Source organism: Sphaeramia orbicularis, chromosome 12, assembly GCF_902148855.1.
Source record: "Sphaeramia orbicularis chromosome 12, fSphaOr1.1, whole genome shotgun sequence".
Taxonomy (NCBI): Eukaryota; Metazoa; Chordata; class Actinopteri; order Kurtiformes; family Apogonidae; genus Sphaeramia; species Sphaeramia orbicularis.
Genome location: NC_043968.1, coordinates 74892351 through 74964439, shown reverse-complemented (window position 1 = coordinate 74964439; position 72089 = coordinate 74892351). Strand labels below are relative to the sequence as shown.

Sequence of the window (72089 nt, the reverse complement as noted above, 5' to 3'; positions counted from 1 at the left end):
CTCCTAATACTTTCCCAGTCTTGTGTGTGGCATTCAGGTGGTTGTAGCTGTGTGTCTTTGCGTGCACTGGAGTCCATGCATGTGCACAATATAGCTTAAGCACTACTTCTACTGAGTGCTGAGGGTTTTTTTGTCTTCCCATTGAAGCCCCCACCTGAATCTGAGATTCCCAAAGAAGAGAAGGACAAGTACCAGGAGGAAATTTCAGAATTTTCAGCAAGAGCTGGACAAAAAGAAAGAGGAGTTTCAGAAAGAACACCCAGACGTCCAAGGAGAGCCAAGTTAGTTTCTACATCTGAAAGTCACTGTTTATTGTGGAAAATTAACTAAGAACAAATATTTGACTCACAGCATCTGAAATGGTTTAATCTGTATGCCTGTATTTTTAACTCAAGTGTGTTTTCTGTTCAGTTGAAGACTTGTATGAGAGTGTGAATGCTCGGGAGATCCGTCAGGTGTTTGAAGGCCAGAATCGCATCCACCTGGAGATTAAGCAGCTTCACCGGCAGCTCGCTATGATCCTGGGATGAGCAGCGTCGCTATGTGTCTGTCATCACAGACGAGGTTTCCAAGAAGGCTACGATGTTGGCTCAGGACAGGTACACATGTCAACACAACCGATGCTGACTCACAAGGGATCACATTAGATACTCACAGTGACCACTGCAGAAAGGGTTTGAATTCATTGAAAACACACTTCACATGGCCATGGAAAATGGAAATGTCTGTTTAAAAGCTCATTTTCCAGGCCTGACAAACTGTCATGCAATTATATAAAGTCAAAGTTTTGGAGAGGTCAATAGAATAAAGTTTTAGAGACACAAACTCCTTACCTTTTGATGAATTATCCATTTTGAGAACAAAGTAACTCACCAGTGAGATTCATGCATATCTAAGAAGAGACTAGTTTTTGATTGTTTTGTTTTATAAAGGCAAGAATACAATATATAAAAAAGTAAGGTGCAAAATATATATGGGTATTCTGCCAAGGATCCAAAAGACTGTGAAGCTTGGGACCAAATACATTCACAAAAGGTGGATTTTAAATGAAACATTTCAGTGAAGTAGATTACATTGCATTTCTTCTCTAGCTGTAAAATTATTTCATTCTAATGCTGGATTTTCCCCTGTCCCGATGTAAAAATAAAGCAGCATTTTAGAGCTGATATTTCTGCCCCCAGACTTGTTCAGAGGGTTTGCATCTTTAGCTCTTTTCTCTCTCTCTCTCTCTCTCTCTTTTTTTTTTTTAACCTCTGACTAGGTTATGTGCCTTTTGTTGTAATAACTTCACAAAAGCAGAGAGCTAAACAGTTCGATTTAGAAATGGAAGGAAAAAATAAAACAGCTGAAGTAGACCAAGGTTTGGGTGGGATATGTGGAAAAAAAGCTTAGGCTTCCTTAGTTTTGTTGTTGCAAGGTTGAAAAGAGCATTCATATTTATTTCTCTTCAGATGCACAAAAAAAATGTAGGAAATATGTGCACAGCCTTAAAAGACACAAAAGACTGCACTAAAAGCTAAAAGGGTTAAAGACATGTTAAGTGCAAAGGGAGGTCACACTAATACAGTTTTAATGCTTCTTGAACATAAGTGTAAAATGGGTTAAAACAATACAACCTGAGTAATGACACTATAAAGTAAGGAATGGTGGGAACTTATTACTCACCGTTTTAATTCTTAAAATAAAATCAAAGTCTAATCTGTAAATGTTTGAAGGCTTTTCACCATCTAATGATGTAAATGGTTTTTATTTTTTTGTTAGACCTTTATTTAACCAGATAAAATCGCATTGAGATCGAAAACTCTTTTACAAGGGTGACCTGGCCAAGAGGTCAGCAGCACACGCCAAGAAAGAAAACAGGTTTTACAGAGAGGTAGTAACAATAAATTAAAATAAACAGTAATAATATTGTCATAACAGAAAAGTGAGACAGTTTTTTGAAGTGCAGTTAATAAAGTGCAAAAATTTAGTTGAGGTCCCAGCAATTGAAAAACACAGGCACTGTCCGATTGACCCTCGCTGTCTTGTTTGTAAGATGGAGCAAAAAGCTTGAAATGACATGAGTTCTGGTATTTTCAGCTCTACTTGAAGGGTGTTCTGGCAAAAGGGGGCGGCAAAGCTAAAAGCTTGCTTCCCCAATTCAGTTCTAACTTTGGGTGCATTCAAATAATACCGATCACAAGACGGTAAAGAATATTAACTGTTTGATTTTTTGGAGAAAAGAGGATAGGTAGGAGGATAGGTTTAATGATGGTTTATCAAAACTAATTGAAGTTTTTTTGATGATGGCGTTATTAAATATTAACCTTTAATCGTTTAATACTCAGTCTGTTCCGTTCCGTTTGTGTTTCAGTTGGATGCTTCCTCCAGTCAGCAGCTGAGCTCTGTCGTAGCCACGCAGCAGGAAGTCCTCAGAAACCTGAATGAGCTGAAGTAAGTAACACTCCTCTGTTTACACTCAATCACTGTCAAAACCTAGCTGTTGTTTTTGCAACAAGCATAAAGAGAGATCTGTGATACTCCAGGGAAAAACAAGGAAAATCCTCCCCGTTAAGTCCCTCAAATCATATTTAATCTCAGGATGCGTGGCTGCAACATCACAGGTGTTGCCAGCCTGATAATCCAGCAGCAGCGTCGTCCACTCTGCATCACATGCACGTGCACTACTGCTAAGGCTTCCGATCCACAGGGATCATCATCACACTGCCTCCATCTTAGCTCTAAACCATTTTACTTGTTTCTGTGACTGTTTGTGGCGCTGACGTGATAAAGAGATTAATTACATTTAGCAGGTTATCTGTTCCTGTTGGTAAGCTGTAGACTCGCATACCCACACCTACAAGTTGGCAGTTTTGGAGACTGGTCTGGTTCAGTTACCATCATTTCTGAATTAAAACAAAAATAATGGTAATGCTACAGCAATGCTGACTTGCAGTGTAGTACTGAGTAGAACATTTGCATGTGTGTGAGTGAGTCATGACATGAAGCCATACATACTTTTGTGGCAGTTCCCAAATTAATTTTTCTCTCTGTTTAACATTTCTCAAGTGATTAATCATCATTTATCCTAATATTATACTCTGTGTTTTGCATTTTTCAGTGAAAATCTGGTATTTTCCCATGTTTATTTTACTAATCATGTATTTAATCATCATGGTGAGATAAATTTGAGGGTTATTACATCGAAACATTGAAAACTTAAGAAAATTAATTGAATGCAAAAACAAGTGTCCATCCACTTTGATCCACCTCCATGGATTTTACTGGTGAATCAATGTTGTAGAAGATGACGGTGTTTTCCCGGTAACTATGGAGCCTCTGAATGTCCAGCGGGGTCATATCTGATGACCATGAAAAGATGACAAAGTGTATTTTACACCAATTATTTACATGGATTGATAGGATTAATGATTTGAAAGTTATTAACGTTTTATATCAGTAGATGGTTTTGGTCATTGGTGGATATTTAGTCTTTTAGGGTTAAAATGCCTAATTTCCTGCAAAGGAAAATGCCACATAAAACATGCACATTTTTCTAAAAATTTGACATTTTCAGTAGTTCTTATGGTACAAAATCTTTAGCCTAACTTTGTCTTTCAAAGTTCACCTGGCAAATAAATAATGATATTCCTCCATAAAATCCACCTTTACACAGACCACATGTCAGCCACTTAAATTTACATTCAGAGTAACAATAAAAAAAACACATGGTTTCTCTGTAACTCAAAAATAAAAAGTATATGTGTGCAGTTATTATTCACTGCCAATCACAGCTCTTTCATTAAATGTATTTTATGTATCTAATAGAGCCAGGTATTAATGATTTAATAAATTAGAAAATCTCTGGTGTGATTAGTGTTATTTATTTGCAAATAGACTAGAAACATGAATGGATTTCTCTGTTTGTTCTCCATAGAAAAAGATCACCATATCGCCAAAAAACACTGCTTTTTATATTTTGGCCACGTCACTCACTAACATATTTTCCACGTGTAATCTTTGTCTCCTTAATTAGAAATAGCTTATATATATTCTCACGACATGCTAGTGATTTTTGAGATGATACAGATTAAGAGATTTTATGATGTGTGGCCCTCCATGGCACACCATCCAAGACTTGAATGACCAACTTCAGTAAGTCTGATGAGGTGTACACATTTATAACGCTTACAGTGTGTGTGTGTGTGTGTGATGTCATCCAGCGTCATTACATATTTGGGCTTTTGCATCGCCTGAGATGCTTGAGGGCTTAGTCACTGGGATCACGCAACAGCAGTGTAGGTTTTAATAAAGCAATAAGCCCAGGAGGTCATGGGTGACAGTGGTTTTACAACGGGTAAGGGCCAATGCAGTAACAGACCCCCTAAGCCAGTGGTCCCAACCATTTTTGGCCCATGACCTCATTTTAACATCACACATTTCTGGTGACCCCAGACATTTTTTTTGCTGAAATTAATTTGTTTTGATCATGTAACAGTTTGCTATAACATGTTGCAAATAAATGTTATTTCAGACAACATTTAGTCTATATAATGTATATTATTGTGGACAGAGGCAGAAAAGCCAGGTGTAGATTACTGCACAAAGGGAGAATTTGATTTTCCTTGGTCAGGATATGTACAGTCAGTCCAGCTTGGATTTACAAGGCTGACAATTAATACTGAACAAACAAGAACTCAAACTATGAATTATGGAAAGAGCTGCAGCATCTGAAACTGACCACAATGAACATTTGACAGATAAACAGAACCACAGTGCTTCAGTTTCAGACTCAGAGCTTGTCTTTTATGGATTTTGATTGTCTCTGTTAACTCACCATATATTTTTTATTAAGTTTTATTTTTAAATTTTTATCAATCATTAGAAATTTTAAGCAACCCCATTTGAATTCCAGGCGACCCCACATGGGGCCCTGACCCCAAGGTTGAAAACACTTCCCTAAGCTGTTAGAACATCACTGTAAACCATGGACTAGAGTGGCTCACTGCTTTATTAAAACACTCACAACATAGACCTGCGAGGTCTTGTAAAATAGACACAGCAATATCAAAGCACTAACTTATTTTTTAAAGAACTTCTTTATGCCAACTAGTGTAGTCAGTGTTCCCACACATCCTGGAAAACCTGGAAAATCATTGACCAATTTTCCAGTCAGGGAAAACATATGGAAAATGGGAAAAAAATGTCAAATGTCCGGGAAACGGTTAAGTTATCCTGGAAAATTATGTCTCCTCCCCCTGCCTTGTGACCGTGTTTGCCTAAACTGAGATGAAACAAAGAAAATAGTGTTTCAGTGATTTATTGAAACTATACAGATATTTTAGGGGAAGCACAGGAGAGAAAGTAAGAGAGAAGAGAAAGTTGAGTTGGGAATTGTCCGTTTGAACATTCTAACTCCAGTTTGTCAGGCTCATGAAGTGCTCCGCTGTAATCTGTGGGTGTGTTTGCAATTATTCTGTCATGCATTTGCCATAATTATTTTTCATAGATAAATTATAGCCGTAGCCTGCACATCACATGTCTGAGTAATAAACATAGAAACAGTCTGAGTAAATGCAAGTTACAACTGTAGAAAAGAACACTTCCAAAGAATGACGGGGACAGGGGAATGGATTAGTGCATGACCTGATAACTTGTCTCTGTAGCAACTGAAAATGTCCTGGAAAATAATTTCAGGGAAAGAGTGGGAGCCCTGGTAGTTCTTCAGCACCATTTAGCACAGTGGTTGTCAAACATTCGCAGTGGAGAGCATATGAAAAGACTGGGCTGATTTTCCCATTTATCTGGATATCACCATTACTTGTGCTAATGGTTGAAGTTGTGGTTGAGTAGGTCAAAGTCTCCTGTGTCTGGTATCAGACTGTTAGACTTTGGAAAAGTGTACTTTAGTTGTTCAAAGCAACCTCCTTATCTTCTTTACTTTAGGTGACAGTAACATTACAGGAATATTTACATCTGTATGCACTTACAAAGTTTCAGTTCTCTACACCATGTCTGAAAACAGTGAATAGATGATATTATTATTATTTTTATTATTGTTGTTATTGGTAGTAATAGTAGTAGTAGTAAGAGTCAGAGTAGTAGGAGTAATAGTAGTGTTATTAGTATGACTTTCTTTACAGTACTTCAATGTATCGTTGGCCTCGTAGAATAATTGCTTAAGTCATATTTTTGGCCAAATTGTGTCATCTGCATAACTTTGCTCGCCTAACATCGTTGATTCATTTTCCATCATTGGCTATGGCATTAAAAAAATATGACTACTACTATGAGGCTAACGATATGTGTTTTATTTTACTACAGCTTCAAATGCAGCGCAGTCAATCAGAATCCACAATGGAATTATGCTTTTTATACATGAACATTCAAAAATACGTGTGGGGTGCCTGTTAATGCACAAATGAGTGAACAATATTTTGTAGAAATGTCCTGTTACAGGTAGTTACGGAGTGCATCCCCCCCCCCCCCCACTGGTCTCCTTCACTGTCACGAAAACATACCGAACTGAAATATTTCTGCACCGTTACACCCCTACATGTGGCACATCAGAAGGAGCAGGACTTCACCTCTATAGCAGGCCAACATCTGATTTGTGATTTGATTTTAACAGCGCGATTATATTTAAGAGTCTTTGAGCTTTTGAGCCGAGGAACCTCCGTCTCTTACAAAACCAAATAAAATATCTGTACTCCTGCTATATGTCAAATCAAATTTGCCCTGACACTGGAGCATCTTTAATTTAGTCACACCATCTGCATTATGACTTAATCAGAATCTCAAGATATTACAGCCTTTATTTTATATAACATTAATCTCTTCTATCATAAAAGAACCAAGCTGTTTCTATGGCCTAAATCCAACAGGACATTGTTTCAAATTATATTTTGCATACAAGATTTTCTCTTGATTCCATTGTTGACCCAGACTCTCACTTCCCAAAGTCTTCTTTGCTAATAAAGGCTGCTGTACATTAACTGTATCCTACAGAGGGCAGGGAAAGACAGAGTGTCAGTGAAGATTAATTAATTTTAATCAGGCATGTTGGCAGGCTGCCAACATTAGAAGATCAGGTGGTACTCGGCAGTGACGGGTGTAAATGTGCTAATGTGAGAGACTGATCTGTATTATTTTATAGATTAAGCACTGGGTTTATCCTGACTGGCCTTTTAACTCAGACTTTATGATATGACCTCATCTTTGACTCTGTGAATATCCAAGGAAGGCTTTCTGCTCATAAATAGGTCACTTGTAGCAGATGAAGATTAGATTTAGGCTTTAATAAATGCTCACTTACTTTCTCAAGGGAGATTTTTTCCCCTCTCTCTGAAATAAATTAGATTTTGTTTATATGTCATCCTTGTCCATCGTTTCAGACCGTAGCCATGTGGCAAGGCAAGAAAAGGCCACATCTTAGCACCATTTTGTCCTTATCAGATTAGGAGTCTTTAAATACATCTGTCATACACAGGCAAAACATGGTTTCCCTCCAATTGGTTCTTGTCTCAATCCCCCCTCGAGGCCTTCCTGCTTATGCTGCTGGAATTCCTTCATTTGTTCAGTCCTTTTTTTTATTTCTTTTCTAATCGTCTTAGACCAGTTTAAGATGATAAGAGAAACTTATTGCTCCTTTTCTGTAAGTAATCAACTTTAGGAAATGACATTTTGTGGAGAAATATGATCCTGTGCATTAGATTAGTGCATTAGAAATCCTTAGTGTCCTTTGAAGCTTGTTTCCATGTTTTTTTAATTTCATTTACTAAATAAATTGAAAGTGTTTACATCAGATAATGGCATTAGTTAAAGAAGCCACATTTCAATGGGATGTTTAATGGAAGACCTAGTAACATCACATTACAATAATTATAAAAATAGGGAGAGTGATCTAATGAAATCGCGTTGTATGTCACGCCGGTTCTTATGGCATTTAGCGTGCTATACGTATGTATTGTCCACCTTTCGTGTGTTATTCAATACCATTTGATCGCGTGTTAATTTACAGCAAGATCTGCAGTTCACATAACCCTAACCTACAGTGCATGGTATTTGATGAGGTGTGAACGTAAAGTTGTGGAAAAAATTTATTTGACAGCCCCTTGTTTTCTTCAATTTCTTGTTCATTTTAATGCCTGGTAAAACTAATGATACATTTGTTTGGACAAATATAATGATAACAACAAAAATAGCTCATAGTAGTTTACCTTCAGAGCTGATATCTATCCATTTTCCATGTTTTCTTGATAATAAGCAAAATTGCTTCAGTTCTTACATCAGTAGCTATGGCATTGTACTGACAAAAACAGTGCTTTTAGACATTCTATGTTTTCTTTTCTGTGTGTTTTAGTCACATGATACACACAGGAGTTGGTACTGGATTGCATAACCATTGTTTTTGATGACTTTTGATGGTCTAATAATTTTTTCCGTGACTGTACAAGTGAAAAGCTTATAATGTATGCAGATAACACGCCAATTAAAAGTTGCATGTATATTTACAAGAGTCATGTTGTCACGTTGAAATAGGACCAGTGTCCCTGCATCTCACAGGCATGTTTAATTAAGAATAAATGTTAAATGTTAATGTTAATAAATGTTAAGAGATTAATCTCCCAATAGAAGTGGGTGGTACATCCACTGGAGGAGAACTCAGCTAATTAAATGAAAGTCCATATATGACTTCCTATCAGTGCTCAATAGTAACTGTATTGATATCTGTAACCATTTACATGTTATAAACCATAAAAATATGGACCGTTATAAGTAAAGGCAAATTTTTAATATTTCAGAAATTCAGAAATCAAAATGTCTCAAAACTGTGGACAAACTTTGTAGACATAGTCCTAAGGAAGATACATATAAAATTTGAAGTGAATCTGACCAGTAGTTTTCAGTCTGTGAGCTAAAAACAAATTATAGTAAAGCTGCAGTGATGATCAGGTGCATTTGGGGTAGAATGCTCCTATTCAGTAGCATCCAAAGGTATTGTGTTTGTGAACCGTGCAAAGACTGGAAATGAAAAAACATGAGCTAATATATGAACATCAAAATGACAGACTTCCTGTTGGGTGTAGGGTCTGGGTCCTAGAGCTGTTACACATGCCTACCAAAGTGTGTGTGTGTGTGTGTGTGTGTGTGTGTGTGTGTGTGTGTGTGGGGGTTTGGTCACACATCATGCAGGGGCTGAGGTTTGGAATTTCTAGGGGGTGCTATTGAATCGCCCCACTGTAGGCCTATATCTATATCTGACAGCAAAATATGTTTTGAGGTTTGGGTCATGTTTTGTAAGTTATTTCCAACAGTTTGGGGTTTCATAATGAGGACTGTGTTGGGTTGAGGTCATGTGACCCTTAAACCTAATAGACTTAGGCTAATTGTACACTGAACAAAAATATAAACGCACCACTTTTGTTTTTGCTCCCATTTTTCATGAGCTGAACTCAAAGATCTAAAACTTTTTCTATGGACACAAAAGGCCTATTTCTGTCAAATATTGTTCATAAATTTGTCTAAATCTGTGTTAGTGAGCACTTCTCCTTTGTCCTTTGCTGAGATAATCCATCCACCTCACAGGTGTGGCATATCAAGATGCTGATTAGACAGCAGGATTATTGCACAGGTGTGATTTAGGCTGGCCACAATAAAAGGCCACTCTAAAATGTGCACTTTTACTGTATTGGGTGGTCCAGGGGGGTCAGAAAACCAGTCAGTATTTGGTGTGACCACCATTTTCCTCACACAGTCTTCTTCATGAATTCTCTGAAACAGCTTTGGAGATGGCTTATGGTAGAGAAATGAACATTCAATTCACAGGCAAAAGCTCTGGTGGAGATTCCTGAAGTCCGCATGCCAATTGCATATTCCCTCAAAACTTGTGACATCTGTGGTATTGTGCTGTGTGATAAAACTGCACATTTTGGAGTGGCCTTTTATTGTGGCCAGCCTAAGGCACACCTGTGCAAAAATCCTGCTGTCTAATCAGCATCTTGATATGCCACACCTGTGAGGTGGATGGATTATCTCAGCAAAGAAGAAGTGTTCACTAACACAAATTTAGACAGATTTGTGAACAATATTTGAGAGAAATAAACCTTGTGTGTACACAGAAAAAGTTTTAGATCTTTGAGTTCAGCGCATGAAAAATGGGAGCAAAAACAAAAGTGGGGCATTTATATTTTTGTTCAGTGTATGTATAATACACATGCATACTAAATTTCATCCATGCAGATCAAACTTGTTGTAAGTGGTGATGCATGAGTGTCTGGCCCCTAGACTCTTGAAAAAGGTGTTGGAATTTAGGGTGTCCATGTCAAGTACAGGGGCCCATGCTGCTGTGGACCAGCTGTGTGTATGATGCTAGCTGGTGTAGGTGTAAACCGTCTGGTCCACCTCCTTTGGTCCTGCTGGAGAATGTAGAATAAATAAATGAATGTAAAATGAATCAATGGTTGAGATGAAATTTCATTGAAAATGAATGTGGGTCATTTTTGACCCACTTATGGAGGCTTGGGCTAGTAATACAAAAACTATAATTTCATAAAATCTATAAAAGGCAAGTTCAAAATTTAAATGGAATGATGTCCAAAACATGTTTTTTGAGGAACACCTGGAATATGAAATAATAGCAACTTTTTATTACAAATAAAAAGTTGAAAACAACCTCAGCGAGTCATTTTAGACCCATTTATGCATCTAAGGATTAAAGGGTGCTAGAGCTGTTTTTTGACACCCGGTCACAAATGATGTTTTGTGCTTTGTCTGATGTGTGTGCTAGTTTTCTTGAGTTTTCAAGCTTCTTTTGGCTGCCAAAGATATGTGTGTTTTGGGAGTACGAGAATAATCCTTCATTTCCATATATGCACGGTATAGGTTTCCACAGTGACTGAAACAGGCTTAGATACACAAAGCCAACGGATACATTGCAATATGTTCAATACTTTATTACTGAAGTGTCAGACCATCTTTTTATCCTCTGAAAAAGTCCATCATTCATGGCTAAAAGCTTTGGAAAAAAGTCCCAGACAGGTTTGAGTTTACGAAAAAAAAATACTGGATGGATGAGGTTCCTGATGGACCAGTAGTAGCCTCTGTGTGCACTAACGTAACTCCGTATACATGTTTTTTTAATCTATGCCCCTTTTAGCACACATGTCAGCAGGGACCACCTTAATCCATTAATTTCCAGTTTTTATTTGTGTTCATATTTTTTAATCCAGTGTCGTACACGTTGCAGATAGCATTGCTCTTCAGTCGGTTCCTTAACCCACTGTACTTGTAATCTGTATCAGAACATGTTTTTATAAGGGATTAATTTGCAACCATGACCTCTTTTATCAGATGGTAATTTTCTGTTTTTAAAGTTTGAGAACATGTAGTCTCTGGTGAATAGGGATTAAGGGATTAATTTTGGACAATTTGCGTTACTGTAAATCAGTGATATCAAACAGTGAGTTTAATGCACAAACAGTGAAAACGACATGTGAGTGAAAGATACTGACTTGGAGTCTCAAAGCTGTCATACTGCTAATGTTTTTCAGTTAAAATATCACTGATTCAGTATATATGGTAGGGGAAAAAATGATTAGACCGCCTTTTGTTTTCTTCCATTCGTTGTTCATTTTAATGCCTGGTACAACTAAAGGTACATTTGTTTGGACAAATATAATGATAACAACAAAAATAGCTCATAGTAGTTTAATTTCAGAGCTGATATCTATCCATTTTCCGTGTTTTCTTGATAATAAGCAAAATCACCTCAGTTCTTACATCAATATTTATGGCATTGTACTGATAAAAATAGTGCTTTTAGACATTCCGTGTTTTCTTTTCGGTGTGTTTTAGTCACATGATACACACAGGCGTTAGTACTTGGTTTCATAACCATTGTTTTTGATGACTTTGGATGGTCTAATAATTTTTTCCCTGACTATGTATTCATCTTCAAAAGGTCTTTTCGATACGGGAAAGCAGGTATGATTTCAGAGGTGTTTGTGTGTTTACTGTACAAAACGACGCTAAATGTATAAGAAGATGTCTTTCTGTTATTGGGGTTAAATTATGGAATAACATGGATATAAATTTAAAGATGTGCAATTCAGTAATGGTTTTTCAAAACATTGGATTGGAAAGAAGGATACAAGATGGAATGATTTTTGCTGTTTTGATTTTTAGAATAAAACTGATTTTGATTTGAATGTAAATGAGGCATTTATTAGCATTTAGCTTCTGCCTAAGACTGTTCAGTCCAAACATAATTCAGTCGATTGACTTTTTTTTTTTTTTTAACTTGTCTTGTCCACCATCATAACAGCAGAATGGTGCTCTGGCTGCCTTTTTGTGCTGAACAAATTTGCTTTGCCAAGGGAAACTTCATAAAGTATATGAAGCTCCCCTTGATATTCCACTGTCTTTATCATGAGTGTGACCTGACAAAGAGGAACAGGGGGGAAAAGAAGGAAGGGGGAAAAAGAGAAAGAGAGAGTGAAGAGGGGAAGACCCTCACAAGAAAATATCAACAATAGTAGCAAAAACAACCATGATGATAATTATAATGATAATACGTTTACATTTATGCATTTGGCAGACACTTCTTTCCAAAGCGACTTACAGGGAAAAAAAATAAAAATAATAAATTAATAAATAAATAATAAAAATAAAATAAAAAAAACATGAATAGATTAAAGACATAAAGCAGCTGTACAATTAAAAACAGTGTCGTACAGAAGAATAAAAAGCTAAATTATAGACAAAAAAAAATCATAATTATAATAACTAGAACAAGAATTGAGTAAAACTGAGCAAAAAAAAAAAAACGGAAAGAAAAAACAAGAATAAGAATAAATAAAACATATTAAATGAAGAATTTTAAAAAGAAAAAAAATAACATTAACAAAATATAAACAACTAGAAGCACTCGTACAGTGCAAACCTCCGCCAAGGCAGATCAGTGCCCCCCCCCCACCCCTGATCACCACCAAAATTTAATCATTTGTTCCTTGTGCCAATATCAACATTTCCTGAAATTTTCATCCAAAACCGTCCATAACTTTTTGACTTATCTTGCACACAAACAAACAGACAACCAATGACGACAAAAACATAACCTCCTTGACGGAGGTAACAACAGCATGAAAAACACCAGCAAGAAATCTACACAACAGCACGTATTCACATTAATCTCCCATGAGAAAGTGAGTGCATCAGTGTAAAGCAAATCGGTTGACTTAAAATCAGCCTCATTGTTTGTATTTTCTGTGTTATGGATCATGGCTGAATAAACATAAACCTGCCTTTACAGAAACTCCTTCTACGACTCACTGAAACAGATCAGCTCAATCCAGCACCAGGGTAACACAGCCGGTATGGGAACGTACGAGACCATTCAGCACTTTAACGACATCAAGGAACATCTGCACTTAGTCAAAAGGGACATGGAACACCTGGTCCAGAAGAGCGCCCAGGTATCAGTCACATGCCATATCTATGTTCACATTCACTAGAGAATGGAGTGAGACCAGGATATTGTGGTGAAGTGACTGTAATCTGTGTGAATTTGTGCAGAATCCTGCTGAGAAGGCGGTGAAGTGCCCTGAACTGCCCCCCATGCCTTCCTGCTTATCCACTGTACACTTCGCAGTATTCATAGTCGTCCAGTCAGTCCTGTTTTTCTGCTACGTCATGTACAAGTAAGATCAGTTTCTATTATTTTAACAAGGTTCTGCAAGTGTGAGGATTAGGGCCACTGGAAAAAAAAATAAGGTCCTTTATATGTATATTTTTATTGTTATTATTCTGAGAAAAAAACGTCAGAACTCTGAGGAAAAAAAGTCAGAATTCTGAGATTAAAGTGAGAAGTCTGAGGTAATTAAAGTCAATTCTGAAAGAAAAAAGTGAAAATTCTGAGAAAAAAAGTCAGAATTCTGAGAGTAAAGTGAGAATTCTGAGGAAAAAAGTCAGAATTCTGAAGAATAAAGTCAAAATTCTGAGGAAAAAAGTCAAAATTCTGGAAAAAAAAGTCAGAATTCTGAGGAAAAAGTGAGAATTCTGAGGGAAAAAAGTGAGAATTCTGAGGGAAAAAAGTGAGAATTCTGAGGAAAAAAGTGAGAATTCTGAGGAAAAAAGTGAGAATTCTGAGGAAAAAAGTCAAAATTCTGGAAAAAATTGAGAATTCTGTGGAAAAAGTGAGAATTCTGAGGGAAAAGTGAATTCTGAGGGGAAAAAAGTGAGAATTCTGAGGAAAAAAGTCAAAATTCTAGAAAAAGTGAGAATTCTGAGAAAAAAGTGAGAATTGTGAGGGAAAAAAGTCAGAATTTTGAGAAAAAAGTCAGTTCTAAGATTAAAGTCAAAATTCTGAGAAAAATGTGAGAATTCTGAATTTTTTCTCAGAATAATAATAAAAAATAAATGTATATTGGATCTTTTTTTTTTTTTCTTCCAGTAGCCCGAATCATCTTTCGTAGTTCTGCAACTGAAATGATTGTAATACTTTGTGTTTTTTTTCTCTTGTAGAAGTCAACAAGAGGCAGCAGCAAAGAAGTTCTTTTGATGAAACGGATCTGTTAAAAATATGTAAATGAGGGAATTATATTGATTGTAAGTTATTGTACTTGAAAACTTTGATTTGTTGAAGAAGTTTGTTTTAATGAACTGCAGATTTAATTTGATCAGTAATGAGTTGTGTATGAATGCCAGTGAGAAACAGATCCTGGATTTTCCAACATTTTCTGACATTTCTTACAGTATTTTTTTGGTTCCTGAGATTATTCAGTTTTTATTTTTTTGAATCAAAAGCTAAACTCTGCCACAGTCCCATTTATTGAAACTGAAGACAGAAGAACCTGTGTTTTTGACATGTGCAATTTCTTCTTTTTTTTTTTTTTTTTTTTTTATAAATGCTGAACTGTGGTGACACCCCAAAGAACAACTGGTCTGGTTTCATGGATCTGTTTTTGAATGAGTCGTGTCGTTCTGAATGATTTCCATAAACAGAAAACCCGATGTACTCTGTGGTGTCTTTGGATTTTTTTTTACAGTGTGACAAATGTTCAGCACAAAGTACACTGCAGACCCTCATCCATTTGGAGGAAACCATCACTCTGAATAACTCCTCTGTTATGAACACGTTTAGCCGATTTTCACGTGAGTTTTTTGCTATTTAATATCAGAAGCCAGTGGAGTTAGAAGTGATTCAGATCATTCCTTTTAATAAATACTAATAAAGTACTAATACACAATATGAACACACTTCACTACAAATAAAAGCTGTGCAGTACTTCATTACTTTTCCGTTAAGATAAAATGATTATTATCCATATTCATAGTGCAGTAAACAGGTCTCTGCATGTGTCCTATTATTACTTATAATATTTGGAACTATTTTATTGCTACATTCATATACACTGAACAAAAATATAAACGCACCACTTTTGTTTTTGCTCCCATTTTTCATGAGCTGAACTCAAAGATCTAAAACTTTTTCTGTGTACACACAAGGTTTATTTCTCTCAAATATTGTTCACAAATCTGTCTAAATTTGTGTTAGTGAACACTTCTTCTTTGCTGAGATAATCCATCCACCTCACAGGTGTGGCATATCAAGATGCTGATTAGACAGCAGGATTTTTGCACAGGTGTGCCTTAGGCTGGCCACAATAAAAAGCCACTCTAAAATGTGCAGTTTTATCACACAGCACAATACCACAGATGTCACAAGTTTTGAGGGAATATGCAATTGGCATGCGGACTTCAGGAATCTCCACCAGAGCTTTTGCCTGTGAATTGAATGTTCATTTCTCTACCATAAGCCATCTCCAAAGCTGTTTCAGAGAATTCATGAAGAAGACTGTGCGAGGAAAATGGTGGTCACACCAAATACTGACTGGTTTTCTGACCCCCCTGGACCACCCAATACAGTAAAAGTGCACATTTTAGAGTGGCCTTTTATTGTGGCCAGCCTAAGTCACACCTGTGTAATAATCCTGCTGTCTAATCAGCATCTTGATATGCCACACCTGTGAAGTGGATGGATTATCTCAGCAAAGGACAAAGGAGAAGTGTTCACTAACACAGATTTAGACAAATTTATGAACAATATTTGAGAGAAATAGGCCTTTTGTGTCCATAGAAAAAGTTTTAGATCTTTGAGTTCAGCTCATGAAAAATGGGAGCAAAAACAAAAGTGGTGCGTTTATATTTTTGTTCAGTGTATGTGACATTTACACTGATCTACAGCATGTGAGTGTTTTCCTCCAGTGTAGTGAAGTATATTTAAAGGAGCATGAATTCTGATCTGAATATAGAGGGTATGCACATATGTCACTTCCCCCCCGGGCCACGCCCCTCTAAGTCAGACTGAGTGGCAAAAACCAACCTGTTCAACATGACGGAGTATAGCAGTAAACGCAGCCAGACCAGGAAAATGTGAAATATGAAATTAAATTCATGTCAATTGGACTGGACATGGATCCGTACGAGCTACCAAAGAACAAGTGGTCCATGAACACTGACGTGGACAGAAATCGCGTATCCTGACATTCAGGGTGTAGGGGATCATCACTATTTTGACCTGAAACAAATATACATGGTTTCATCATCACTGACAACCAGGGTCCAAAACTAGGGCCCAGAACCAGCTGATCCACAGTGCATTTCCAGTAGACCGTGGACTGACCCCAGTGAATATATGCATGATCTACTGGGACTGAGGAGATTTACTGAGTCTAGTTCAGATCAAGTACTTAATACAACACAGATACTACTGCTGTGGATCAGCAGGGGACCACTGGATTCTGGGAAATTATGATATTTTTCCCACCTGTTTTTAAATTAGAACATTATTCTTGTAATATTATGGCTTTATTGTCGGAATATGATGACTTTAATCTCATAAACGAATGACATTTTTATGAATTTTTTTTATAACTAAGACTTTGTTCTCATAACATTGTGATTCTTTTTGTATTCAACTTTATTATCATAAAATTACAGGTTTTATATCAATATTTTATGACTTTATACTCATAGTGACAAGTGTTTTTATTTTCTCATGTGGCCCTAATACTCCGTCATAGCTTTATTCTCCACTTCCCCTGTATTTGAAAAACTGGGTTAGCTTCAGTTTCAGTTAGTTTACTAATCATGTAGGAGCACAAGGTTCAGAATCACAAAATGAAGACAAAAACCATGAAAGATCTGATCATGAAACCAAGAGCTTTAGTAAGAAGTAACGTTAGCCAAAACAATACATCATTTAAGGTCTGATTTTACCAAAACTACAGCATAAATTAATGTTAGCTGACACCAAACAGGATCCACAGATCTAGGTTTGGTTTCCTGGATTTGTGGATCCATCTACAGTCTACTCTCGTTAAACCGCCCGCCGTTATACCGCCATTTTCGCTCACCGCCGACCAAAACCATTGCACAAAAATCCCCAATGCATTATTCCATTAGCTACCGCCATTTCCGCCTATCGCCATCCGCCAGCCCAGTTCCATGCACAAACAACACTTATACCATTGATTTCCCGACTGTTATACCACAAGCGTGATTGCCATCGAGTACACATAAATTTTAACAATGCACTGAAACAAACGCGCCAGACGCTGATCGCGACAAGCTACGAGTAGGTCTACGGAACGGCCCCCGTTCATTTATCGCAGAACACTCAGTAGGTCAGGATGTTGGGAAGAGGACGTGGGATTAAGCCAAAGCCTCAAGATGATGGGGTGTCATTTCCCGACACGGTATAATAATGCTTAAAATGTTTCCCCACTTTAAATGATCCCTTACAACATAACAGAATCAAGATTTATTTAGAAACGCAATTAGAACGGGTTAACGGAGGCAGCATAGACATCATATAGTAAAGACATGCACATTATGGACGCAACCCGTTGTAACGCCATTTTCGCTATACCGCCAATTTGGCCGTGAACGGAAGTTGGCGGTATAACGAGAGTAGACTGTACTTCTCTTTTCTTTGTCTTTCAATGTCTGTAAAATGATAGCTCCGACTGCTTTTTAAACCTGTTCATACAATCAATCGCACAACAGCTCCTCCCCATTTTCATTAAATATAGTTCTTCAGTTTAGACAGTATTGAATCCAATGCTGTCACTCATCTCCCTCTTTCTGCCACTCAGTGGGCAGAACTGCAGTGACTTTCGCTAGCGGCGATGTCACGTGCATACCCTCTATTCAGAATGACATTGAAAAACATCTGTATCAGATTCAGCATCACAAATCATTAGCCTCATAGCATTGATTGATTAATTGAAGTATTTATTTCGAATATGAATGTAAAAAAAAAAAAAAAGAAAAAGAAAACATTTAAACATGAGACATAAAATGCATATTTGAAAAGGAGTAAAAAGTATAACTTATGAACTCCCACCCCTTCTCCTTTAATAATAATAATAATAATAATAATAATAATAATAATAATAATGATAATGATAATAATTTTCCTAGTCTAAAAATATATATACTCTAATGCCTGATACTTACTGTTAAATAATTTTGTTTCTGACTTTATATTATTACAAAAAATATATATATAATTTACATAACACATATATGTACACATATATATGTACACACACACACACACACACACACACACATACATATATATGTATATATATATATATATATATATATATATATGTATATGTATATATGTATATGTATATATATGTATATATGTATATATGTATATATGTATATATGTATATGTATATATGTATATATGTGTATATATGTGTGTATATATATATATCTATATCTATATCTATATATCTATATCTATATCTATATATATATAAATATAAATAAATAAATAAATAAATAAACTTGTACATCCTTATGACACCCAGTGACACCCAACACCTCCCTCATCCCTGTAACATAATTTGTCATAAACTATATGGACATAAGTATTGGGACACATTGAATTCAGGTGTTTCTTTTCTAACAGGTCTGGGATACAAAATAATAATAACTAATGTCATAATATAGTTTTATATTGGGGTAATATATTGATTATTGATATTGATGCTTATATCTAAAATCCTCATGAACAGGACATGTTACAGCTGTAGACATATGTCCCAATATTTATGTCCATATCGTTTATAAACATCAGTATTTCCTTAAAGTTTAATGAGAGATTTTTCTTCCTCAGTGAGCTGTGAAGAAAGTAGATGGTTAGATGTGGTAGAAAATTGTTATTTACAGTCAGAGCAGGAAAAATATTTAAGAAATTTAGCAGTAGAGCATTTAAACTCACAACCATGGATAAAAAAAAATCAATGTTGAGAGAAATTAAGTCAAAACCATATCTGAGGCATTTTGGAAGCAAAGATTACAATTTAAACCAAACCAATGCAATGATATTTATCCCATAATATAAAACTTTGTTATGACATTTGTCATTATTGTTTTATATCCCAGACCCCGGTTAGAAAAGAAACACCTGAATTCAAAATGTCCACATACTTTTGTCCATATAGTGGATGACTTAGGCAAATATACTACGAGGCTAACGATATAGAGATGAACCAGATAAGAGTTGAAATTGGGATTTGTGCTTTTCACGCTGTCATTAAAAAAAACCAAACAAACATCTGAATCATGGAAGTATTAATGTAGCCTTAAAAAAAACTTTTTTTTTAGATCAGTTCTTTGACCTGTAAAACTCACTACCAGGATTTGGATCATGGTGTCTATCATCAGTTGTTGGGAAGTTACTTATTATTACCCCGGGGGGAGGCAAGGGGGTTTTTGGTTTGGTTTGTTTGTTTGTTTCTTAATTCTATAGGTCTTCTTTGGTCTATAGATTTCCAGTGACCCAGAATAGATGTCATTGCATTTTGGGAAAAATAGGTCAAAGTTCAAATTTTTTTATGATTTTTTTAAACCCCCCCCCCCCATTTACTTATAATGGGGGAAATTTCACATGTCTGTAGCAAACCTGTTGGTTGAATTCATACCAAATTGGGTTTATAGATTGCCTGTGTTGCAGAATAGATGTGGTTACATTTTGGGAAAAGTAGGTCAAAATTCAAATTTGTAATGAATTTTTTTTTACAACTTTTTTTCCCCCATTTACTTATAATGGGTGAAATTTAAAATGTCTATAAAAACAAAAAAATTGTTTCAATTTACCTCAAGCTTGGCACATATATAGCGGCAGTTGATATGACATCAGCACATGCATAGACATGATGACATCAGCTGGATCCATGTCAAAATAAGCTACAGTATGTGCGAGGGGCGGGGTTTGTTGTTCCTGGAACCACTTGTTCTAGATGCAGTATCAGTGTCAAAACTGTCAGTTCTGTCATCAGAGTATGAGTATAAATATACATCAAATGTTACAGATGACTTTCAGTGTTTACTAACAACAGTGATGCGCGCGCACCTCGGAGGCAAAAACACCAGTACCAGCTACCAGCTGGCTCACATACACCTCCAGGCTCTCCCCCGGAACTTGTGAATGAGCGAATATGTTAGCTCTAAAACTGTCCATTAACTGTCTCTGTCCAAAAGCCCATCCCCTCTTCTCTTTCATGGCCGCATAATTTGACTTAACCGCATCGGGATAGGCTGTCCCATAGTAGAAAAGCAGACTGTCACAGATGGGTGGGGAGCAGAGGTTGTGCTAGACATTTTTATTGTCCGTCAAAAGGGTCATAAAAATTCCGTCATAACATATTATTATCCGTCATTTCAAATTTTTGTTTTTTAATGATAATGAGATATATTTAGTAGTATTTAATGTTCAAAAACATCTCAGTGATGCAGCAGCTGTAGTTGCTGCCGGCTGATAAACCAACGTAATATCACGACTCGCATAATTCTATACACCACTTTTAATTGGTGTGTTATCTGTAGACATTCTAAGCTTTCCTTGTGTTTGTTCACGCAGTGTCAATCCCATGCACTGAGGGTTAGGGTTCAGGTTATGTGAACCACAGATCTGGGCACAAACTGACGTGCCATAATACATGAAAGGTAGAAAATGCATACATATAACACACCAAATGCCATCAGAACTGGAGTATAACTTGCTTGTCAGTCAGCATCTAATTTAGGCTAAAGTTAGCTAAACAACAATTACCCGCAGTATTTTAATCTGTCAAAATGACGGACGGCCTTCAGAATTTTCCATCACTAAAAAAAAAATCTGTCAATGGTGGAATATTTTCGGTTAACTGGTCCTCTGTATGGTAGATCTCCAGTACTTCCAGATCTGAAGTGTGCACTGCACAGACCAGCATTCTGAAGTTCCTCCTCAGACCAGTTCTCGCGTCTTAATGCCTGGAACCATAACTTTCGCCGATTTTTCTGGAAGGGATGTTTGCCAGCAGGAATTCTGTAGAAGTTTTAATCATTCTGTGTTCTTTCTGTTCTGACAACCCATGGCACAGCAAGACGACAGCATTATTTACACTTGCAGTCAGTGTTTTGCTACGAACTCGGTGTGCTTTCTGCCTCCAAGGTGCGCGAGCAGCATACGTCCTACGTCATCATGAAACTGATCTATTACCTCCGCCAAGGAGGTTATGTTTTTGTTGGTTTGTCTGTCTGTCTGTGTGCAAGATAACTCAAAAAGTTATGGACGGATTTGGATGAAAATTTCAGGAAATGTTGATACTGGCACAAGGAACAAATGATTAAATTTTGGTGGTGATTGGGGGTGGTGGGGGAGTGGGGGGGGCACAGGGGCCCACTGATCTGCCTTGGCGGAGGTCTGCGCTCTCCCTGTGGTCCCCCCACCCCCCCGATCACCACCAAAATTTGATCATTTGTTCCTTGTGCCAGTATCAACATTTCCTGAAATTTTCATCCAAATCTGGGGCACTGATCTGCCTTGGTGGAGGTCTGCGCTCTCCGAGTGCTTCTAGTTATAACTTTTATTTAATCTTGGAATATAACACTGGTCAACAACAAATTTATTAAGTTTTTGAGCTGATTTAGGATAATTTTGGTGTGCTGAATCCAAAAATCACATTAATTTTGCTCAATCAGGTCAGCTTTCTGAACTATGCTACATATTGGCTTTTTAACATTTTTGCTTACATTTATGGGCATTTTCACATCATATGATACAAAATTCTTTCATTTTTCTTGCAATAAACAAGTTCTGAAAATCTTACTTTTGCCAATTTATGATTAATGTTTTTTTTTTAATATTACAGGTGAATGAAATGGCTTGGACTAGAAGATCTTGCAAAAATAAGCCTGACGTATTCTGCTACATCTGCGGTGAATACACCATTGTACCTAACAGGAATCAAGTCACAAGTTTCATAAAGTGTGCTTGTGAAAATGATTTTTTTTCTCTTAAAACCTATTTTGCGTGAGAACTATATAAAAAAATCAATTGATAAAGTCACAAAAATGTAATCAATTTTGTGAGAAGATCAAATTTTTCAAAATCAAATTAGCAAAAAAACCTGACCTGATTGAGAAAAACAGATGTCATTTTTGGATTTAGCGGTGCAAAATGGTCCTAATTCAGTTGAAAAAACCTAGACAACTTGCAAAAAACATTTTTTTGTGACCCAGTGTAATGAGGTGGAGATCTTACTTCCAATACAAGCGAGGAAACACTGAAATGAGGGATGATAAAAGCAATTAAATCTTGGAATAGTAAAAACCCCACAAAAAAGGATTAAAAAAGGAACTACACTCACATGTGTTATAAATGATGATTAAAGCAAAAATCAAACACAATTTAATAAAACACAAATGAAAACATAACTCCCTTTAATCAGCAAATACCAGAGCATTTTTAAGTTAAATATTGTGAATTTAACATTTGAATTACTCTAGATGTATAGTCTGTACAGTCTTGAGCCTTTTCTTTTTGCAGATCCATGTTGGAGCTTCACAGCGATAAAACTGGATTTTTAAGAATCACTTAGAAACAGCTGATATTTGGAAAACAGTGGAATCCTCTGAGTGGGTCTCACATGTTAAAAGACAGTAATGAACTGTTGTAGTGAGATAAAAGACTAGTATATGCAGTCCAGTCCAGTGTTGATCATACCCTCATCCAACTTTGTCATATATTTCACAATGATTAGTTTAGTCACTACTTCTGTCACATGACATACAGTGTAAAGGAGTGTTTTTCAACCTTGGGGTCAGGACCAGGGTTATAATAGTTTTGGATTTTTCATTATAGTTTAGTTTTATTTAGTCCTGACTTTTTTTTTTCCCTCTAATTCTGTTAGTTTCAATTGGTTTTTAGAGCAGGTTTGCTGGTTTTTGTTAGTTTTTTTTTTTTTTTCTAAATGCTTTGTTTTAGTTTAGTTTTAGTATTAGTTTTAGTTTTTTCATATCTTTTCTTTTCTTCGCTGTCGTATTCACATAAATCTCATACAGGACTCTGCTGCTTTAGTCTCCATGTTTCAAGGTGCAGTGGGGACCAGACCACCCCCACCAGACCACCTGACAGACCATGTAGTGCTGTACGGGGCCAACAGCTAAAATTGCTGGAGTGAAATAAATCAATTTCATATCAATCTGACAGTGACAAAAACGAAAGTGAAGGGAATTTTATCCATCATTTTTATACGTTTTAGTTTTGTAAGTACACAATACAGTTTCAGTTAGTTATCATTTTTTTTCTTTTAATTACAGATTTTATTTATTTAAGTTAACGAAAATGTTTTTTCCAATTGTAGTTTTCATCATTTCGTTAGTTTTCGTTAACGATAATAACCTTGGTCAGGACCCCATATGCCAGGGGTGTCAAACTCATTTTAGTTCAGGGGCCACATACAGCCTAATATGATCTGAAGTGGGCCAGGCCAGTAAAATAATAGGTTAAAAACTTATAAATAATATCAACTCAAAAGTTTTCTCTATGTTTTTGAGCGAAAAAAGTCACATTTCGTAATGAAAATGTTTACATCTACGAACTGTACTTGAACATAACATAAAAATATATGAACAACCTGAAAATTCTTAAGAAAAATAAGTCCAGTTTTAACAATATTGCACCATAGTCTATCATTTATATATGTGCATCACAACTTACAGATCACAGTGGATCTACAAATACACAAAACATTTAGGAACAGGCAGAATATTGGTACAATTCCACATACTTCTCTTAAGACATTTCAGGCTGTTCTTATTTGTTCAGGTTATTCACATTTTTTGTAAAAGGCTAGTCTGTAAATGTAAACATTTTTGTACAATTTTACTTTGTTTACACTGAAACAAAGACAAAAAATAGCTTTTTTCATTAATTATAGATTATTATGATAGTATTTTACTGGTCTTACCCACTTCAGATTGAATTGACCTAAAATGATTTTAACATCCTTGACTCTTCATATTTTCAGTGTAATTTTTGCATTTCACAAATTTATCCCACGGGCCAAATTGGATCCTTTGCGTGGCTGGTTTTGGCTCCCGGGCCGCATGTTTGACACCTATGCCATATGCGGTCACCTGAAATTTCTAGTAATTGATAAAAAATAAAAAAATAAAAAACCTTACAAATAAAAAATATATGTTGAGTTGACAAAGACAATCCCAATCCATAAAAGACAAACTGTGAGTCTGAAACTGCAGCACTGTGGTTCTGTTTATCTGTCAAATGTTCATTGTGGTCAGTTTCAGATGCTGCAGCTCTTTCATTATTCATAGTTTGAGTTCTGGTTTGTTCAGTATTAATTGTCAGCCTTGTGAATCCAAGCTGGACTGACTGTACATATTCTGACCAAGAAAAATCATATTCTCCCTTTGTGCAGTAATCTACACCTGCTTTTCTGCCTCCGTCCAGAATAATATACATTATATAGACTAAATGTTGTCTAAAATTAACCTTTATTTGCAACATAGTATAGCAAACTATTACATGATCAAAAACAAATTAATTTTAGCAAAAAAAAAAAAAAAAAGTTTCAGTTTTGAATGTCTGGGGTCGCCAGAAATTTGTGATGTTAAAATGGGTTCACGGCCAAAAAAGGTTGGAACCACTGGTGTAAATGTTATTTTGTCTCATCAGTCCACAATCCTAGACACTTTTACTCTTCTAGCTGTAGAGAAGAGCATTGATTTGGTTTTATTTGCATATAAATGTAGCTTGCGGTTATTCAGAGAAACTTCCAAATCGATAAAACACTACTATCAAGATGATAATGCCCCAATCCATACAGCTAGAATTGTTAAAGAATGGCATGAGGAACATTCTAATGAAGTTGAGCATCTCGTATGGCCGGCACAGTCCCCAGACCTCAACATTATTGAGCATTTATGGTCAGTTTTAGAGATTCAAGTAAGACGTCGATTTCCACCGCCATCGTCTCTAAAAGAGTTGGAGGGTATTCTAACTGAAGAATGGCTTAAAATTCCTTTGGAAACAATTCACAAGTTGTATGAATCAATACCTCGGAGAATTGAGGCTGTAACTGCCGCAAAAGCGGACCTACACCATATTAAATTATATTTTGTTGATTTTTTAAGGTGTTTCCATTATTTTGTCCAACCCCTGTAAATCGCTGCTGTAGTAGGATCTGCTGGACAGTGGAGTGTCATGTCACCTGCATAAAGATGAGTTTTATACCCAGTTGTGGCTGAAACCAGGTTATTTTTTAAAGTGGGAGTAACAAATGTCCCAATACTGAGCCTTGTGGGACATGTTTATTGATCTCAACCAACTCAGATTTTCCCTCCTTAAAGTCCACTCACTGCTGTCTGCCCATAGGACAGCTCTGACTTCAGACTCAGACCTCAGACTTGCTTTATTGTCATTCAATAAATGCACCATCAGTACTTTATTAAACGAAATATCGGTGCTTTGCTCACCACAGTTTCAGTTTATAAATAAAATAAATAAATAATAAATAAATAAATAAATAAAAACACACCTCGTGAAATATAAAGTAGCCTAAAATACTGTAATCATTTTAAATATCTATCTATCTATCTATCTATCTATCTATCTATCTATCTATCTATCTATCTATCTATCTATCTATCTATCTATCTATCTATCTATCTATCTATCTATCTATCTATCTATCTATCTATCTATCTATCTATCTATCTGACAAAATCATTATACAGACAATCCAACTTTTAAGCCCTTGGGGAGAAATAAAGGAAAAAAAACAAGAAAGAAAAGAAAAGAAAAGAAATGACATATTAGACGGAAAAGAGAATAGGAAAAAAATAGTGTAGTTTTTATTTGGAGCATATAGAATCAGATAACACAGAACCATACAACATAGTCAAACAAACATTTTCAGTGCTTGAAAAAAAGTGGGAGGAAGTATAACTTATAGACTCCACCCCCTTTTTACAAACTGATAATTCAATTAATTCCACTTCCTTTGCTTTAACACACTTTTTTTTTTTATATATAAACATCCATACGAACCATTCACAGACATCTTTTTGTCCCTTCATACACAATCAGATTTACATAATTAACCTTTTTTAATATAAACTATAATATTTATATGCACTTTACAAATAAATATGATATCTCCTCATCAAAAGGAAAAATACTAACTACATTCAAATAAAATACTGAATGAATGAATAGGAATACCAAAAATAAAAAGTACATTTGTTTATTAAGCATGTGTCAGAGGAATGATGCCAGACTGACAACCAGAAAAAACTGCACACATTTAATTATCAGACATATTCCATATATTGTGTGAGTGACTATAATGTGTTCAGCATTAATTAATTAATAATGTTGGTTGTGTCTTTTACACGATCTATATGTATATACTGTATATACTGTATATATGTATGTATAAGACTAAAAACTAAAGTGCATAATGCAATAAAGTGCTTCAAATTATTGCACTAATGAGGCAGCAGCAGATTTGGAACAAGTCCTATTTTCCTTGGCTGTTCAACAGTCTTATGGTCAGGAGGAAGAAACTATCTCTGAATCTGAAGGTTCTGCAGCGGATGGAACCATCTATAACAAATATGGTGGATTTACAAATGAAAATATGTTCTCAGTTCTGGATCGTCTTGTGGATCAGCAAACTAATCATACTGATTAATCCTGTCATGCAGAATGTCTTTTTTACCCTTTTTGCCATTTTCTCATAGCTACTGAGTTTTTTCATGGCTAAAAAATGACAAAATGATGATTAAGTGCTTCCAAATGGAGAATTATTTGAAATGTCCTTGAATTGCTGAATTACAGGACCTGTGTACTTGTCAAAATAAATAAATAAATAAATAAATTATTACTGTTTAACTCAGTGGTTCCCTGCATTTTTTGTCTCATGACCCCATTTTTACATCGCAAATTTTTGGTGACCCCAGACATTCGAAACAGAGACTTTTTTTTTGCTAAAATTATTTTGTTTTTGATCATGTAATTGTTCGCTATGTTGCAAATAAAGGTTAATTTTAGAGGACATTTAGTCTATATAATGTATATTATTCTGGACGGAGGCAGTAAATACAGGTGTAGATTACTGCACAACGGGAGAATTTGATTTTCCTTGGTCAGGATATGTACAGTCAGTCCAGCTTGGATTTACAAGGCTGACAATTAATACTGAACAAACAAGAACTCAGTATCTCAATATAATTCTGTACATTTATGCAGAAAGAACAAAAGGAGAGGTGGAGTGTCAGTCTTTCTTCATAGAAATTTTTTAATAGACTCATCTGCTCATCTTTTCAAAAAATTCAAACTTCTCTCAGCTTTTGATGTGAACGTTTACCAGACCTGTGTCTTCATGTACAAATATGTTCGCTGAACTTGTGTTCTTCCCAAAGTTTTTACAGAATTTCTTTATGTTGCCGTCTGTTATTCACAATTATCCTACACAATATTCAAGCAAATTTTATCTTCCGTACTGCCTAACTCTTGTCAGTCAGTATTCTTTGAAATATCGTGGACCAAATCTGTGGAATAATCTACGACCTGAACTTCAATCAACATCTTCATCTTCTTTATCATTATTTAAAAAGCATCTGAAAAGGACTCTAATTCATGAAAAAAGTAAGGCTGTATATCATTTGATTTGATGATTTGTGATGTGATTTGCATTTTTATTGCTTTTACTTTAGTTTATTAATTCAGTTGTATTGAATTTTTAATTCTTTTTTTCTTTCTTCTTTCTTTTTTCTTTTTTTCTCTGTGTATTGTTCATTTCCGAGGAGGTATTTGCATAAGCCTTTTTTGGCTTCTAACCTCTCCTGTACAGTGATGTTATTTGTTTGAATGTTGTTTCTTTTAATTTTCTCTTGCTGTTTTATGATATGCAAAATAAATAAATAAATAAATAACTCAAACTATGAATTATGAAAGAGCTGCAACATCTGAAACTGACCACAATGAACATTTGACAGATAAACAGAACCACAGTGCTTCACTTTCAGACTCAGTTTGTTGTGTGTTTTATGTATTGGGATTGTCTCCGTCAACTCACCATATATTTTTTATTAGTTCGTTTTCTTTTTTTTAACCAATTACTGGAAATTTCAGGTGACCCCATTGAATTCCACGCGACCCTACATGGGGTCCCAACCCCAAGGTTTAAAAACACTGGTATAGCTGCAATAGGCTTAGTCAGGATTATTACAAACACTGGCACCCCACAGGGATGTGTCCTCAGCCCTATCCTCTTCATCTGTAAAGTTTGCAGATGACACCGCAGTGATCGGACACATCACTGCTGGCTACGAAGCCGCCTACAGGAGGGAGGGTCCCAGTCTGGTGTCAACACGGACAAGACGAAGGAGATGATAGTGGACTTGAGGAAGGACAAGGAGACCTCATCTGTGACTGAACATCTGAGAGCAGCTTCAAGTACCTGGGCATCCTCATCAGTGTGGACTTCACCTGGACCCTTAACCCATAAAGACCCAAACAGCCACTGTCGACCAAAACCATTTACTGATATAACAAGTTTAATACCTGTTGATCCACTAATCCTATCAATCCATGTAAATAATTGGCGTAAAATACAGTTTATCATCTTTTCATGCTCATCAGATATGACCCATGTGGATGTTCAGAGGCTCCGTAGTTACCGTGGAAACACCGTCATCTTCTACAACATTGATTCACCAGTAAAACCCATGGAGTTGGATCAATGACAGTGGATGGACACACTGGGTTTATGTTCAGTTAATGAGAGATTTTGCAGAAAAAGTCACTTTCTCTTCGGTTTTCTCTATTTTGATATAATAATCCTCAACTTTTCTCTGAGTTTTAAGGAATATCTACATGATCAGTGAATTAAATGTAGGAAAATACCTGATTACCACTGAAAAAACACAAAATGCAGATGATAATATTACAATAAATGGTGATAAATCACAAGAGTTAAATATAGAGAAAAAAACTATATTGGAACTGCCACAAAAGTAGCACTGGGTCTTTATGGGTTAATAATAGGGTGTGTGAAATACAAAATAGCATTTTTTAAAACCGTTATCACTATTGAAATTATGACAAAGACCTACAGAAGTGCAGTGTTCATCATTTTAGCATTATTCTGCATATTTTCCGTAATTCTCTTTCAGGATATTGTGGTTCAAGTCATCTGAGAGGACATTGTCACCCAGATTTTGGTGATCACTGAATTAAATGTAGGAAAATACGTGATTAACACTGAAAAAAACACAAAATACAGAAGATAATATTACAATAAATGGTGATAAATCACTTAAGGACAGTTAACCCCGTAAAGCCTGAACCATTAAATCACTGACAGAAAATTCCAGTTCTTTGAAACTGGAGCCTTTATTGGTTCTTCTGAACAACCCAAATATATTTTTTTGTCAAATATCAATTTCCATGTATGATTTTCAGTTTGTATCATATTTGATACATTGGGTCTCAATGCTCAAATATTATTTTTGAACAAACAAAAACAAAATATAACACAAACATGTCTAACAAATTGTTAATTCCTTTTCTAAATTGTCACAGTTCTTCCTCCTTCCTCATTAATGACAGTCTTGTACTGTCACTGGAAAGGCCTCTGGTGAATGAATTCCTCCCCCCTGGTGGATTATCCGTGTATTGCATGTATCTAATTGTATACATCAGGTTTTTTAAGAAAAACAATATCACACTGATCATGTAGAGGGCTTCAAAACTCATGTATCAAATATGACACATTTGGCGTTAAAGCTGTAGGCAAAACTTCATCTGGGAACTGCCGTAAAAGTAACGCTGGGTCTTTATGGGTTAAACAGCAGTGCCACGTTTCCTAAGATCCTCAGCAAATTTCACAGCTGCATTTGTGGAGAACATCTTGACCATGTGGTTTAGCAGAACTACTGTGGACCACAAACATCTGCAGAGAGCGGTGAAGACTGCTGAGAAGGTCACCAGGACCCTCTGTGCAGGGCATCTACAGGAGATAGAGCTGCATCTGAGCCTCCTCCAGTAAGACATTCAGAGTTTACACTGTAAAAAAAAAACAAACTGTAATATTCCGGCAGCAGGGGCGCCAAAATAATACTGTTAAATAATGAAAAAAAAAACATCTCATAAAAATGCGGTAATTTTCCATAATTAAAATACAGTTTGTTGCCCTAACTTTACATGAGATTTTGCATACTTTTTTTTTTTTTTTTTTGTAACTTTTTAATGTTTGATAAAGAATATTTACATGTATTAAAACAATCAAATTACACACACACACACACACACACACATATATATATATATATATATATATATATATATAAAATTTTCAATGAGACTAAGTTGTACAATCCACTGATAAAAACTGTATTTGGACAGTTTATCAGTGCTTATACATGTTATACATTCACAAAAATACATTTATTCAACATTTTTGTTGTGAAACCTCCTGTAATTACACAAGATATTTGTCAATTAACAAACAAGTCGTGTTAAACTTACAGAACAAATACTTCTTTTACGGTTAATTGTCAGTAATTTTATCTCGTTTTATTTATTTATTTTTTACAGTATTAAACTTTAAATGAACAGTTCAATCTCATAAATAGAAAAGAAATATTTGGGAAATTACAATACATTTGCCAATGTATTTTAACTGTATTTTTCTGTGAAAAAAGAAAAAATTCTTTTAAAAAATGGAAATTTTTCTGGTTATTCAGTTACAGTTTTTTCATGTTATTTTACATTTGACATATAAAATCACAGTCTATTTTTGTCATTTCATTGATATTTTCCTGTATCTTGAAAATACAGGAAAAATCTGTAAAATACACAGTGAAAATTCTGTTAAATTACAGATTTTTTTTTTACAGTGTACATGAAACACAATGAACAATAAAACCCAATAACAACTATTCAACCATAATGGCATCAAGAAAAACAGTGACATTCCTCCTTCACTGCATTCTCCATATGTTTAAAATCATTAACTGAAATGAATGTGTGTAGTTTTACAGTTTTTTGAAGATTATTCCATGTCCATGGTGCATGATGGGAAAATGCTGTTTTTCCAAAGTCTGTCAGAACTCGTGGAACAGTCAAAAGCAACCACTTAGAGCAGGGGTGTCAAACTCCTTTTAGTTCAGGGGTCATTTTCAGCTAAATTTGTTCTGCAGTGGGCCGAACCAGTAAAATAACATAATAATATAGAAATAATGTCAACTCCAAACTTTTCTCTATGTTTTAGAGTGAAAAAAGTAAATTTACATTATGAAAATCTTTACATCTACAAACTATCCTTTCAAAAACTGTGAATAACATGAATAAACTGGAAAAATAAGTACAATTTTAACAATATTCTGCCTCAGTTTATCATTTACACATGTATATTATAACTTACAGATCCCAGTGGATCTACAAACACACAAAACATTTACTAACAGGCAGAATCTTGTTAAAATTGTACGTATTTCTCCTAAGACATTTCAGGTTGTTCATATGTGCTCAGGTTTTTGCAAAATTATACTTTGTTTTAGTGTAAATACATGAAAATATTTACATTTACAAAGAGAACAATTTGGAGTTGTCATTATTTATATGTTATTATGATAGTATTTTACTGATCTGACCCACTTGAGATTGAATTGGTCTGAACGTGGAACCTGAACTAAAAGCATTGTTTAGTATTTTAGTGTAATTTTTGCATTTCACAAATTCATCCCGAGGGCCGGACTGGACCCTTTGGCAGGCCGGATTTGGCCCCCGGGCCGCATGTTTGACACCTGTGACTTAGAGGAACGTAATGAAAACTACTAAAAAACTACTACATTTGCAAATGAATTTTAACTGTATTTTTCTGTGAAAAAAGAAAAAAAAATTAAAAAATGGAAATTTTCTGGTTATTCACAGTTATAGTTTTTTCATGTTATTTTACATTTGACTATTTGGTAACACTTTATTTGAAGGTCTAGTTTATAATGCATTAACCATACATTCATAAGACATTATAATGCATTTATAATGCATTATAAAAGTCATTATAACAGTTTATGATCATGTACAACAACTTATACCAAGGTTAATAAAGTATTATAAGTGTAGACATAATGCATTATAAATTCAGCTTCCATCATGTTTTATACATCCATACCAAAGCAGTGTCGAGGAATTTATTTTTTTAGGTGGGGAACTTTTGTTAGGTTTTGTCACTGGTCCCTATACCCATCTATTTTAGGGATTTCATATTTATTAAAAAAAAAAAAAAGTACAGGGTGGGGAAGCAAAATTTACAATGAACATTTAGTTGTTTTTGCTCAGCAGGCACTACGTCAGTTGTTTTGAAACCAAACATATATTGATGTCATAATCATACCTAACACTATTATCCATACCTTTTCAGAAACTTTTGCCCATATGAGTAATCAGGAAAGCGAACGTCAAAGAGTGTGTGATTTGCTGAATGCACTCGTCACACCAAAGGAGATTTCAAAAATAGTTGGAGTGTCCATAAAGACTGTTTATAATGGAAAGAAGAGAATGACTATGAGCAAAACTATTACCAGAAGGTCTGGAAGTGGAGGGAGCAACAAAAAACGTACCAAAGCTTTTATTAAAGCTCTCAAATCCAAAATCCTAAAGGATCCAACCAAATCCATGAGAAAAATGGCAATTGAACTTGAGGTAGACAACAAGACCGTTAGAAATGCAGTAAAATATGATTTGAAGTTAAAATCTTACACAAGAACACCAAAACACTTGTTGACAACAGCAACAAATCCAACTTTAGCAATTTTTGGGAATCATGTTTATGGCCGCCTTCTAGCCCAGATCTAAACCCTCTGGATTCTGCTATTTGGGGCGTTTTAGAACATGCTACCAATAGAACATCACACAGCAATGTGGACTTTCTTAAAGATACTATTAAAGAAGAATGGGAGAAGTTGTCACCCGAATATTTGAGGAACACTTGCGCAAGTTTCAGGAAGCGTGTGAAGGCAGTTATTGAGAAAGAAGGAGGACACATAGAATAAAAACATTTTCTATTATATACATTTTCTTGTGGCAAATAAATTCTCATGACTTTCAATAAACTAATTGGTCATACACTGTCTTTCAATCCCTGCCTCAAAATATTGTAAATTTTGCTTCCCCACCCTGTATGTGTTTGAATTAACAAAGATTTAGAGCTGCCACATTATTTTTTATTCATGTACAAAGTAACACTTATGTACAAAGTAACACAAATGTAACACTTCTATTTACTGTCTCTGTTCTTTTAATGTTTTGTTTTTGCAAAATAAAGAGTTATTAAGAACACCTGGATTTATAATTTTTGATTTACACTTTACTTAGAGCCAGCAGATACTGTTCATACGTCATCATACCTTTGTTATAATATCATACAATTGCTAATAACCTTACACAGTGTTGTCACTTTACTAAAACCTCTTAAAGTCCTCCTGTAACTTATTGATGTTTCTAAGGCATTATTCAGTTTCAGAAACTACACGTCAGAGCAGTACTCTGTGTCTTTATAACTGGCTAGAGTTATGATGGTTAGAATGCGTTACGTAACCCAGGACTTGAGATTCTTCCTACAAACACTGTTGTCACTTTGATATGGATGTATAAAACATTATGAAAGCTGAATTTGTAATGCATTATGCCTACAGGGTGGGGAAGCAAAATTTACAATGAACATTTAGTTGTTTTTGCTCAGCAGGCACTACGTCAGTTGTTTTGAAACCAAACATATATTGATGTCATAATCATACCTAACACTATTATCCATACCTTTTCAGAAACTTTTGCCCATATGAGTAATCAGGAAAGCAAACGTCTAAGAGTGTGTGATTTGCTGAATGCACTCGTCACACCAAAGGAGATTTCAAAAATAGTTGGAGTGTCCATAAACACTGTTTATAATGGAAAGAAGAGAATGACTATGAGCAAAACTATTACCAGAAGGTCTGGAAGTGGAGGGAGCAACAAAAAAACGTACCGAAGCTTTTATTAAAGCTCTCAAATCCAAAATCCTAAAGGATCCAACCAAATCCATGAGAAAAATGGCAATTGAACTTGAGGTAGACAACAAGACCGTTAGAAATGCAGTAAAATATGATTTGAAGTTAAAATCTTACACAAGAACACCAAAACACTTGTTGACAACAGCAACAAATCCAACTTTAGCAATTTTTGGGAATCATGTTTATGGCCGCCTTCTAGCCCAGATCTAAACCCTCTGGATTCTGCTATTTGGGGCGTTTTAGAACATGCTACCAATAGAACATCACACAGCAATGTGGACTTTCTCAAAGATACTATTAAAGAAGAATGGGAGAAGTTGTCACCCGAATATTTGAGGAACACTTGCGCAAGTTTCAGGAAGTGTGTGAAGGCAGATATTGAGAAAGAAGGAGGACACATAGAATAAAAACATTTTCTATTATGTACATTTTCTTGTGGCAAATAAATTCTCATGACTTTCAATAAACTAATTGGTCATACACTGTCTTTCAATCCCTGCCTCAGAATATTGTAAATTTTGCTTCCCCACCCTGTACACTTATAATACTTTATTAACCTCGGTATAAGTTGCTGTACATGATCATAAACTGCTGTAATGACTTTTATAATGCATTATAATGTCTTATGAATGTGCTAGACCTTCAAGTGAAGCGTCACTGACTATTTTTGTCATTTCATTGATATTTTCCTGTATCTTAAAAATACAGGAACAATCTATAAAATAAACAGTAAAAATTCTGTTAAATTACAGATTTTTCTTTTTTTTTTTTTTTTACAGTGTATAGGGAACATGTGTCCTCGCTGTGCATTTGACAATAAACACTTTGGAATCATTGTATCTTTGAACCTTTGAATACTGTCGTCCTTCACTGGGCTTTATGGAGCACATAATGAAACCAGAGATGCCTTATCCTCCTGTCAATCACTCCCCCTCTGAACAATAGCACGGCACGAAGGATAGCTCCAGAGGGGATAAACAGGACTGTAATCCCGCTCCTCTCTCTCTCTCTCTCTCTCTCTCTCTCTCTCTCTCCCTCTCTCTCAGCGGTATAAGCTGCACATGGGCTGCCTGTACTTTACTAATATGATTAAGCACTTGTGGGCGGACACAGCATATGTGCAAATCACAAACTGAGGAAACCCCTTTCTCCAAAATCAGAGTTTTCACGAAAAAGCCTTCGACCAAAAGAGTGTCCAAAGAAACCCACGACATGTTTTAAAGTTGAAAACCATCCTCAAAGGTCTGCATGATTTAAAAATAGATAGAAAACAGGCCATCTGCCTCTTAGTATAGTGGAGTAGGGAGGATTAAATCCAGATTATGGCCGGGGCAAAACGTTGTGTGTGTGTGTTTTTGTGTGCGTGTATATATGTGTGTGTGTGTGTGTGTGTGTGTGTTTGTGTGTGTTGGCTGTCGTCAGTGTGTCCTTGGGTCCATAGACAAGCAGCAGGTTAACTAGAGAGACTGGGTTTGACAGCTATATAGAAAGACAAACCGGAGTGCATTTTAAAGAGGAGCACCAAATACTGTTGTTTTTCTGTTTCTTCCACACACTTTTTCGAACTAAAGATGGCTTTCTTGCTGAAGAGCATGATTGGGAACCCCCTATCAGGAATGGGTCTCGGTGGCGGAGGCGACAAAGAGGAGGAGGCCACCCCTTCAGATCCAGCCAAAGCAGCAGGAATGACACGAGAAGAGTATGAAGAGTACCAGAAACAGTTGGTGGAGGAGAAGTAAGTACCAACAAGTGGATGGGACTCCATTTTGATGACGGAGTGTTCAGTCTGACCTTGACAAGCTCGTATTGTTTCCACCACATTTCTTTCATTGTGTCTTTACTTCTAATTTGCAACACCTTTTTATTTATTTATTCATTTATTTATTATTTATTTTATTGATTTATTCCGAATATGGAAATGGTACAAACCTCCTGATTGCTACTAATTTTTTGCACAACATAATATAGAAATGAAAATTCAAGGACGCAAAAAATAATTATTTACACACAAAAGAAGAAAAAGAGTCATATTAATTAACTGTTTTAAATTAAAAGTTTTGCGTGAAAAGATGCATGTGTCGCTGAAGGTCGTTACAAGACTTTCCACCATCATGAATTTTCTGTATAATACCCTATTGAGCCTAAAGGTCACGTGAGAATGAACAGATTTACAGTCTGATCAATAATCCCCAGTTTAACAGTCATATCGTCCTGCGTGAGAAATATTAATAGGTAACTTCATATTCATGAATGTATGAGAAAATTGAGTTTTGTTCACAGTTTAAAACACAGGTGGCAAACATGCGGCCCGGGGGCCCAAATCCGGCTCGCCAAAGGGTCCAATCCGGCCCTTGGGATGAATTTATGAAATGCAAAAATTACACAGAAGATATTAACAATCAATGATGTCAAAATCCTTTTAATTCAGGTTCCACATACAGACAAATATACTCTCAAGTGGGTCAATCCAGTAAAATACTATCGTAGTAACCTGTGCATAATGACAACTGCAAATTTTCTCGTTGTTTTAGTGTTAAAAAAAAAGTCAAATGACATGAAAATTTTTACATCCACAAAGTTTCCTTTTTAAAAAAATGTGAATAACCTGAATAAATATGAACAATCTGAAATGTCTTAAGAGAAGTAAGCGCAATTTTGCCAATATTCTACCTGTGAGTAAATATTTTGTGTTTTTGTAATTGTTAAGTAAGTTGTTGCGAATGATAAACTGAGGCAGAATATTATTAAAATTGCACCTGTTTTTCTCAAGACATTTCAAGTTGTTCATGTTATTCAGATTTTTAAGGAAGCTTTATAGATGTAAACATTGACATAATTTAATTTGACTTTTGTCACTGTTATTATTTTAGTGGTCTGGCCCAGTTGAGATCTTATCTTAACTAAACTGAGTTGTACACCCCTGGCTTAAAAGCTTTCAGTGTAAAAGGCACCAAACCGCTACATTGCATTTAACATGAAAAAAATAGCACAGAAAGGTATAAAGCTGCACTATCCTGTCGTCCTTGTTTCTGTTTGCAGACTTTTGTGCAGCACTGAGCCGATTCATTCATTCTGAATTACATAACCAGATTTGTCCAGCCTCTTTACTCCCATGTTTGGAAAATTAAATCATTTGTTTTAAAGTCACAACATTCTCCATAAATCTCCATAAATCTAGACTTGAGTGATCCGTTCACATCTACGACCATCTTGACGTCCTCAAACCTCCACTGAAGAGTCCTGCTGTTGAAAACTATACATGCGTCTGTGTGGTTTTTATGGTTTGAAAAAGCATCAGAGGTGTTTAGTGTTGACTAAACTTTGCAGACGGTGTCGTTTCAACTTGTGGCATCTTGGCTTGATGTCAAACCGACTCAGTCTGGTCTAATAATCCTCGTGTTTAATTAGCTAAGGGAAAGTCTGCACATGTACCCTGGAAAATACAGGAGGAGCAGCAGCGTCCTGCACAACAACAGTTACAGAAAATGATACAGAAGACCATTAAATAACAAACAGGATAATAAAAAAATGGACTGAAATGTTGATGCACTGATCTTCAGAGACAACAAAGGAGTCAAACTCACACTATATCAGGGGTGTCAAAGTCATTTTCTTCCAAGGGCCACATTCAACCCAATTTAATCTGAAGTGGGCCGGACCAGTAAAATAATAGCATGATAGCCAATAAATAATGACGACTCCAAATTGTTTGTGTAAAAAAAAAAAAAAGAAAAAAAAAAGACATTTCAATTATGCCAGTATTTATGTTTACAAACTATCCAAACAAAAAGGATGTGGCTAACCTGAAAAAAAAAGACATTTTTTAAGAAATATAAGTACAATTTTATCAATATTTTGCCTCGACTTATCATTTATATATATATACATCACAGATCAGATCTACAAAGACACAAAACATTTATTAACAGGCAGAATTTTGTTAAAATTGCACTTAATTTTCTTTAGACATTTCAGGTTGTTCATATTTGTTCAGGTTATTCACATTTTTTGTTAAAGGATAGTTTGTAAATGTAAACATTTTCATAATTTAATGTTTTTTTTACACTAAACCAAAGACAAAAAAATTGGTGTTGTCATTATTTTTTCTAGGTTATTATGGTATTATTTTTCAGTTCAATGCCCTAACTTGCACTTTGCAAATTCATCCCGCGGGCCGGATTGGAACCTTTGGCGGGCCGGTTTTGGCCCCCGGGCCACATGTTTGACACCTGTGCACTAGAGTAAATAAAAGAGAACATGTTGGAACCACCGGGGAACTGGGTTCAATACAACCAATGAGGTTTTGACTATTGTCAATAAATAAGTAAGTCAGTTTTATTTATTGAGCACTTTCACAGACAGGGAGTCACAAAGTGCTTTACAGTGCAAGACAATTAAAATACAATTTAAAATGCACTTAAAATACAGGTGAAATACAGTTAAAATGCAATAAATACATTAAGTGCAATCGGTTTGTAGGAGCTCTGAGTCAATAAAAGCCCACAATCATATAGAAATAACTGTCTATCTATCTATCTATCTATCTATCTATCTATCTATCTATCTAGCTATCTATCTAGCTAGCTAGCTAGCTAGCTAGCTAGCTGACAAAATCATTGTACAGACAATCCAACTTTTAAGCTCCTGGGGAGAAATAAAGGAAAAAAAACAAGAAAGAAAAGAAAAGAAATGACATATTAGACGGAAAAGAGAATAGGAACAAAATAGTTAGTGTAGTTTTTATTTGGAGCATATAGAATCAGATAACACAGAACCATACAACATAGTCAAACAAACATTTTCAGTGCTTGAAAAAAAGTGGGAGGAAGTATAACTTATAGACTCCACCCCCTTTTTACAAACTGATAATTCAATTAATTCCACTTCCTTTGCTTTAACACACTTTTTTTTCTATATAAACATCCATACGAACCATTCACAGACATTTTTTTTGTCACTTCACACACAATCAGATTCACATAATCAACCTTTTTTAATACAAACTATAATATTTATATGCACTTTACAATCATTAATATATATGATAATATCTCCTCATCAAGAGGAAAAATACTAATTACATTCAAATAAAATACTGAATGAATGAATAGGATTACCAAAAATAAAAAGTACATTTGTTTATTAAGCATGTGTCAGAGGAATGATGCCAGACTGCTGTACACATTATAGTCACTCACACAATATATGGAATATGTCTGATAATTAAATGTGTGCAGTTTTTTCTGGTTAATTAATAATGTTGGTTGTGTCTTCTACAGGATGGAGCGAGATGCAGATTTCTTACATAAGAAGGCCGAGAGGGCAACACTCAGGGTGTGCCTCCGAGAAAAATACAGACTTCCAAAGGTACAAACAAGTCCAACATGGCAATGGCCGTTCATTCAGTTATGCATAGAACCAAAAAGTGCAGCTCTAATGAGTAGGGGTGTGGCTTAACAAGAATCTGGTGATACCATACAAATCACAATACTAGGACAATATCACTATATATCATGATACTATTAAAAAGGCAATTTTTGGTTTGTTTCTTATTTTTTTAAACATTATTTCCTGGAAGAATTGAATTACTAGGAGTGAGTATTTAAAATGTTATTATGTTAAGTTATTTGATGATGAGAATGGGGGTGGGATTAAATAAGTCTTTCTTCTTCACACTCCTGTTTGAGTGTAGATGAATGATTTTGGAATTTTGAATTTGCATATGTTCTGTAAACTATGGTGGCCCAGAGGTGCAACAGCCCAAAAAAATATCCACTATAAGAAAAAAAAGAGAACAGACCAAAAAAAAAAAAAAAAAGATCCACTATAAGAAAAAAAAGAGAACAGACCAAAAAAATTATCCACTATAAGAAAAAAGAAGAGAACATATCAAAAAAATTATCCACTATAAGAAAAAAAAAAAGAGAACAGACACAAAAAATTATCCACTATAAGAAAAAAAAGAGAACACACCAAAAAAAATTATCCACTATAAGGAAAAAAAGAGAACATACCAAAAAAATTATCCACTATAAGAAAAAAAAGAGAACATACCAAAAAAATTATCCACTATAAGAAAAAAACAGAGAACAGACACAAAAAATTATCCACTATAAGAAAAAAAAGAGAACATACCAAAAAAATTATCCACTATAAGAAAAAAACAGAGAACAGACACAAAAAATTATCCACTATAAGAAAAAAAAGAGAACATACCCAAAAAATTATCCACTATAAGAAAAAAAAGAGAACATACCAAAGAAATTATCCACTATAAGAAAAAAACAGAGAACAGACACAAAAAATTATCCACTATAAGAAAAAAAAGAGAACATACCAAAAAAATTATCCACTATAAGAAAAAAACAGAGAACAGACACAAAAAATTATCCACTATAAGAAAAAAAAGAGAACATACCCAAAAAATTATCCACTATAAGAAAAAAAAGAGAACATACCAAAAAAATTATCCACTATAAGAAAAAAACAGAGAACAGACACAAAAAATTATCCACTATAAGAAAAAAAAGAGAACATACCAAAAAAATTATCCACTATAAGAAAAAAACAGAGAACAGACACAAAAAATTATCCACTATAAGAAAAAAAAAGAGAACATACCAAAAAAATTATCCACTATAAGAAAAAAAAACAGAGAACAGACACAAAAAATTATCCACTATAAGAAAAAAAAGAGAACATACCCAAAAAATTATCCACTATAAGAAAAAAAAGAGAACATACCCAAAAAATTATCCACTATAAGAAAAAAAAGAGAACATACCAAAAAAATTATCCACTATAAGGAAAAAGAGAGAACAGACCAAAACAATTATCCACTATAAGAAAAAAGAGAGAACAGACCAAAACAATTATCCACTGTAAGAAAACAAAGACAACAGCCCAAAAAATTATCCACTATATATTCTTAAAATAACTTTATTTTTAGCGCACTGACCTCCACTTCCAGTAGGTTACTTTGTTAGCATTAGCCACATTAGCTCAAGGCCTTAAAAATTTTCAGCCTATGCTTTTATTTTGTGTCGTGGCCTTAATTTTAAAGCAAGAGAGCTTTTGAGTAGACAGCGCCCCTGTAATTGAAAAGGTGGATGATGTGTTTTTTTTCTTATAGTGGATAATATTTTGCGCTGTTCTCTGTTTTTTTTCCTTATAGTGGATCATTTTTTTGGGCTGTTCTCTGTTTTTTTTCTTATAGTGGATAATATTTTGCGCTGTTCTCTGTTTTTTTTCCTTATAGTGGATCATTTTTTTGGGCTGTTCTCTGTTTTTTTTCTTATAGTGGATAATATTTTGCGCTGTTCTCTGTTTTTTTTCCTTATAGTGGATCATTTTTTTGGGCTGTTCTCTGTTTTTTTTCTTATAGTGGATCATTTTTTGGGCTGTTCTCTGTTTTTTTTCCTTATAGTGGATCATTTTTTTGGGCTAGTGGATAATTTTTTGGGCTGTTTTCTTTTTTTTTCTTATAGTGGATAATTTTTTGGGCTGTTCTCTGTTTTTTTTCCTTATAGTGGATCATTTTTTTGGGCTAGTGGATAATTTTTTGGGCTGTTTTCTTTTTTTTTCTTATAGTGGATAATTTTTTGGGCTGTTCTCTTTTTTTTCATATAGTGGATAATTTTTTGGGCTGTTTTCTTTTTTTTTCTTGTATGGATAATTTTTTGGGGCTGTTGCACCTTTGGGCCACCGCAGTAAATGCTCAAAATAAACAAAAAATGGAAAAAAAGAAAAAAAAAAAAAAAAAGAAAATGACTGAATTACACCAGAAATATGTACAAATACTAAACACATTTTTATTTGATCACAACAGGATCTAATGCTCTGTCACAAAATATTTCTAATTCTCCCAGTTTCCTAGTCTCCTACTACAATCTTCCTCTCAGACAGTAAAAAGCGCTTTTAGGATGCTTCAAATAACCATTATTTAATAAAACAGTGTTAAATAATAATAAATAAGATATAAACAATAAAGAAAACCAAAAAATGAACCTCTACCATATCTGCATTTGAATAAATACCTAAAAATATCGATTCAGTACTTTTTAATATCGATATAGTATTGTGAAATTAAATATCATGATATTTTCTAACACCCCCACTCATGAGGGGACACTGGTGTTCATTTTAAATCAGGGGTGTCAAACTCATTTTAGTTCAGGGGCCACATTCAGCTAAATTTGATCTGAAGTGGGCCGAACCAGTAAAATAATAACATAATAATATATAATTTATTTGTCAACTCCAAACTTTTCTCTATGTTTTGGAGCGAAAAAAGTAAATTTACATTGCGAAAAGGTTTACATCTACAAACTATCCTTTCAAACGATGTGGAAAAACATGAACAAACTGAAAAAATAGATGTAATTTTAACAATATTCTGCTTCAGTTTATCATTTACACATGTACATTATAACTTACAGATCACAGAGGATCTACAAATACACAAAACATTTAATAACAGACAGAATATTGTTAAAATTGCACTTACTTCTTTTAAGACATTTCAAGTTGTTCATATTTGTTCAGGTTATTCACTGTTTTTTGCGAAATTATACTTTGTTTTAGTGTAAATACATGAAAATATTTACATTTACAAAGAGAAAAATTTGCAATTGTCATTATTTATGTGTTATTATGATCGTATTTTACTGGTCCTGCCCACTTGAGATTGAATTGGTCTGAATGTGGAACCTGAAATAAAAGGATTGTTAATATTTTAGTGTAATTTTTGCATTTCACAAATTCATCCCAAGGGCCAAACTGGACCCTATGGTGGGCCGGATTTGGCCCCCGGGCCGCATGTTTTAATCCTTTCATGCATAGTGGACAGCTTTCTACAGCTGTTCTCTTGTATATTCATGGATTTTGTTGTTTTACTTGCATATCAACCAACACAGTGGACGCTTATGCATCATCCCATACACTGCAATTCATACTATTACTGTAACTTTACATTATGTTCTTGATAAACCTGATCTGCACTAACATATTTGAGTGTAAATCAATTAGACTGTAATGAACAGTTTCTTTTAAAACAAAAAGTTGTTGTTGTTTTTTTTTTTTTTGCATATTATCTGACTGAGTAATAGCTAGTATTATAGTATGTTAACCCTTTCATGGATAGGGGTCACTACAGTGGACAGCTATTTTACAACTGTTCTGTTGATTTTGTTGTTTTACTTGCATATCAACCAACACAGTGGATACTTATGCATCATCCCATATGCTCCAATTCACACCATTACTGTAACGTTACTGTTCTTGATAAACCTGATCTGCAGTAACATGTTTGAATGTAAATCAATTGCTTGTTATTATTATTAAACAGTGTTTTGTTTTGTTTTTGTTTTTTTTACTAAACTTTTTTTTTTTTTTTTGCATATTATCTCCATGAAGTGAGTAATGAGTAGTATTAGAGTGTGTTAAATTGTGTTTTTTTTTCATGCCTACAGAGGAATAAAAACACTCAAGAAAATAAATCTTGATTAAGGTTCTCATAATTCATGCATGAAAGGGTTAAGATTAGCAGCATTAAAAAAATTCTTTCATAGTTTTCACACAGTATGACAGTAAATACATGTTTCTTTGCTTCAAAAATTAAGCAAACAGTTTTTTTTTTTTTTTGCATATTATCTCCATGAAGTGAGTAATGAGTAGTATTAGAGTGTGTTAAAATGTGAGAAAACAGATTAGAAGCAGTAATTTATTTTTTTATTTTTTATTATTTCATAGTTTTCAAGTGATGTATCGGTAAATACATGTTTTGTTTGTTTTTTGCTTCAAAAATCTAATGCATGGTATCAAACTGCATGGACATTTTTGGAACTCCAAGAAAAATAGATTTATAACAAAATTTTCAATCGCATTGTGTTTTTTTTTCATGCCTACAGAGGAATAAAAACACTCAAGAAAATAAATCTTGATTAAGGTTCTCATAATTCATGCATGAAAGGGTTAAAATGTGAGAAAACATCAGATTAGCAGCATTAAAAAAATTCTTTCATAGTTTTCACACAGTATGACAGTAAATACATGTTTCTTTGCTTCAAAAATTAAGCGAATGGTGTCCAGCTGAGTAGATATTTTTGTAACTCCATAAAAAATAGGTTCATAAAAATATTTCAATCCCTTTTTTTTAATGCCTAAAGAAAAAAAAACACTCAGGAAAAAAAAAATCTTGATTAAGGTTCTCATAATTCATGCATGAAAGGGTTAAGATTAGCAGCATTAAAAAAATCATTTCAGTTTTCACACAGTATGACAATAAATACATGTTTCTTTGCTTCAAAAATTAAGCAAACAGTTTTGTTTTTTTTTTTGCATATTATCTCCAGGAAGTGAGTAATGAGTAGTATTAGAGTGTGTTAAAATGTGAGAAAACAGATTAGAAGCAGTAATTTATTTTTTTATTTTTTATTATTTCATAGTTTTCAAGTGATGTATCGGTAAATACATGTTTTTTTTTTTTTTTGCTTCAAAAATCTAATGCATGGTATCAAACTGCATGGACATTTTTGGAACTCCAAGAAAAATAGATTTATAACAAATTTTCAATCGCATTGTGTTTTTTTTTTCATGCCTACAGAGGAATAAAAACACTCAAGAAAATAAATCTTGATTAAATCTTATTAAAAAAACACACAGGAAAAAAAAAATCTTGATTAAGGTTCTCGCAATTCATGCATGAAAGGGTTAAAATGTGAGAAAACATCAGATTAGCAGCATTAAAAAAAATTCTTTCATAGTTTTCACAAAGTTTGACAGTAAATATATGTTTCTATGCTTCAAAAATTAAGCGAATGGTGTCCAGCTGAGTAGATATTTTTGTAACTCCATAAAAAATAGGTTCATAAAAATATTTCAATCCCTTTTTTTTAATGCCTAAGAAAAAAAAACACTCAGGAAAAAAAAAAATCTTGATTAAGGTTCTCATAATTCATGCATGAAAGGGTTAAAATGTGAGAAAACATCAGATTAGCAGCATTAAAAAATTTTTTTCATAGTTTTCACATAGTATGACAGTAAATACATGTTTCTTTGCTTCAAAAATTAAGCGAATGGTGTCCAGCTGAGTAGATATTTTTGTAACTCCATAAAAAATAGGTTCATAAAAATATTTCAATCCCTTTTTTTTAATGCCTAAAGAAAAAAAAACACTCAGGAAAAAAAAAAAAAAAAAAAAAAATCTTGATTAACCCTTTCATGCATGAATTGTGAGAACCTTAATCAAGATTTTTTTCCTAAGTGTTTTTATTCCTTTTAGGCATTAAAAAAAACAATGTGATTGATTTTATTTATTTTTTTTATGAACCTATTTTTCATGGAGTTACAAAAATGTCCACTCGCTTAATTTTTGAAGCAAAGAAACATGTATTTACTGTCATACTTTGTGAAAACTATGAAAGAATTTTTTTTAATCCTGCTAATCTGATGTTTTCTCACATTTTAACCCTTTCATGCATGAATTATGAGAACCTTAATCAAGATTTTTTTTTCCTGAGTTTTTTTTTTTTCTTTAGGCATTAAAAAAAGTGATTGAAATATTTTTATGAACCTATTTTTTATGGAGTTACAAAAATATCTACTCAGCTGGACACCATTCGCTTAATTTTTGAAGCAAAGAAACATGTATTTACTAACATACTGTGTGAAAACTAGGAAATAAATGTTTTTTTTTTTTAAATGTTGCTAATCTGATGTTTTCTCTCATTTTAACATACTATAATAGTAGTTATTACTCACTCAAATAATGTGTAAAAAACAACAAAACACCACAACGTAACAAAAAAAACAAACAGCTAATTACAGTCTAATAACAATTAGCAGTTGATTTACACTCAAATATGTTGCTGCAGATCAGGTTTTATCAAGAACAGGAATGTTACAGTAATGGTATGAATTGCAGTGTATTATGGGATGGTGCATAAGTATCCACTGTTTTGGTTGATATGCAAGTAAAACAACAACATCCATAAATATACAAGAAACCAGCTGTAGAATAACTGTCCACTGTAGTGACCACTGCACATGAAAGGGTTAAGGTTCTCATAATTCATGCATGAAAGGGTTAAAATGTGAGAAAACATCAGATTAGCAGCATTAAAAAAAATTCTTTCATAGTTTTCACATAGTATGACAGTAAATATATGTTTCTTTGCTTCAAAAATTAAGCGAATGGTGTCCAGCTGAGTAGATATTTTTGTAACTCCATAAAAAATAGGTTCATACAAATATTTCAATCACTTTTTTTTAATGCCTAAAGAAAAAAAAAACACTCAGGAAAAAAAAAAATCTTGATTAAGGTTCTCATAATTCATGCATGAAAGGGTTAAGATTAGCAGCATTAAAAAAATCATTTCAGTTTTCACACAGTATGACAATAAATACATGTTTCTTTGCTTCAAAAATTAAGCAAACAGTTTTGTTTTTTTTTTGCATATTATCTCCATGAAGTGAGTAATGAGTAGTATTAGAGTGTGTTAAAATGTGAGAAAACAGATTAGAAGCAGTAATTTATTTTTTTATTTTTTATTATTTCATAGTTTTCAAGTGATGTATCGGTAAATACATGTTTTGTTTGTTTTTTGCTTCAAAAATCTAATGCATGGTATCAAACTGCATGGACATTTTTGGAACTCCAAGAAAAATAGATTTATAACAAAATTTTCAATCGCATTGTGTTTTTTTTTCATGCCTACAGAGGAATAAAAACACTCAAGAAAATAAATCTTGATTAAGGTTCTCATAATTCATGCATGAAAGGGTTAAAATGTGAGAAAACATCAGATTAGCAGCATTAAAAAAATTCTTTCATAGTTTTCACACAGTATGACAGTAAATACATGTTTCTTTGCTTCAAAAATTAAGCGAAGGGTGTCCAGCTGAGTAGATATTTTTGTAACTCCATAAAAAATAGGTTCATAAAAATATTTCAATCCCTTTTTTTTAATGCCTAAAGAAAAAAAAACACTCAGGAAAAAAAAAAAATCTTGATTAAGGTTCTCATAATTCATGCATGAAAGGGTTAAAATGTGAGAAAACATCAGATTAGCAGCATTAAAAATTTTTTTTCATAGTTTTCACATAGTATGACAGTAAATACATGTTTCTTTGCTTCAAAAATTAAGCGAATGGTGTCCAGCTGAGTAGATATTTTTGTAACTCCATAAAAAATAGCTTCATAAAAATATTTCAATCCCTTTTTTTTAATGCCTAAAGAAAAAAAAAACACTCAGGAAAAAAAAAAAAAAAAAAAAAAAAATCTTGATTAACCCTTTCATGCATGAATTGTGAGAACCTTAATCAAGATTTTTTTCCTAAGTGTTTTTATTCCTTTTAGGCATTAAAAAAAACAATGTGATTGATTTTATTTATTTTTTTTATGAACCTATTTTTCATGGAGTTACAAAAATGTCCACTCGCTTAATTTTTGAAGCAAAGAAACATGTATTTACTGTCATACTTTGTGAAAACTATGAAAGAATTTTTTTTTAATCCTGCTAATCTGATGTTTTCTCACATTTTAACCCTTTCATGCATGAATTATGAGAACCTTAATCAAGATTTTTTTTTCCTGAGTGTTTTTTTTTTCTTTAGGCGTTAAAAAAAGTGATTGAAATATTTTTATGAACCTATTTTTTATGGAGTTACAAAAATATCTACTCAGCTGGACACCATTCGCTTAATTTTTGAAGCAAAGAAACATGTATTTACTAACATAGTGTGTGAAAACTAGGAAATAAATTTTTTTTTTTTTTTTAATGTTGCTAATCTGATGTTTTCTCTCATTTTAACATACTATAATAGTAGTTATTACTCACTCAAATAATGTGTAAAAAACAACAAAACACCACAACGTAACAAAAAAAACAAACAGCTAATTACAGTCTAATAACAATTAGCAGTTGATTTACACTCAAATATGTTGCTGCAGATCAGGTTTTATCAAGAACAGGAATGTTACAGTAATGGTATGAATTGCAGTGTATTATGGGATGGTGCATAAGTATCCACTGTTTTGGTTGATATGCAAGTAAAACAACAACATCCATAAATATACAAGAAACCAGCTGTAGAATAACTGTCCACTGTAGTGACCACTGCACATGAAAGGGTTAAGGTTCTCATAATTCATGCATGAAAGGGTTAAAATGTGAGAAAACATCAGATTAGCAGCATTAAAAAAAATTATTTCATAGTTTTCACATAGTATGACAGTAAATATATGTTTCTTTGCTTCAAAAATTAAGCGAATGGTGTCCAGCTGAGTAGATATTTTTGTAACTCCATAAAAAATAGGTTCATAAAAATATTTCAATCCCTTTTTTTTAATGCCTAAGAAAAAAAAACACTCAGGAAAAAAAAAAATCTTGATTAAGGTTCTCATAATTCATGCATGAAAGGGTTAAAATGTGAGAAAACATCAGATTAGCAGCATTAAAAAATTTTTTTCATAGTTTTCACATAGTATGACAGTAAATACATGTTTCTTTGCTTCAAAAATTAAGCGAATGGTGTCCAGCTGAGTAGATATTTTTGTAACTCCATAAAAAATAGGTTCATAAAAATATTTCAATCCCTTTTTTTTAATGCCTAAAGAAAAAAAAACACTCAGGAAAAAAAAAAAAAAAAAAAAAATCTTGATTAACCCTTTCATGCATGAATTGTGAGAACCTTAATCAAGATTTTTTTCCTAAGTGTTTTTATTCCTTTTAGGCATTAAAAAAAAACAATGTGATTGATTTTATTTATTTTTTTATGAACCTATTTTTCATGGAGTTACAAAAATGTCCACTCGCTTAATTTTTGAAGCAAAGAAACATGTATTTACTGTCATACTTTGTGAAAACTATGAAAGAATTTTTTTTAATCCTGCTAATCTGATGTTTTCTCACATTTTAACCCTTTCATGCATGAATTATGAGAACCTTAATCAAGATTTTTTTTTCCTGAGTGTTTTTTTTTCTTTAGGCATTAAAAAAAGTGATTGAAATATTTTTATGAACCTATTTTTTATGGAGTTACAAAAATATCTACTCAGCTGGACACCATTCGCTTAATTTTTGAAGCAAAGAAACATGTATTTACTAACATACTGTGTGAAAACTAGGAAATAAATGTTTTTTTTTTTTTAATGTTGCTAATCTGATGTTTTCTCTCATTTTAACATACTATAATAGTAGTTATTACTCACTCAAATAATGTGTAAAAAACAACAAAACACCACAACGTAACAAAAAAAACAAACAGCTAATTACAGTCTAATAACAATTAGCAGTTGATTTACACTCAAATATGTTGCTGCAGATCAGGTTTTATCAAGAACAGGAATGTTACAGTAATGGTATGAATTGCAGTGTATTATGGGATGGTGCATAAGTATCCACTGTTTTGGTTGATATGCAAGTAAAACAACAACATCCATAAATATACAAGAAACCAGCTGTAGAATAACTGTCCACTGTAGTGACCACTGCACATGAAAGGGTTAAGGTTCTCATAATTCATGCATGAAAGGGTTAAAATGTGAGAAAACATCAGATTAGCAGCATTAAAAAAAATTCTTTCATAGTTTTCACATAGTATGACAGTAAATATATGTTTCTTTGCTTCAAAAATTAAGCGAATGGTGTCCAGCTGAGTAGATATTTTTGTAACTCCATAAAAAATAGGTTCATACAAATATTTCAATCACTTTTTTTTAATGCCTAAAGAAAAAAAAAACTCAGGAAAAAAAAAAAATCTTGATTAAGGTTCTCATAATTCATGGATGAAAGGGTTAAGATTAGCAGCATTAAAAAAAATCATTTCAGTTTTCACACAGTATGACAATAAATACATGTTTCTTTGCTTCAAAAATTAAGCAAACAGTTTTGTTTTTTTTTTGCATATTATCTCCATGAAGTGAGTAATGAGTAGTATTAGAGTGTGTTAAAATGTGAGAAAACAGATTAGAAGCAGTAATTTATTTTTTTATTTTTTATTATTTCATAGTTTTCAAGTGATGTATCGGTAAATACATGTTTTGTTTGTTTTTTGCTTCAAAAATCTAATGCATGGTATCAAACTGCATGGACATTTTTGGAACTCCAAGAAAAATAGATTTATAACAAATTTTCAATCGCATTGTGTTTTTTTTTTCATGCCTACAGAGGAATAAAAACACTCAAGAAAATAAATCTTGATTAAATCTTATTAAAAAAACACACAGGAAAAAAAAAATCTTGATTAAGGTTCTCGCAATTCATGCATGAAAGGGTTAAAATGTGAGAAAACATCAGATTAGCAGCATTAAAAAAATTCTTTCATAGTTTTCACATAGTATGACAGTAAATATATGTTTCTTTGCTTCAAAAATTAAGCGAATGGTGTCCAGCTGAGTAGATATTTTTGTAACTCCATAAAAAATAGGTTCATAAAAATATTTCAGTCACTTTTTTCATGCCTAAAGAAAAATAAAAACACTCAAGAGAAAAAAAAATCTTGATTAAGGTTCTCTCAATTCATGCATGAAAGGGTTAACCCTTTCATGCACGAATTATTAGAACCTTAATCAAATTTCTTTCCTGACTGTTTTTTTCCGCTTTAGGCATGAAAAAAAACAATGTGATTGAAAATTTCCTTCTGAAAAAAAAAAAAAAAAAAACATAATGAAAAATAATAATGAAAAAAAATTCTTATGAGCGTATTTTTCATGAAGTTGCAAAAATGTCCACCCAGCTGAACACCACATGTTTAATTTTTGACGCACAGAAACATGTATTTACTGAAAAATTGTGTGAAAACTATGTTGAGGGCTTGTGATTCTGGGGGTTTATGCTCAGGAGAGATCTACATAATGTTACCAATTCATGTCAGAAAAGATATGTAGTGTCTTAAAACTTTAATAAAGATATGTGTAAAAAAAAAAAAAAAAAAAAAAAAAAAGAAAAGAACAACAAAATCCATGGATATACAAGAGAACAGCTGTAGAATAGCTGTCCACTGGAGTGACCACTATGCATGAAAGGGTTAAAATGTGAGAAAACATCAGATTAGCAGCATTAAAAAAATTATTTCATAGTTTTCACATAATATGACAGTAAATACATGTTTCTTTGCTTCAAAAATTAAGCAAATGGTGTCCAACTGAGTAGATATTTTTGTAACTCCATAAAAAATAGGTTCATACAAATATTTCAATCACTTTTTTTTAATGCCTGAAGAAAAGTAAACACACTCAGGAGAAAAAAAATAAAAAATCTTGATCAAGGTTCTCACAATTCATGCATGAAAGGGTTAAATACAGGCTGACACAAAAAAACTGTAACTTTTTAACAATCCAATAAAACCAAGAGTGATGGAAGAAAAATATTTTATTCATAGTAACTGAAACCTTAAAACATGCCATTTAAGAAACAATGATGGAATTTTCATTTTGTAAAAATTACAGGGTGACCCAAAAAAACGGGAATTTTGAAGTGCGTATTGGCAGACATGAGCAAGTGGCAGCACTACGAGACAGTGACCTTGAGCAAGTAAACACACCCCCATTTTAGTAACCATTGGTGGCTGTGCGACAATTGTTCGGTAACCGTGTGATCTCAAGATTCGGTAACGTTCCCTGGCCCCCTAGATCGCCAGATTTGTCCGTTTGTGATTTTTTGCTTGTGGGGCTATCTCAAGAGTAAAGTGTACAGGACTCGACCAAGAACTGTGGATGAGTTAAAACAGAGAATTCAGGATGAAATTCACAGTATCCCAGCTGAGATGTTGCAGCGGTCAATGAGGAATCTCAACAGCAGATTTCAAGAATGCATTCGTACAGGAGGACGCCATCTACAGGAAGTAATTTTTAAAAAATGAAAATTCCATCATTGTTTCTTAAATGGCATGTTTTAAGGTTTCAATTACTATGAATAAAATATTTTTCTTCCATCACTCTTGGTTTTATTGGATTGTTAAACAGTTCCTGTTTTTTTCTGTCACCCTATATAAATGGAGGCTCCGCTTTATCCTGAGGGAAAAACTGTAGGCTTTAACGACGGCCTTCCTCTGAGCGAAGTCGTCTTTATCTGTCCAACAGCAGCTCTTGGCAGCTGTACAGTCGCCCTGACAACAACAGGAGGTGGAAGCCATGCCAGTAAGATTAGACCAAGAACAGACGCTGGTCCAGTATCCTGGACGCCTTACAGTATGTGTCCCATATTGCACCTTGAGCCTCCCAGAGCCAAATGCCACTGATCAGGTGTCTTAAGACTCATTAGAGACCAAACAGGCAACGTGAACTGACCCTAAAGAAACAGACGACACAGACTGAAAAGCATTTAGGACAAAAAAAAAACAAAAAAACACTGCTGTTATGGAGGGAGCAAAAAAGGTATGTCAAATGTTAAATGTTATTTTATTCTTTTATACATAATGAGCTGTATTGAGGCGTGTGAATCAGCCTATTGCTTTACTTTGTGTTGAATAGTGTGTTTTTTATGGTGTGAGAACAAACTTTAGTGTTTCTATTCCACATGTTTCTATACTTTCTATGCTTTTATTCATCTGAACGTGGCGTTGACCTAGGCCAATGGAGGCTTTTCTACTGATTTGACGCGACAAACACGCTGTTGTTCTGGTTTTTTTTGTCTCATACAATGGATTAGATTCCTTTCACTGTTTGTCTTTTAAATGAAAACCACAAATATAGCGTGAAGACAAAAGCAGCCACACCATACAAGTAAATCTAATTAATTTTCCTTTATGATGTTTACATTGTCAAATACTATACTGTTCTATTCTATACAACAATGAGCGCTCTGACTCTGCTGGAGGGAGGCGCAGTTGGCATGATTTCACCGTCAGAAATCGGCTCGTTCTACTGATCGCAGAACACACAGGTGGAAAATTTGTACCTTTACAAAACAGGAAGTTGATGGTTTAACGGAATTAAGGTCCCGTGCGACAACGCAGGGGATAAATTTAGACTATCGAAGGACTTCAGAGAGGAAAGACTAGGTCTGAGATAATCCCAGCAGATTGACGTTAAAAGTAGTCACAGTGCATGACTATCCTACATATGAAGTGACTAATGTATAACGGCATCAAATGCACAGAGGTGATGATGGAAAACCGGATTTAAAACAAGAAAACACACACATTAGAATATATTTAAGTCAAAATGAAGGAACATGGATTCAATCTGTTCTCATTAATGATATTTTCTGTCTGTTTATTCTTATATCATTTGACTCTAAACCCCCAAAAAGTCATTATATGATATTTTTTATGTATTTCAGTTCAGTTAAATTATTTTCATATTTGCTGAGTGACAGAAGGTGAATACATGTACAGCAACAAAACAAGTGTTTGAAGACAGACAGGTAGTTAGCAGTTTAAAAAAAAGTCTTTAAATCTGACTGTTTACAGCATGTGTTATAACCAGAGACAACATTCATTTATTATTTATTTATATTATTATTATTATTATTATTATTATTATTATTATTATTATTATTATTATTATTATTATTATTATATTGTTATATTTATTATTTTTTGTTTTTATTTATTTATTTTATATATTTATTATTTATGTATAACCCACTGACATGATGTTGTTTGTCATGTTTGGTTCATCGAATTCCGCACAAACAGAACAGAAAACCTACTAGTACTTTGGTGTAGCTTTTCATTTCATGTCACTTCATGTACCAGTTTGTACCTTTTCAGTATCACTTTATGCCAGAAATCTTATTTGTGTGAAATAAAATTCAACATAGATAGATAGATAGATAGATAGATAGATAGATAGATAGATAGATAGATAGATAGATAGATAGATAGATAGATAGATAGATCATTGTCTAATTGACTTAATTAATCTAATCTAATTCATCTAATTGACTTTCTACATTGACTTTTATTTCTATATGATTGTGGGCTTTTGTTGACTCAGAGCTGCTACAAACCGATTGCACTTAATGTATTTATTTCATTTTAACTGTATTTTTAACTGTATTTTAATTGCATTTTAAATTGTATTTTGTATTTTATCTTTTTAACAAGTTTTTGGTTTGGTTTGTTTCTTCATTTGTTTGTTTAACACTTCATCAGCAAAACCGTTAGTTGAATTCATACCAAATTGGGTTTATAGATTGCCAGTGACCCAGAATTGATGTGATTAAATTTTTGGAAAAGTAGGTCAAAGTTCAAATTTTTTATGAATTTTTCAAGTCTTTTTTTTTTTCTCCATTTACTTATAATGGCTGAAATAATAATAATAATAATAATAATAATAATAATAATAATAATAATAAAAAACTTTATTTGTATAGCACCTTTCATACAGAAATTGTAGCCCAAAGTGCTTCACATTGATTGAAAAAATACAATATTAAAATACATTAAGATTTGATTATACATCAAGAAATAAAATGAAATTTGAGAGAAATACAATAAAATAAAAATAAATATAAAAACAGCGCACATTAAAATATTTGATTATGCATAGAATTTTTGAAGTGCAAGAAATAAGATGAAATTTGAAATACAATAAAATAAAAAATAAAAACAGAAATGTGTCTATACTGACATCAGCACACGTATAGACAAACAAAACCAAAATAGAAGAATAAAATACAGAATAAATTTAAAGGCATAGAAACTGTACAAAAAAGAAAAAAGCGCTATACAGAAGAATAAATAAAACCATAATCATGGAACTTTAAGACATAATGACATCAGCTGGATCGATGCCAAAATAAGCAACAATACGTGCGAGGGGCGGGGCTTGTTTGACCTGGAACCACTTCTTACCTCCGCCAGGATCTATTGTGGTCACTTTGCTTTGTTTGTGTGCATGTTTGTTTGTTAGCAAGATAACTCAAAAAGTTATGGACGAATTTTCTTGAAATTTTCAGGAAATGTTGATACTGGCACAAGGAAGAAATGATTAAATTTTGGTTGTGGTTGGGGGGGGGGGGGGGATTAATCTTAAGGAATTAAAATTTTGCTAAATTTTTACAGCCTGAGACTTAGTATTGCAGAGGACTCAAAAAAAACAAAAAAACAGATGAATGGAAATCAAACCTTTGCTTTCTGCTGTTTTTTGACAACTTTCTTTTTTTGTCATTTAAGTTTTTATTGATTTTATCATATTTTGAGTCATTTACAAAAAGAAAAAAAAAAAAAAAAAAAGGAACGACAAAAAGAAAAACAAAACAACCCACAACTTAAAAAGGTAGCTGCAAAAATTTACGACCTGAGACTTATTATTGCAGAGGACTCAAAAAAAAAAACCAAAGAAAAAACAGATGAATGGAAATCAAACCTCTGCTTTCTACTGTTTCTTGACTGTTTTCTTTTCTTGTCATTTAAGTTTTTATTGATTTTTATCATATTTTCAGTCATGTACAAAAAGGAAAAAAACCCCAAAGTAAAATAAAACAAAAAGAGGAAAGACAAAAAACAAAACAACCCACAACTAAAAAAGGCAGATGCAAAATTTTATGGCTTAAGACTTAGTATTGCAGAGGACTTAACCCCCCCCCCCCCCCCCCCAAAAAAAAACAAAACAAAACAGATGAATGGAATTCAAACCTGTGCTTTCTGCTGTTTTTTGACCACTTTCTTTTTTTTTGTCATTTAAGTTTTTATTGATTGTATCATATTTTCAGTCATTTAAAAAAAAGGAAAAAACAAAGTGAAAAAAAAAAATTAGAAAGACAAAAAGAAAAACAGGCAGCCGCAAAATTTTACGGCCTGAGACTCCGTACTGCAGAGGACTAAAAAAACCCAGATGAATGGAAATCAAACCTGTGCTTTCTGACATTTCTTCAATGCTTTCTTTCTTTTTTTTTTTGTCATTTTAGTTTTTATTGGTTTTATCATATTTTCAGTCATTTACAAAAAGGAAAAACAAAGTGGAAAAAAAAAGGAAAGACAAAAAGAAAAACAAAAAAACAAACTTAAAAAGGCCGCCACAAAATTTTACAGCCTAAGACTTCGTATTGCAGAGGACCAAAAAAAAAAAAGAAAAAAGAAAAACAACAAAAACACATGAATGGAAATTAAACCTCTGCTTTCTGCTGTTAGTTGAATGCTTTATTTCTTTTATGTCATTTAAGTTTTTATTGGTTTTATCATTTGCAAGAAGCAAAAAAAAAAGGAGAAAAAAAAGGAATGACAAAAAAACAAAAAACAACCCATGACTGAAAAAGCAAAACAAAAGAAAGCAAGTTTTTACAGCCTGAGACTAAACTAGTATTTACAAAGGACTAAAAAAAAAAAACCAAAACAAAAAACCCAGATGAATGGAAGTCAAACCTGTGCTTTCTGACATTTCTTCAATGCTTTCTTTCTTTTTTTGTCATTTTAGTTTTTATTGGTTTTATCATATTTTCAGTCATTTGCAAAAAGGAAAAAAAAAGGAAAGACAAAAAACAAAACAAAAAACAAAACAACCCATAACTATAAAAGGAAAACAAAAGGAAAGCAATTTTTTATGGCCTGAGACTAAACTAGTATTTACAAAGGACTAAAAAACAAACAAACAAAAAACCCCAGATGAATGGAATTCAAACCTGTGCTTTCTGCTGTTTTGTGACAGCTTTCTTTTTTTTTTTGTCATTTAAGTTTTTGTTGATTGTATCATATTTTCAGTCATTTACAAAAAGGAAAAAACAAAGTGAAAAAAAAAATTAGAAAGACAAAAAGAAAAACAGGCAGCCGCAAAATTTTACGGCCTGAGACTCCGTACTGCAGAGGACTAAAAGAAACCCAGATGAACGGAAGTCAAACCTGTGCTTTCTGACGTTTCTTCAATGCTTTCTTTCTTTTTTTGTCATTTTAGTTTTTATTGGTTTTATCATATTTTCAGTCATTTGCAAAAAGGAAAAAAGGAAAGACAAAAAACAAAACAAAAAGCAAAACAACCCATAACCGAAAAAGGAAAACAAAAGAAAGCAAATTTTTACAGCCTGAGACTAAACTAGTATTTACAAAGGACTAAAAAAACAAAACAAAACAGATGAATGGAAGTCAAACCTGTGCTTTCTGACGTTTCTTCAATGCTTTCTTTCTTTTTTGTCATTTTACTTTTTATTTGTTTTATCATATTTTCAGTCATTTGCAAAAAGGAAAAAAGGAAAGACAAAAAACAAAACAAAAAGCAAAACAACCCATAACTGAAAAAGGAAAACAAAAGAAAGCAAATTTTTACAGCCTGAGACTAAACTAGTATTTACAAAGGACTAAAAAAAAAAACAAAAAAACAGATGAACGGAAGTCAAACCTGTGCTTTCTGACGTTTTCTTGACCGTTTTCTGCTTTTTGTCTCGTCCAGAGCGAGCAGGACGAGAACATGATCGAGATGGCCGGGGACGACGTGGACGTCCCGGAGGAGCTGCTGAAGATGGTGGACGAGGACGCCACGGAGGAGGAGGGCAAGGACTCCATCATGGGCCAGTTTCAGAACTTGCAGAACATGGACATGGACCAGCTGAAGGAGAAGGCCTCGGCCACCGTCACCGAGCTCAAGAGCAAAGCGGAGGAGAAGTGTTCCGTTATGTGAATATGTGTTTCGAACCGTGACGCCACACGAAACCGATGAGAAGAGGGAGAGTTTTCAGCTCTTTGTGGGAATCTATCGACCGAGCTGAGGTTTTCAAACAGTCAGGGACTCGGTTACAATAGAAACCACAGTTATCATCCTTCTGTGCGCTGAACAACTTTATGTATTGACGTCTAAAGCGCAGCATTGTGACAAACGCTGTAAATGTCCCTGGTAGCTTAAATTGAATCATATCCACAACAATAAACACAATCAGATTTGTTCAGGGTGTCCTGAGCTTTGTTATTATTTTGTTTTTGTTTTTGTTTTTTTTTTTCTTTTTCGTGTTCAATCCCACTCACAGCTTCACCTTCACATCCCTTCAGTCACCACAACACACTAAAAAAAAAAAGGTTCTCATATTATACTCACTTTTTTTTCATTATTGTAAAAATGAGACAATTAAGTGTGATTTTTTTTTTTTTTTTTTTTTTTTGGGGGGGGGGGGGGTCGAGACTTGCTTCCAAACCTTACTTATAATTAACAGTCCTTCCCCGTCTGAATGTGTCTATTTCCCTTTTTGGTTTGTTTGTTGGTGATTGTAGACCTTTATCTTTTTTTGTATGTGGTATTTCAATTAATCATGATGGTTATAGGTTCGTCTGGTTAATCAATCATCTGGTTAGTTTTTTTTTTTTTTTCTTTTAATGCTATTATAAGTCTTGACATGTTGACTTATTCCGTAATGTTCACGTTTAATACTCTACAAAAATCTGCAGAGACATTTTGCAAAAGTCATCATTTCAAACTGCTGTATTATTATTATTATTATTATTATCATTATCATTATTATTATTATTCCATAAAATGATGTACATAAAATCACAGTTGATGTATTATGGAAACATGACAGTATTGTTCAAATAAAGCTATATATTAAGTGCATTGTGTCAACTTTTGTTTTTCTTCACACAATTTCTTCACGAGTTATTATATATACAACAAAATATTCAGAGTTTTCCCTCTCTTTAACCCTTTCATGCACAGTGGTCACTACAGTGGACAGCTGTTCTCTTATATATTCATTGATTTTGTTGTTTTAGTTCCATATCAGCAAACACAGTGGACGCTCACACTGCAGAAATCTAAATCTTTCCAAGTATAGTTTTCTTATTTCTATTCCAAATATCTCATCACACTTAAAATAAGACAGAATCACCTAAAGAGGAACTTTTCAGTGAGATATAAGAACTTATTTTTAGACAATAGATCTGGAAAATCTGATTTCAAATAATCTTACCAAGATCATTTTCACTTGTTCCACTGGCACATTGTTTTGCTTGAATTAAACAAAACAAAATAAAAGTTTCTCTTTAGGTGATTATGTCTTATTTTAAGTGTGATGAGATATTTGGACTAGAAATGAGAAAAATACACTTGGTAAGATTTAGATTTTGCAGTGCATGCACCATCCCATACACTGCAAATCATACAGTTACTGTAACTTTACTGTTCTAGATAAACCTGATCTGCACTAACATGTTTGAGTATAAATCAAGTGCTAGTTGTTGTTATTAAACTGTAATTAACAGTTTTTTTTTTTCCAACATTCAACATTTCAACATTCAAGTGAGTAATGACTAGTATTAGAGTATGTTAAAATGCAAGAAAACATCAGATTAGCCGCATTAAAAATGTTTTCATTTCATGGTTTTCACACAATTTATCAGTAAATACATTTCTTTGCTTCAAAAATTTTTCATTATTTTTCTCATATTAAACCAAGAAGCAAATTTGGATTCATTATTTCTAGGTTATTATACTATTATTTTTGAGTTTGATGCCCTTGACTGTTAATATCGTCAGGGTAATTTTTGCATTTTGAACTTTGTAAATTCATCTCGCGGGCCAGATTGGAACCTTTGGACATTTTTTTTTGCTTGAATTAAACAAACAACAACAAAAAAAAGTTTCTCTTTAGGTGATTATGTTTTATTTTAAGTGTGATGAGATATTTGGAATAGAAATGAGAAAAATACACTTGGTAAGATTTAGATTTTTGCAGTGCATGCACCATCCCATACACTGCAAATCATACAGTTACTGTAACTTTACTGTTCTAGATAAAACCTGATCTGCACTAACATGTTTGAGTGTAAATCAAGTGCTAGTTGTTGTTATTAAACTGTAATTAACAGGGTTTTTTTTTTTTTTTTTTTCAACATTCAACATTTCAACATTCAAGTGAGTAATGACTAGTATTAGAGTATGTTAAAATGCAAGAAAACATCAGATTAGCTGCATTAAAAATGTTTTCATTTCATGGTTTTCACACAATTTATCAGTAAATACATTTCTTTGCTTCAAAAATTTTTCATTATTTTTCTCATATTAAACCAAGAAGCAAATTTGGATTCATTATTTCTAGGTTATTATACTATTATTTTTGAGTTTGATGCCCTTGACTGTGTTAGGACTCGACTCTTGGTGTGGACCCAAATGCACGAGACGCAATTGTCAGTGGTCAAAAAAAAAGATTTATTTTAACAAAAGTTCTCAAAGTACAAAAGATTAACAAAAAGAGAAAGCACAACGTGCTCTAAAAATTTCTAACAACAAAAGGAGAAGTACAACGTACTTTAAACAAACAAAAAGCCATGAGTAGAAAACATGGAGTTCAAGATTCTCAAGACTAGATACTTAACAGAACGCTCTTCACAAGACCACAGATAACGACGCACTGACAAGAGACAAAGGGAGCGGGGAGAATATATAAGGGAGGCAGGGATCACAAACAGGTGTGGACAATTATGAGGAGACAGCAGGTGCAGGCAATGATGGGACAGGGAAGACAAAGACAAGACTGACAGAGTGCAGACAGAACAGGAAGGAAACCACCATCACCAAAATAAAACAGGAAAAGACAAAAACCCAAAACTAAATCAACATAAACGTCGACGCATGACAGTACCCCCCCCACCAGGTCCGACTCCTGGCGGACCAGGAGAGGCAGACTGTCCAGAATGAAAGTCTCTGATGAGCTGCTTGTCCAAAATGTCTCTTGAAGGAACCCACATTCTTTCTTCTGGACCATACCCCTCCCAGTCCACCAAGTACTGGTGACCTCTGCCCCTCCGTCGGACTGCCAAAAGTCTCTTGACCGTGTAGACTAGACCCCCATCAACAGTCCGAGGCGGTGGAGGAGGCGTGACTGGAGGAACCAAAGGACTCTGGACAACTGGCTTGAGCCGGCTTACGTGGAAGGTAGGATGAACACGAAGTGACCTGGGCAGACGGAGACGCACGGATACAGGGTTAATCACCTTGGAAACTGGGAATGGTCCAACAAACCTGGGAGCGAGCTTCCTGGATTCCACGTTGAGCGGAAGATCCCGGGTGGAGAGCCAAACCTGCTGCCCCGGTCTGTACCCCGGTGCCGCGCGCCGCCGGCGATCAGCCACCATTTTCATCCGAGAGGCATTGCGAGTGAGAATCTTGCGGGCAGCAGCCCACACCCGGTGGCATCTCCTCACCAAGCTATGCGCGGACGGCACCACAACCTCTTTTTCAGCACTAGGAAACAAAGGAGGTTGAAAACCATAGGCACAATGAAAGGGGGACAGACCGGTAGCAGCGGTAGGCAAGGTGTTATGGGCATACTCCACCCAGGCCAGGTGCTCACTCCAGGATGCCGGATTCTGCGACACCAGGCAACGTAGGCAGGTCTCGAGCTCTTGATTAAGGCGCTCCGTCTGCCCATTCGACTGTGGATGGTATCCTGATGTCAGGCTGGCTGTGGCACCTAGAAGAGAGCAAAACTCCTTCCAAAATTTCGAGGTGAACTGGGGGCCCCGGTCAGAAACAACATCTTTAGGTATGCCGTGGAGTCTGACTACTTCAGTAAGAAGGAGTTTAGCCGTTTCCTTAGCTGAAGGCAGTTTAGTCAAGGCCAAAAAATGAACCATCTTAGTGAATCTATCCACAATAGTTAGTATTGTAGTGTTGCCCCTCGAGGGAGGGAGACCTGTGACAAAATCTAGAGAGATGTCTGACCATGGTCGGCTAGGGACAGGCAGAGGCTGGAGCAAACCTTGTTGTGGCCTGGAGGAGGTCTTATTACGGGCACAGATGGTGCATGCAGCCACGTAGTTCTTGACATCTTGGTCAAGGGAAGGCCACCAGAACTTCTGGCGAACCACAAACGAAGTTCTGCGAGCCCCAGGATGACAAGTCAGCAGGGAGGTGTGAGCCCAGTGAATGACCTGTGACCTTAGTGAGGAGGGAACAAACAATCGGTTAGGTGGACAACTGCTAGGTGCTGGACTCACACTGGCCTCCCGCTTGACCTGATCTTCTATAGGCCAGCTGACCGCTCCGACCACATTGGAAGGTGGAAGGATGGGTTCAGGGTCTTTGGCCATCGGCACTGGCTCATATAAACGAGAGAGAGCATCCGGTTTCCCGTTCTTGGACCCTGGTCTGTAAGACAAGGTAAAATTAAAACGGTTGAAAAACAATGACCACCTAGCCTGTCTGTAATTCAGGCGTTTAGCCTTACGAATATACTCCAAGTTTTTGTGATCGGTCCACACAATGAACGGTAACCGGGCCCCCTCTAACCAGTGCCGCCACTCCTCCAGAGCCACCTTCACGGCTAACAGTTCCTTGTTTCCTATATCATAATTTTTTTCGGCTGATGACAGTTTGCGTGAGAGAAACGCACATGGATGGAACTTGTTGTCATGGGGAGAACGTTGAGACAAAACCCCTCCAATCCCCTCATTAGAGGAGTCAACCTCCACTACAAATTGCAACTCAGGGTTAGGAATGGTGAGTATGGGGGCCGAGGTGAAGGCTTTTTTAAGTCGTTCAAAGGAATTGTTGGCTTGTTGTGACCAGACAAAGGAGGAATTTACTGATGTTAATGCATGTAGGGGAGCAGCCACAGAGCTAAAGTTTCTAATGAATTTTCTGTAGAAGTTTGCAAAACCTAAGAACTGTTGCACCTTCTTACGAGAATCTGGGACCGGCCAATCTCTCACAGCCTTCACCTTGGCGGGATCCATTTTCACCTTTCCTGGGGAAATGACAAAACCAAGAAAGGTTACAGAGGTGGTATGGAACTCGCACTTTTCTGCTTTTACAAACAATTGGTGTTTGAGTAAACGTTCTAACACCTGAGTAACATGCTGCTTGTGGGTCTCTAAGTCCTTTGAAAAATCAAGATATCGTCAAGATACACATACACAAAACGGTTCAAGAAGTCCCGTAACACATTATTTACCATGCCCTGGAACACAGCTGGAGCGTTTGCCAACCCGAACGGCATGACAAGGTATTCAAAATGTCCTGATGGGGTGTTAAAACCGGTTTTCCACTCATCCCCTTCACGTATGCGGACCAAGTGATAGGCATTCCTTAGGTCTAATTTAGTAAAGTATTGGGCTCCCTGTAGCTGATCAAAAGCAGACGCCATCAATGGTAGGGGATGGCGATTCTTAACAGTGATTTCATTAAGAGGGCTGTAGTCTATACATGGACGGAGCGATCCATCTTTCTTAGCTACAAAGAAAAACCCTGCTCCCGCTGGTGAGGAGGAAGGACGAATCAACCCGGACTTAAGTGACTGTTCTATATATGCTTCCATTGCCTTAGTCTCTGTCTGTGACAAGGAGTACATGCGTCCCTTAGGGATAGGAGCCCCAGGCAACAGATCAATGGGACAGTCATAGTCACGGTGGGGGGGAAGAGAGGAAGCCCGAGACTTACTAAACACTTCCCTCAAGTGGTGATAGGGGCAGAGGTTACTGTCATGCGTCGACGTTTATGTTGATTTAGTTTTGGGTTTTTGTCTTTTCCTGTTTTATTTTGGTGATGGTGGTTTCCTTCCTGTTCTGTCTGCACTCTGTCAGTCTTGTCTTTGTCTTCCCTGTCCCATCATTGCCTGCACCTGCTGTCTCCTCATAATTGTCCACACCTGTTTGTGATCCCTGCCTCCCTTATATATTCTCCCCGCTCCCTTTGTCTCTTGTCAGTGCGTCGTTATCTGTGGTCTTGTGAAGAGCGTTCTGTTAAGTATCTAGTCTTGAGAATCTTGAACTCCATGTTTTCTACTCATGGCTTTTTGTTTGTTTAAAGTACGTTGTACTTCTCCTTTTGTTGTTAGAAATTTTTAGAGCACGTTGTGCTTTCTCTTTTTGTTAATCTTTTGTACTTTGAGAACTTTTGTTAAAATAAATCTTTTTTTTTGACCACTGACAATTGCGTCTCGTGCATTTGGGTCCACACCAAGAGTCGAGTCCTAACAGACTGTTAATATCGTCAGGGTAATTTTTGCATTTTGAACTTTGTAAATTCATCTCGCGGGCCAGACTGGAACCGTTGGACATTTTTTTTTGCTTGAATTAAACAAACAACAACAAAAAAAAGTTTCTGTTTAGGTGATTATGTTTTATTTTAAGTGTGATGAGATATTTGGAATAGAAATGAGAAAAATACACTTGGTAAGATTTAGATTTTTGCAGTGCATGCACCATCCCATACACTGCAAATCATACAGTTACTGTAACTTTACTGTTCTAGATAAAACCTGATCTGCACTAACATGTTTGAGTGTAAATCAAGTGCTAGTTGTTGTTATTAAACTGTAATTAACAGTTTTTTTTTTTCCAACATTCAACATTTCAACATTCAAGTGAGTAATGACTAGTATTAGAGTATGTTAAAATGCAAGAAAACATCAGATTAGCCGCATTAAAAATGTTTTCATTTCATAGTTTTCACACAGTTTATCAGTAAATACATTTCTTTGCTTCAAAAATTTTTCATTATTTTTCTCATATTAAACCAAGAAGCAAATTTGGATTCATTATTTCTAGGTATTATACTATTATTTTTGAGTTTGATGCCCTTGACTGTTAATATCGTCAGGGTAATTTTTGCATTTTGAACTTTGTAAATTCATCTCGCGGGCCAGATTGGAACCTTTGGACATTTTTTTTTGCTTGAATTAAACAAACAACAACAAAAAAAAGTTTCTCTTTAGGTGATTATGTTTTATTTTAAGTGTGATGAGATATTTGGACTAGAAATGAGAAAAATACACTTGGTAAGATTTAGATTTTTGCAGTGCATGCACCATCCCATACACTGCAAATCATACAGTTACTGTAACTTTACTGTTCTAGATAAACCTGATCTGCACTAACATGTTTGAGTGTAAATCAAGTGCTAGTTGTTGTTATTAAACTGTAATTAACAGTTTTTTTTTTTCCAACATTCAACATTTCAACATTCAAGTGAGTAATGACTAGTATTAGAGTATGTTAAAATGCAAGAAAACATCAGATTAGCCGCATTAAAAATGTTTTCATTTCATGGTTTTCACACAATTTATCAGTAAATACATTTCTTTGCTTCAAAAATTTAAAGCACGGTGTCCAGCTGAGTGGACATTTTTGCAACTCCATGAAAAATGGGTTCATAAAAACAACTTCCATCACATTGTTTTTTTAATGCCTCGAGGAATAAAAACACTCAGGAAAAAAGAAATCTTGATTACGGCTCTCACAATTCATACATGAAAGGGTTAAAACCTGCCGTGTCATCGCTGACACACCCTGTGCATATGCAGTTTAAATGGCTGCAACTCTTTCACTGTTTGTGCAATTGGAAAAATTCCAATGGTTCCTGAAACCTGAGATGTTGCGCTTTATAGGTTTTATTGGGTCATTGCAGTAATTTCACTCGTGCCTGTACTAGAAGCTGGAGAAGAAGATATTTTAGCAGAATTCTAGCATGCAGTAAATTGCAAATAATTGCTAGATTTTGAAAGATTTGAAAAAAAAAAGTGCTTTGGAAAAATGGGCAAACGGACTCATTCACAGCATATTTTCTAACCTTTTAGTCAAAATAAGAAAAAAAAAAAGTCCATGTGGACGATTTTAGGATTAGGGTTTAAAGGGTCAAACTTTAAATGCTAATGGTTTTGTAATGTTGGAACAAGAAAAAGCCTTCTAACAAAAAAACCCCTCCTAATCCCATGTGCCTCATCAGGGCCAGTGCAGCAAATAAAAAAAATTGGTGTTAAATTAACTGGGCTTTATCCAAACACCTGTGGGGGGTAAACAGGTTCAAATAAAGCTATATATTAAGTACATTATGTCAATTTTTGTTTTTCTTCACACAATTTCTTCACAAGTTATTATATATACAACAAAATATTCAGAGTTTTCCCAACTACAGGACACTTAACCCTTTATAACCTGACGTGTCATCGCTGACACACCCTGTGCATATGCAGTTTAAATGGCTGCAACTCTTTCACTGTTTGCGCAATTGGAAAAATTCCAATGGTTCCTGAAACCTAAGATGTTGCGCTTTATAGGTTTTAGTGGGTCATTGCAGTAATTTCACTCATGCCTGTACTAGAAGCTGGAGAAGAAGATATTTTAGCAGAATTCTAGCATGCAGTAAATTGCAAATAATTGCTAGATTTTGAAAGATCTGGAAAAAAAAAAAGTGCTTTGGAAAAATGGGCAAACGGACTCATTCACAGCATATTTTCTAACCTTTTAGTCAAAATAAGAAAAAAAAGTCCATGTGGATGATTTTAGGAATAGGGTTTAGAAGGTTAAACTTTAAATGCTAATGGTTTTGTAATGTTGGAACAAGAAAAATCCCTCTAACAAAAAAAAAAAACAAGAAAAAAAACCCCCCTCCTAATCCCATGTGCCTCATCAGGGACAGTGCAGCAAATAAAGAAATTGGTCTTAAATTAATTGGGCTTTATCCAAACACCTGTTGGGGGTAAAAACCAGGCCTGTAGGGACGAGTGGACGGGAACGCTGAATGTTCATGAACCCAAGTTTAACTGTGGAGCTGTGGATTTGTCAAGTCTGGAGATTAGGATGTAATAGGATCAGCGTGGAGGGGAGGGGTGGGGGTGGGGGGGGGGGGGCAGTGTGAGCCTCCCCCCCTCTGCTCTGTCTGTCAGTTCAGTTCAGTTTGATTCCATATGTGTCACCTTCATCAGTGTAGTAGACCACAGCGACAAATGGAGCTAAAGCCAAATTTATAATAATAATAATAATAATGATAATAATAATAATAACAAGTGGTTCCAGGCACAACAAGCCCCGCCCCTTACACCTATTATAGCTTATTTTGGCATCGATCTAACTAATGTCATCATGTTTATACGTGTGCTGATGTCAACATATCAATTGGCTTCATAGATGTGCCACGTTTGAAGTAAATTTAAACAAAATTGATATTTTTATAGACATTTGAAATTTCGCCCACTATAAGTATATGGGAGAAAAATTAATTCACGATTTTTTAAATTGAGGCAAAAAAAAAAAAAAAAAATCTGAGAATGGAACAAGTGAAAATGATCTTGGCAAGATTTCTTGAAATAAAATTTTCCAGATCTATTGTCTGAAAATAAGTACTTATATGTCACTGGAAAGTTACTCTTTAGGTGATTATGTCTGATTTTAAGTGTGATGAGATATTTGGACTAGAAATGAGAAAAAATACACTCGGTAAGATTTCGATTTTTGCAGTGTACCTGTCTGCAAACACCTGGGATTAGACAAAACCTGGGTCTCATGTCCTCTCAGACGACTTGAACCACAACATCTTGAAAGAGAATTATGGAAAATGTGCAGAATGATGCTAAAATGACGAACACTGCAGCTTTGTAGGTCTTTGTCATAATTTTAATAGTGATAACAGATTTAAAAAATGCTATTTTGTATTTCATACACCCTGTTATTAGCCCATAAAGACCCAGTGCTACTTCTGTGGCAATTCCAATGTATATTTTTTTCTCTATATTTAACTTTTCTTAAGTGATTTATTGGCATTTATTATGACATTATCCTCTGTATTTTGTATTTTTCCAGTGAACATCATGTACAGGGTGACCCAAAAAAACGGGAACAATTTTCCACACGTTCAAGAAACCTGGTTTCAACAGGATGGAGCGACATCCCACACTGCACGGCAATCATTGGCGGCTGTGCGAGAATTGTTCGGTAACTGTGTGATCTCAAGATTCGGTAACATTCCCTGGCCCCCTAGATCGCCAGATTTGTCTGTTTGTGATTTTTTCTTGTGGGGCTATCTCAAGAGTAAAGTGTACACGACTCGACCAAGAACTCTGGATGAGTTAAAACAGAGAATTCAGGATGAAATTCACAGTATCCCAGCTGAGATGTTGCAGCGGTCAATGAGGAATCTCAACAGCAGATTTCAAGAATGCATTCGTACAGGAGGACGCCATCTACAGGAAGTAATTTTTAAAAAATGAAAATTCCATCATTGTTTCTTAAATGGCATGTTTTAAGGTTTCAATTACTATGAATAAAATATTTTTCTTCCTTCACTCTTGGTTTTATTGGATTGTTAAAAAGTTCCCGTTTTTTTGTGTCACCATGTATTTTCCCATATCCAGAGTCCTGCACGGGTCCACTTTTCCAAACCCACACCCGCCTGTACCCGTAAAGCTGTTTAACACAACCCGACCCGCTACCCGCTTTTTTTTTTTTTCATGTCAAATCCACACCAGCCTGTGCCCGTGTACATTGGACCTGCAACCCGACCCAACCCATGATTAAACATATTGGGCCAGATCTAAGATCCCACTTTGCGTGTACTAATTTGCGTGCGCAATCTACAATTTTGCATAAATGAGGATTTTGCGTGTGCTAAACTGCTCTGGGATACACCAGCATTAACAGTGCGCTGAATGACCCAGACGCACGGACATGTAATGTTGGAGGAGTTTTGTCATAGAAGGTATTGAATGACTTACTTTTCAATTATTGCTTCTTCCATCACTCTAAAAATGTTCACACGAAGGTGAAAAATGCGTTCTCTGCATCTCGTTTCATCACTTCTTTGTCTCCTAACCACTTCCATGTGTGCGCAATTACACATCCAACCTGTTTGCACCTCCTTTTCAGACGTGTTAAATATTGACGCAGTTTCAATGAGCAAATTGCTTTCAGGTTTGACAAATCTCTTTGCGTGTACTAAATTAATATATACTGAACAACAAAAGAAACGCAAGTATGTTTTGGTATCGGTTTATATGGGAGTTTTATTATGAATATTGGTTTCATATGAGATACAGTCTACTCTCGTTATACCCCCAACTTCCGTTCACGGCCAAATTGGCGGTATAGCGAAAATGGCGTTACAATGGGTTGTGTCCATAATGTGCATGTCTTTACTATATGATGTCTATGCTGCCTCCGTTAACCCGTTCTAATTGCGTTTCTAAATAAATCTTGATTCTGTTATGTTGTAAGGGATCATTTAAAGTGGGGAAACATTTTAAGCATTATTATACCGTGTCGGGAAATGACACCCCATCATCTTGAGGCTTTGGCTTAATCCCACGTCCTCTTCCCGACATCCTGACCTGCTGAGTGTTCTGCGATAAATGAACGGTGGCCGTTCCGTAGACCTACTCGTAGCTTGTCGCGATCAGCGTCTGGCGTGTTTGTTTCAGTGCATTGTTAAAATTTATGTGTACTCGATGGCAATCACGCTGGCGGTATAACGGTCGGGAAATGAATGGTATAAGTGTTGTTTGTGCATGGAACTGGGCTGGCGGATGGCGATAGGCGGAAATGGCGGTAGCTAATGGAATAATGCATTGGGGATTTTTGTGCAATGGTTTTGGTCGGCGGTGAGCGAAAATGGCGGTATAACGGCGGGCGGTTTAACGAGAGTAGACTGTATTTATATCCAGCTGTGAAATTTACAGTGGGTCTCTCTTGCTGTCCTTGTAGCACTGAGTTGACGGTCACGGAGATGGGCCAAGCGAATATGGCGATCCTGATTACGGGTGGTCACACATGGTCTTCCGGATCTTGGTCTGTCCCGAGTGGTCCCTGTGTAACGGAATCATGTCCTCGTGCACTTGCAGATGTCTGGCAACGTTGTGAGCCGTTAAACCAGCATCAAGCATACCAACGGCGCGTTCTCTCAGATTATCGTTAAGGCGAGGCATCGTGGTAATGCAGTAACTTTTGAATCTTACCATTTCTTTTTATAGCCCCCGGATAAACAAAGGGAACTGCCACTCCCATTTGTTGCTCCCACTACCGTATCACTCAAAACGTACCGCACCTCCGATACTTTGTACACGTGCTCAACGCCACTCATGGTCGTGTTCGCCTGCAAACACACGCTCCAATGGTTACAGCTCACTTATTTTAATGTGTATCTCAGTTGACAACTCAACAGGACAGCTGAACTCTTGTCTAAATTAACGACCAAAACTTGCGTTTCTTTTGTTGTTCAGTATATTTATGTAACAGGGTCAATTATTTAGCAGCACTGTGGGTATGTATATTGTATTGTGTATTGTTATAATTACACAAAATCTGTTCATTTTATTTTAATTTCTTTTGGTTTGGTACCTGACATTGTGGGCCTCCAGGTCAGTGTGTGGAACTTTTGGTTTTGGTCTGTTCCCCATCGAACAATTTACAGTGTGACACTGCGCACTATAACCTGAGTTTTCGCGCCTTTGCCTCTTCCTTTTTGTTCCGGTTTTCTGTGGGAGAGGTAAGCAGCCGTGTAGTTTGTAAAAATTTTTGGTTTAACTTCTGTTAATTTAATTTTTTTTTACATCAACCAACTAGTTTAGGCTGTATTAGGCACTTATAATGTATTTAAACATATTTCTTTATTATTTGGTTTGTGCAGGAGTGTTTTACATAGGGATTGCTGACCAGAGGTCGTTATGTTTTATCATTTTGTCAGGTATGCTGTATTTTATTTTAATAATTCAATGTATTTTCCCCCTTTTGTTCCGGTTTTCTGTGGGAGAGGTGTTTTACATGGGGATTGTTGACCAGAGGTTGTTATGTTTTATCATTTTGTCAGAATAATAAACGGAGACTGCCTCCGAGGATATACGTGCGGGTCTCGTCATTAAAAGAAAAAGAACACAACGCAGAGTCCGACACCACCGGTTACATTTACATTTTCTCCTCCTAGCACAGGCACAATTGGATGTAACGCCCCATATTGCATATTCATTGTGGCAAACGTACTAACTGGATGCAGACGCGCTATTTTACACCTTTGAAAGACTCAACCCATAGTATGCGCTGTTAGTAAATCAGTTTGTACATTTTTTTGCTTGTGCAATGAGTTTAAAAATGCCCAAGTGGCGATACACAGTCCAAAAGTGCAACAATAAAGGAAAAGAAAAACTGTCGGTCTCCATCAACGCATTTTGTCAAAGAACAGTGCACTAATTACAGCGGGAACATTGTATTAGAACAAAAAAACATCTTTCTTCTGATTGAATGACAGAACCTATATGCAGCAGCAGCCTATCTGTCTACCAAACGTCTGACTTGGCCTTCGAGAATGTACTGTCCACAGTCGTATATTCGTCGCTGGCTATCTTTGTCTTTCTATTGTGATGCTCTGACTCTGAGTCACAACCTTTTCAGTGCTTTTATTTTTCATCTCCAGTCCAAGGCTACCTTTCTGCGCTGCTCAATGACGTCATTGGCCGGGTGTAAATAGAGGTGAAGCTCACTTCAAAATAAAACAAACCGGATCAGATGATCATCAGCATTAAATGACCTGCACATTGTTTTCATCCATGAATCTTCTTTTATTTTTTCACTTCCTTCCTTCTTTCCTTCCTTCCTTCCTTCTTTCCTTCCTTTTTTCACTCGCTACCCATCCGCATTTCGTGTAATTTTACCCGTGCTTGTACCCGCAAAAATTTTTCTTATTTTTTTTTACCCGCCCCCACATGTTTTTGGGGGTTACCCGTCAGGTATCCGCGGGTACCCGACCTGGTGCAGGACTCTGCCTATATCTAATTTTTGAGTCATGTAGATGTGTAACCAGTGGTGTCAGACTCTGCGTTGTGTTCTTTTTTTTTAATGACGAGACCCACACGTGGTGTCCTTGGAGGCAGTCTCCATTTATTATTCTGACAAAAGTGACAGAAAACATAAAAACCTCCGGTCAGCATCCCACGTAAAACACACTCCTGCTCAAACGAAATGACAAAGAAATGTGTTAAATACATTATAAACACTTGATACAGCCTAAACTAGCCAGTTCATGTAAAAAAATTAAATTAACAGAGGTTAAAACA

At 34.9% G+C, this 72089-nt stretch overlaps 1 protein-coding gene and 1 pseudogene across 1 annotated transcript; both read left to right on the top strand.

Annotated features, from left to right (window-relative positions):
* The window catches only part of LOC115430755 (protein ERGIC-53-like), a 26304-nt pseudogene extending 11309 nt beyond the window's left edge, over positions 1-14995 (top strand).
* Positions 14996-35799: 20804 nt separating this feature from the next.
* Positions 35800-58706, top strand: cplx4a (complexin 4a). The gene is made up of 3 exons (XM_030149917.1): positions 35800-36142; positions 39687-39774; positions 57737-58706. The coding sequence occupies exons 1-3, from the start codon at positions 35979-35981 to the stop codon at positions 57962-57964; spliced, it is 480 nt and encodes a 159-aa protein (XP_030005777.1). The 5' UTR covers positions 35800-35978; the 3' UTR covers positions 57965-58706.
* Positions 58707-72089: the final 13383 nt, after the last annotated feature.

What these genes read in the sequence shown, in the direction of transcription:
- cplx4a (XM_030149917.1), top strand. Translation starts at nt 35,979, where the DNA reads ATGGCTTTCTTGCTGAAGAGCATGATTGGGAACCCCCTATCAGGAATG. An exon ending in AAACAGTTGGTGGAGGAGAA is followed by an intron (nt 36,143 to 39,686) that starts GTAAGTACCAAC and finishes TGTCTTCTACAG; the next exon opens with GATGGAGCGAGATGCAGATT. An exon ending in AAAAATACAGACTTCCAAAG is followed by an intron (nt 39,775 to 57,736) that starts GTACAAACAAGT and finishes TGTCTCGTCCAG; the next exon opens with AGCGAGCAGGACGAGAACAT.